The following is a 65,318-nucleotide window of genomic DNA, read 5'->3' on the forward strand; positions in this document are numbered from 1 at the left end:
TTCTAGTTGTGAAATTTCTAGTTGTGGAGTCTCTAGTTGTGGAGTCTTTAGTTGTGGAGTCTCTAGTTGAGGAGTTTCTAGCGTCAAAGTTTCTAGTTGCAGAGTCTCTAGTTGAGGAGTTACCAGTTGTGGAGTTTCTAGATGTGGAGTTTCTAATTGTGGAATTTCTAGTTGTAGAGTTCCTGGTTGTGGAGATTCTTGTTGCAGAGGTTCTAGTTGTGGAGTTTCTAGTTGTTGAGTTACTAGATGTGGAATTTCTAGTGGCAGAGTTTCAATTGCGGAGTTTCTAGTTGGAAGTTTCTATTTGCAGAGTCTCTAGTTGGGGAGTTTCTAGATGTGGAGTCTCTAGATGTGGAGGTTCAGTTGTGAATTTTTAGTTGTGGAGTCTCTGGCTGTGGAGTTTCTAGTCGCGGAGTTTCTAGCTGCGGAGTTTCTTGCTGTGGAATCTCTTGTTGTGGAGTTTCTAGTTGTGGAGTTTCTAGTTGTGGAGCCTCTAGTTGTGGAGTTTCTGGTTGTGGAGGTTCAATTTGTGGAGTTTCTAGTAGTGAAATTTCCAGTGGTGGAGTCCGTAGTTGTGGAGTGCCTAGTTGTAGGGTCTCTAGTTGTGGAGTCTCTAATTGAGGAATTTCTAGTGTTCGAGTTTCTAGTTGCAGGGTATCTAGTTGTAGAGTTTCCAGTTGTAGAGTTTCTAGTTGTGGAGTTTCTAGTTGCAGAATTTCTAGTTGTGGAGTTTCTATTTGCGCAGTTTCTAGTTGTGCAGTTTCTAGCTGTGGAGTTTCTAGTTGTGGAGTGCCTAGTGGTGGAGTCTCTAGGTGTGGAGTCTCTAGTTAAGGAGTTTGTAGTGTTCCAGTTTCTAGTTGCAGAGTCTCTGGTTGTGGAGTTTTCAGTTGTGGAGTTTCTAGTTGTGCAGTTTTTAGTGTCGGAGTTTCTAGTTTTGGAGTGTCTAGTTGTGGAGTTTCTAGTTGTGAAGTTTCTAACTGTGGAGTTTCTAGTTGTGGATTTTCTAGTTGTGGAGTTTCTAGTTGTGGAGTTTGTAGTTGTGGAGTTTCTAGTTGTGGAGTTTCCAGTTGCGGAGTCTCAAGTGCGGAGTTTCAAGTTGTGGAGCTTCTAGTTGCGGAGTTTCTGGTTGCGGAGTTTCTAGTTTCGGAGTCTCCAGTTGTGAAGTCTCTAGTTGTGGAGTTTGTAGTCGGAGTTTCTAGTTGTGGAGTTTCTAGATGTGGAGTTTCTGGTTGCGGAGTTTCTGGTTGTGGAGTTTCTAGTTGCAGTCTCTATTTGTGGAGTTTCTAGTCGTGGAGTCTCTAGTTGCGGAGGTTCAGTTGTGGATTTTCTAATTGTGGAGTCTCTAGTTGTGGAGTTTCTGGCTGTGGAGTTTCTAGCTGTGGAGTTTCTAGTCACGGAGTTTCTTGTTGTGGAGTCTCTAGTTGTGGAGGGTATAGTAATGGAGTCTCTAGTTGTGGAGTTGGTAGTCGGAGTTTCTAGCTGTGGAGTTTCTAGTTTCGGTGTGTCTAGTTGTGAAGTTTATACTTGAGGAGTTTCAAGTTGTGGAGTTTCTATTTGTGGAGTTTCAAGTTGTGGGGTTCCTAAATGTGGAGTTTCTAGTTGCAGAGTTTCTAGTTTTGGAGTTTCTAGTTGAGGAGTTTCTAGTTCTGGAGTTTCTAGTTGTGGAGTTTCTAGTTGTGGAGTTTCTAGTTGGGGAGTTTATAGTTGTGTAGAGTCTAGTCGTAGAGTTTCTATTTGTGGAGTTTCAAGTTGTGGAGTTCCTAGATGTGCAGTTTCTAGTTGCAGAGTTTCTAGTTTTGGAGTTTCTAGTTGAGGAGTTTCTAGTTCTGGAGACTCTAGTTGTGCAGTTTCTAGTTGTTCAGTTTCTAGTTGTTGAGTTTCTAGTTGTAGAGTTTCTAGTTGCGGAGTTTCAATTGCGGAGTTTCTAGTCGCGGAGTTTCTAGTTGTCGAGTTTCTAGTTGTGTAATCTCTAGTGTTGGAGTTCTAGTTGTGGACTTTCTAGTTGTGGAGTTTCTAGTTGTGGAATCTCTAGTGTTGGAGTTTCTAGTTGTGGAGTTTCTAGTTGTGTAGTCTCTAGTTGTGAAGTTTTTGGTTGTGGAGTTTCATGTTGTGGAGTTTTAGTCTCAAAGTTTTTAGTTGCAGAGTCTCTAGTTGTGGAGTTACCAGTTGTGGAGTTTCTAGTTGTGAATTTCTATTTGTGGAATTTCTAATTGTAGAGTTCCTGGTTGTGGAGTTTCTAAGTGCAGAGGTTCTGGGTGTGGAGTTCCTAGTTGTGATATTTTTAGTTGTGGAGTCTCTAGTTGTGGAGTGCCTAGTGGTGGAGTCTCTAGTTGTGGAGTTTCTAGTTGTGGAGTTTCTAGTTGTGGAGTTTATAGTTGTGGAGTTTCCAGTTGCGGAGTCTCTAGTGCGGAGCTTCAAGTTGTGGAGTTTCTAGTTGCGGAGTTTCTAGTTTCGGAGTCCCCAGTTGTGGAGTCTCTAGTTGTGGAGCTAGTAGTCGGAGTTTCTAGTTGTGGAGTTTCTAGATGTGGAGTTTCTAGATGTGGAGTTCCTGGTTGTGGAGTTTCTAGTTGCAGAGGTTCTAGTTGTGGAGTTTCTAGTTGTTGAGTTTCTAGATGTGAAATTTCTAGTGGTAGAGTTTCAATTGCGGAGTTTCTAGTTGGAAGTTTCTAGTTGCAGAGTCTCTAGTTGTGGGGTTTCTAGTTTTGGAGTCTCTAGTTGAGGAGGTTCAGTTGTGGATTTTCTAGTTGTGGAGTCTCTAGTTGTTGAGTTTCTGGCTGTGGAGCTTCTAGTTGCGGAGTTTCTAGTTGCGGAGTTTCTTGCTGTGTAATCTCTTGTTGTAAAGTTTCTAGTTGTGAAATTTCTAGTTGTTGAGTCTCTAGTTGTGGAGTCTCTAGTTGTGGAGTGTTTAGTTGTGGAGTCTCTAGTTGAGGAGTTTCTAGTGTCAAAGTTTCTAGTTGCAGAGTCTCTAGTGTAGGAGTTACCAGTTGTTGAGTTTCTAGTTGTGGAGTTTCTAATTGTGGAATTTCTAGTTGTAGAGTTCCTGGTTGTGGAGATTCTAGTTGCAGAGGTTCTAGTTGTGGAGTTTCTAGTTGTGGATTTTTTAGTTGTGGAGTTTCTAGTTGTGAAGTTTCTAGTTGTGGAGTTTCTATTTGCGCAGTTTCTAGTTGTGGAGTTTCTAGCTGCGGAGTTTCTAGTTGTGGACATTCTAGTTGTGAATTTTCTCGTTGCGGAGTTTGTAGTTGCAGAGGCTCTAGTTGGGGAGTTTTTTAGTTGTGGAGTTTCTAGTAGCGGAGTTTGTAGTTGTGGAGTTTCTAGTTGCAGAGTTTCTAGTTGCGGAGTTTCTAGTTGTGGAGTCTCTAGTTGTGGAGTCTCTAGTTGTGGAGTTTGTAGTTGGAGTTTCTGGTTGTGGAGTTTCTGGATTTGAAGTTTCTAGATGTGGAGTTTCTAGTTGCGGAGTTTCTAGTTGTGGTCTCTACTTGTGGAGTTTATAGTCGTGGAGTCTCTAGTTGTGGAGTCTCTAGTAATGGAGTCTCTAGTTGTGGAGTTTGTAGTCGGAGTTTCTAGTTGTGGAGTTTCTAGTTGCGGAGTGTCGTGTTGTGGAGTTTCTAGTTGCAGAGTTTCTAGTTTTGGAGTTTCTAGTTGTGGAATTTCTAGTTGTGGAGTCTCTAGTTGTGGAGTTTCTAGTTGTTGAGTTTCTAGTTGTGGAGTGTCTAGTTTTGGAGTTTCTAGTTGCGGAGTTTCAATTGCGGAGTTTCTAGTTGTGGAGTATCAAGTTGTGGAGATTAGATTTGAGGAATTTCTAGTTGTGGAGTTTCTAGTTGTGGAGTTTCCAGTTGCGGAGTCTGCAGTTGTGGAGTCTCTAGTTGTGGAGTTTGTAGTCGGAGTTTCTAGTTGTGGAGTTTCTAGATGTGGAGTTTCTAGATGTGGAGTTTCTGGTTGCGGAGTTCCTAGTTGTGGAGTTTCTAGTTGTGCAGTGTTTAGTTGCGGAGTTTCTAGTTTTGGAGTTTCTAGTTGTGGAGTTTCTAGCTGGGGAGTTTCTAGCTGTGGAGTTTCTAGTTGTGGAGTTTCTAGTTGTAGAGTTTCTAGTTTTGGAGTTTGTAGTTGTGGAGTTTCTAGTTGCGGAGCTTCCAGTTGCGGAGTCTCTAGTAGCGGAGCTTCAAGTTGTGGAGTTTCTAGTTGCGGAGTTTCTAGTTGCGGAGTTTTTAGTTGCGGAGTCTGCAGTTGGGGAGTCTCTAGTTGTGGAGTTTGTAGTCGGAGTGTCTAGTTGTGGAGTTTCTAGATGTGGAGTTTCTAGATGTGGAGTTTCTGGTTGCGGAGTTTCTAGTTGCAGAGTCTCTATTTGTGGAGTTTCTAGTCGTGGAGTTTCTAGTTGTGGAGTCTCTAGTTGTGGAGTTTCTGGCTGTGGAGTTTCTAGTTGTGGAGTTTCTAATTGTGGAATTTCTAGTTGTAGAGATCCTGGTTGTGGAGTTTCTAGTTGCAGAGGTTCTAGTTGTGGAGTTTCTAGTTGTTGAGTTTCTAGATGTGGAATTTCTAGTGGCAGAGTTTCAATTGCGGAGTTTCTAGTTGGAAGTTTCTAGTTGCAGAGTCTCTAGTTGGGGAGTTTCTAGATGTGGAGTCTCTAGTTGTGGAGGTTCAGTTGTGATTTTTTAGTTGTGGAGTCTCTCGTTGTAGAGTTTCTGGCTGTGGAGTTTCTAGTCGCGGAGTTTCTAGCTGCGGAGTTTCTTGCTGTGGAATCTCTTGTTGTGGAGTTTCTAGTTGTGGAGTTTCTAGTTGTGGAGCCTCTAGTTGTGGAGTTTCTGGTTGTGGAGGTTCAATTTGTGGAGTTTCTAGTAGTGAAATTTCTAGTGGTGGAGTCCGTAGTTGTGGAGTGCCTAGTTGTAGGGTCTTTAGTTGTGGAGTCTCTAAATGAGGAAATTCTAGTGTTCGAGTTTCTAGTTGTGGAGTTTCTATTTTTGGTGTGTCTGGTTGTGGAGTTAATAGTTGCAGAGTTTCAAGTTGTGGAGTTTCAAGTTGTGGGGTTCCTAGTTGTGGAGTTTCTAGTTGCAGAGTTTCTAGTTTTGGAGTTTCTAGTTCAGGACTTTCTAGTTCTGGAGTTTCTAGTTGTGGAGTTTCTAGTTGCGGGAGTTTCAATTGGGGAGTTTCTAGTTGTGGAGTTTCTAGTTGTGGAGTTTCTATTTGTGCAGTTTCTAGTTGGGGAGTTTGTAGTTGTGGAGTTTCTAGTTGGGGAGTTTATAGTTGTGTAGATTCTAGTCGTAGAGTTTCTATTTGTGGAGTTTCAAGTTGTGGAGTTCGTAGATGTGGAGTTTCTAGTTTTGGAGTTTCTAGTTTTGGAGTTTCTAGTTGAGGAGTTTCTAGTTCTGGAGACTTTAGTTGTGGAGTTTCTAGTTGTTGAGTTTCCAGTTGTTGAGTTTCTAGTTGTAGAGTTTCTAGTTGCGGAGTTTCAATTGCGGAGTTTCAATTGCGGAGTTTCTAGTGGTGGAGTATCTTTTTGTGGAGATTAGATTTGTGGAATTTCTAGTTGTGGAGTTTCTAGTTGTGGAGTTTCTAGTCAGAGTTTCTAGTTGCGGAGTTTCTAGTTGTGGAGTTTCTAGTTGTGTAATCTCTAGTGTTGGAGTTCTAGTTGTGGACTTTCTAGTTGTGGAGTTTCTATCTAGTTGTGTAGTCTCTAGTTGTGAAGTTTCTAGTTGTGGAGTTTCATGTTGTGAAGTTTCATGTTTGGAAATTTCTAGTTGTGAAATTTCTAGTTGTTGAGTCTCTAGTTGTGGAGCCTTTAGTTGTGGAGTCTCTAGTTGAGGAGTTTCTAGTGTCAAACTTTCTAGTTGCAGAGTCTCTAGTTGAGGAGTTACCAGTTGTGGAGTTTCTAGATGTGGAGTTTCTAATTGTGGAATTTCTAGTTGTAGAGTTTCTGGTTGTGGAGATTCTAGTTGCAGGGGTTCTAGTTGTGGAGTTTCTAGTTGATGAGTTACTAGAATGGGAATTTTTAGTGGCAGAGTTTCAATTGCGGAGTTTCTAGTTGGAAGTTTCTATTTGCAGAGTCTCTAGTTGGGGAGTTTCTAGATGTGGAGTCTCTAGTTGTGGAGGTTCAGTTGTGATTTTTTAGTTGTGGAGTCTCTCGTTGTGGAGTTTCTGGCTGTGGAGTTTCTAGTTGCGGAGTTTCTAGTTGCAGAGTTTCTTGCTGTGGAATCTCTTGTTGTGGAGTTTCTAGTTGTGGAGTTTCTAGTTTTGGAGCCTGTAGTTGTGGAGTTTCTGGTTGTGGAGGTTCAATTTGTGGAGTTCCTTGTTGTGAAATTTCTAGTTGTGGAGTCCGTAGTTTTGGAGTGCCTAGTGGTAGAGTCTCTATTTGTGGAGTCTCTAGTTGAGGAATTTTTAGTGTTCGAGTTTCTAGTTCAGGGTATCTAGTTGTGGAGTTTCAAGTTGTAGAGTTTCTAGTTGTGGAGTTTCTAGTTGTGGAGTTTCTAGTTGTGGAGTTTCTATTTGCGCAATTTCTAGTTGTGGAGTTTCTAGCTGTGGAGTTTCTAGTTGTGGAGTGCCTAGTGGTGGAGTCTCTAGTTGGTGAGTCTCTAGTTAAGGAATTTGTAGTTTTCCAGTTTCTAGTTGCAGAGTCTCTGGTTGTGGAGTTTTCAGTTGTGAAGTTTCTAGTTGTGCAGTTTTTAGTGTCGGAGTTTCTAGTTTTGGAGTGTCTAGTTGTGGAGTTTCTAGTTGTGGAGTTTCTAACTGTGGAGTTTCTAGTTGTGGATTTTCTAGTTGTGGAGTTTCTAGTTGTGGAGTTTGTAGTTGTGGAGTTTCTAGTTGTGGAGTTTCCAGTTGCGGAGTCTCAAGTGCGGAGCTTCAAGTTGTGGAGCTTCTAGTTGCGGAGTTTCTAGTTGCGGAGTTTCTAGTTTCGGAGTCTCCAGTTGTGAAGTCTGTAGTTGTGGAGTTTGTAGTCGGAGTTTCTAGTTGTGGAGTTTCTAGATGTGGAGTTTCTGGTTGCGGAGTTTCTGGTTGCGGAGTTTCTAGTTGCAGAGTCTCTATTTGTGGAGTTTCTAGTCGTGGAGTCTCTAGTTGCGGAGGTTCAGTTGTGGATTTTCTAATTGTGGAGTCTCTAGTTGTGGAGTTTCTGGCTGTGGAGTTTCTAGTTGTGGAGTTTCTAGTCACGGAGTTTCTTGTTGTGGAGTCTCTTGTTGTGGAGGGTATAGTAATGGAGTCTCTAGTTGTGGAGTTGGTAGTCGGAGTTTCTAGCTGTGGAGTTTCTAGTTTCGGTGTGTCTAGTTGTGGAGTTTATACTTGCAGAGTTTCAAGTTGTGGAGTTTCTGTTTGTGGAGTTTCAAGTTGTGGGGTTCCTAAATGTGGAGTTTCTAGTTGCAGAGTTTCTAGTTTTGGAGTTTCTAGTTGAGGAGTTTCTAGTTCTGGAGTTTCTGGTTGTGGAGTTTCTTGTTGTGGAGTTTCTAGTTGGGGAGTTTATAGTTGTGTAGAGTCTAGTCGTAGAGTTTCTATTTGTGGAGTTTCAAGTTGTGGAGTTCCTAGATGTGGAGTTTCTAGTTGCAGAGTTTCTAGTTTTGGAGTTTCTAGTTGCGGAGTTTCAATTGCGGAGTTTCTAGTTGTGGAGTATCAAGTTGTGGAGATTAGATTTGGGGAATTTCTAGTTGTGGAGTTTCTAGTTGTGGAGTTTCCAGTTGCGGAGTCTGCAGTTGTGGAGTCTCTAGTTGTGGAGTTTGTAGTCGGAGTTTCTAGTTGTGGAGTTTGTAGATGTGGAGTTTCTAGATGTGGAGTTTCTGGTTGCGGAGTTCCTAGTTGTGGAGTTTCTAGTTGTGCAGTGTTTAGTTGCGGAGTTTCTAGTTTTGGAGTTTCTAGTTGTGGAGTTTCTAGCTGGGGAGTTTCTAGCTGTGGAGTTTCTAGTTGTGGAGTTTTTAGTTGCGGAGTCTGCAGTGGGGGAGTCTCTAGTTGTGGAGTTTGTAGTCGGAGTGTCTAGTTGTGGAGTTTCTAGATGTGGAGTTTCTAGATGTGGAGTTTCTGGTTGCGGAGTTTCTAGTTGCAGAGTCTCTATTTGTGGAGTTTCTAGTCGAGGAGTTTCTAGTTGTGGAGGTTCAGTGTTGGGTTTTCTAGTTGTGGAGTCTCTAGTTGTGGAGTTTCTGGCTGTGGAGTTTCTAGTTGTGGAGTTTCTAATTGTGGAATTTCTAGTTGTAGAGATCTTGGTTGTGGAGTTTCTAGTTGCAGAGGTTCTAGTTGTGGAGTTTCTAGTTGTTGAGTTTCTAGATGTGGATTTTCTAGTGGCAGAGTTTCAATTGCGGAGTTTCTAGTTGGAAGTTTTTAGTTGCAGAGTCTCTAGTTGGGGAGTTTCTAGATGTGGAGTCTCTAGTTGTGGAGGTTCAGTTGTGATTTTTTAGTTGTGGAGTCTCTCGTTGTGGAGTTTCTGGCTGTGGAGTTTCTAGTTGCGGAGTTTCTAGTTGCAGAGTTTCTTGCTGTGGAATCTCTTGTTGTGGAGTTTCTAGTTGTGGAGTTTCTAGTTGTGGAGCCTGTAGTTGTGGAGTTTCTGGTTGTGGAGGTTCAATTTGTGGAGTTCCTTGTTGTGAAATTTCTAGTTGTGGAGTCCGTAGTTTTGGAGTGCCTAGTTGTAGAGTCTCTAGTTGTGGAGTCTCTAGTTGAGGAATTTTTAGTGTTCGAGTTTCTAGTTCAGGGTATCTAGTTGTGGAGTTTCAAGTTGTAGAGTTTCTAGTTGTGGAGTTTCTAGTTGTGGAGTTTCTAGTTGTGGAGTTTCTATTTGCGCAATTTCTAGTTGTGGAGTTTCTAGCTGTGGAGTTTCTAGTTGTGGAGTGCCTAGTGGTGGAGTCTCTAGTTGGTGAGTCTCTAGTTAAGGAATTTGTAGTTTTCCAGTTTCTAGTTGCAGAGTCTCTGGTTGTGGAGTTTTCAGTTGTGAAGTTTCTAGTTGTGCAGTTTTTAGTGTCGGAGTTTCTAGTTTTGGAGTGTCTAGTTGTGGAGTTTCTAGTTGTGGAGTTTCTAACTGTGGAGTTTCTAGTTGTGGATTTTCTAGTTGTGGAGTTTCTAGTTGTGGAGTTTGTAGTTGTGGAGTTTCTAGTTGTGGAGTTTCCAGTTGCGGAGTCTCAAGTGCGGAGCTTCAAGTTGTGGAGCTTCTAGTTGCGGAGTTTCTAGTTGCGGAGTTTCTAGTTTCGGAGTCTCCAGTTGTGAAGTCTGTAGTTGTGGAGTTTGTAGTCGGAGTTTCTAGTTGTGGAGTTTCTAGATGTGGAGTTTCTGGTTGCGGAGTTTCTGGTTGCGGAGTTTCTAGTTGCAGAGTCTCTATTTGTGGAGTTTCTAGTCGTGGAGTCTCTAGTTGCGGAGGTTCAGTTGTGGATTTTCTAATTGTGGAGTCTCTAGTTGTGGAGTTTCTGGCTGTGGAGTTTCTAGTTGTGGAGTTTCTAGTCACGGAGTTTCTTGTTGTGGAGTCTCTAGTTGTGGAGGGTATAGTAATGGAGTCTCTAGTTGTGGAGTTGGTAGTCGGAGTTTCTAGCTGTGGAGTTTCTAGTTTCGGTGTGTCTAGTTGTGGAGTTTATACTTGCAGAGTTTCAAGTTGTGGAGTTTCTGTTTGTGGAGTTTCAAGTTGTTGGGTTCCTAAATGTGGAGTTTCTAGTTGCAGAGTTTCTAGTTTTGGAGTTTCTAGTTGAGGAGTTTCTAGTTCTGGAGTTTCTGGTTGTGGAGTTTCTAGTTGTGGAGTTTCTAGTTGGGGAGTTTATAGTTGTGTAGAGTCTAGTCGTAGAGTTTCTATTTGTGGAGTTTCAAGTTGTGGAGTTCCTAGATGTGGAGTTTCTAGTTGCAGAGTTTCTAGTTTTGGAGTTTCTAGTTGCGGAGTTTCAATTGCGGAGTTTCTAGTTGTGGAGTATCAAGTTGTGGAGATTAGATTTGGGGAATTTCTAGTTGTGGAGTTTCTAGTTGTGGAGTTTCCAGTTGCGGAGTCTGCAGTTGTGGAGTCTCTAGTTGTGGAGTTTGTAGTCGGAGTTTCTAGTTGTGGAGTTTGTAGATGTGGAGTTTCTAGATGTGGAGTTTCTGGTTGCGGAGTTCCTAGTTGTGGAGTTTCTAGTTGTGCAGTGTTTAGTTGCGGAGTTTCTAGTTTTGGAGTTTCTAGTTGTGGAGTTTCTAGCTGGGGAGTTTCTAGCTGTGGAGTTTCTAGTTGTGGAGTTTTTAGTTGCGGAGTCTGCAGTGGTGGAGTCTCTAGTTGTGGAGTTTGTAGTCGGAGTGTCTAGTTGTGGAGTTTCTAGATGTGGAGTTTCTAGATGTGGAGTTTCTGGTTGCGGAGTTTCTAGTTGCAGAGTCTCTATTGGTGGAGTTTCTAGTCGAGGAGTTTCTAGTTGTGGAGGTTCAGTGTTGGGTTTTCTAGTTGTGGAGTCTCTAGTTGTGGAGTTTCTGGCTGTGGAGTTTCTAGTTGTGGAGTTTCTAATTGTGGAATTTCTAGTTGTAGAGATCCTGGTTGTGGAGTTTCTAGTTGCAGAGGTTCTAGTTGTGGAGTTTCTAGTTGTTGAGTTTCTAGATGTGGATTTTCTAGTGGCAGAGTTTCAATTGCGGAGTTTCTAGTTGGAAGTTTTTAGTTGCAGAGTCTCTAGTTGGGGAGTTTCTAGATGTGGAGTCTCTAGTTGTGGAGGTTCAGTTGTGATTTTTTAGTTGTGGAGTCTCTCGTTGTGGAGTTTCTGGCTGTGGAGTTTCTAGTCGCGGAGTTTCTAGCTGCGGAGTTTCTTGCTGTGGAATCTCTTGTTGTGGAGTTTCTAGTTGTGGAGTTTCTAGTTGTGGAGCTTCTAGTTGTGGAGTTTCTGGTTGTGGAGGTTCAACTTGTGGAGTTTCTAGTTGGGGAGTTTCTAGATGTGGAGTCTCTAGTTGTGGAGGTTCAGTTGTGATTTTTTAGTTGTGGAGTCTCTCGTTGTGGAGTTTCTGGCTGTGGAGTTTCTAGTCGCGGAGTTTCTAGCTGCGGAGTTTCTTGCTGTGGAATCTCTTGTTGTGGAGTTTCTAGTTGTGGAGTTTCTAGTTTTGGAGCCTCTAGTTGTGGAGTTTCTGGTTGTGGAGGTTCAATTTGTGGAGTTTCTAGTAGTGAAATTTCTAGTGGTGGAGTCCGTAGTTGTGGAGTGCCTAGTTGTAGGGTCTCTAGTTGTGGAGTCTCTAAATGAGGAATTTCTAGTGTTCGAGTTTCTAGTTGCAGGGTATCTAGTTGTGGAGTTTCCAGTTGTAGAGTTTCTAGTTGTGGAGTTTCTAGTTGCAGAATTTCTAGTTGTGGAGTTTCTATTTGCGCAGTTTCTAGTTGTGCAGTTTCTAGCTGTGGAGTTTCTAGTTGTGGAGTGCCTAGTGGTGGAGTCTCTAGTTGGTGAGTCTCTAGTTAAGGAGTTTGTAGTTTTCCAGTTTCTAGTTGCAGAGTCTCTGGTTGTGGAGTTTTCAGTTGTGGAGTTTCTAGTTGTGCAGTTTTTAGTGTCGGAGTTTCTAGTTTTGGAGTGTCTAGTTGTGGAGTTTCTAGTTGTGGAGTTTCTAACTGTGGAGTTTCTAGTTGTGGATTTTCTAGTTGTGGAGTTTCTAGTTGTGGAGTTTGTAGTTGTGGAGTTTCTAGTTGTGGAGTTTCCAGTTGCGGAGTCTCAAGTGCGGAGCTTCAAGTTGTGGAGCTTCTAGTTGCGGAGTTTCTAGTTGCGGAGTTTCTAGTTTCGGAGTCTCCAGTTGTGAAGTCTGTAGTTGTGGAGTTTGTAGTCGGAGTTTCTAGTTGTGGAGTTTCTAGATGTGGAGTTTCTGGTTGCGGAGTTTCTAGTTGTAGAGTCTCTATTTGTGGAGTTTCTAGTCGTGGAGTCTCTAGTTGCGGAGGTTCAGTTGTGGATTTTCTAATTGTGGAGTCTCTAGTTGTGGAGTTTCTGGCTGTGGAGTTTCTAGTCACGGAGTTTCTAGTCACGGAGTTTCTTGTTGTGGAGTCTCTAGTTGTGGAGGGTATAGTAATGGAGTCTCTAGTTGTGGAGTTGGTAGTCGGAGTTTCTAGCTGTGGAGTTTCTAGTTTCGGTGTGTCTAGTTGTGGAGTTTATACTTGCAGAGTTTCAAGTTGTGGAGTTTCTGTTTGTGGAGTTTCAAGTTGTGGGGTTCCTAAATGTGGAGTTTCTAGTTGCAGAGTTTCTAGTTTTGGAGTTTCTAGTTGAGGAGTTTCTAGTTCTGGAGTTTCTAGTTGCGGAGTTTCTAGTTGGGGAGTTTATAGTTGTGTAGATTCTAGTCGTAGAGTTTCTATTTGTGGAGTTTCAAGTTGTGGAGTTCCTAGATGTGGAGTTTCTAGTTGCAGAGTTTCTAGTTTTGGAGTTTCTAGTTGAGGAGTTTCTAGTTCTGGAGACTCTAGTTGTGGAGTTTCTAGTTGTTGAGTTTCTAGTTGTTGAGTTTCTAGTTGTAGAGTTTCTAGTTGCGGAGTTTCAATTGCGGAGTTTCTAGTCGCGGAGTTTCTAGTTGTCGAGTTTCTAGTTGTGTAATCTCTAGTGTTGGAGTTCTAGTTGTGGACTTTCTAGTTGTGGAGTTTCTAGTTGTGTAGTCTCTAGTTGTGAAGTTTCTAGTTGTGGAGTTTCATGTTGCGGAGTTTAATGTTGGGAAATTTCTAGTTGTTAAATTTCTAGTTGTTGAGTCTCTAGTTGTGGAGCCTTTAGTTGTGGAGTCTCTAGTTGAGGAGTTTCTAGTGTCAAACTTTCTAGTTGCAGAGTCTCTAGTTGTGGAGTTACCAGTTGTGGAGTTTCTAGTTGTGGCGTTTCTATTTGCGGAATTTCTAGTTGTGGAGTTCCTGGTTGTGGAGTTTCTAGTTGCAGAGGTTCTAGTTGTGGAGGTCGTGATGTGGAATTTCTAGTGGCAGAGTTTCAATTGCGGAGTTTCTAGTTGGAAGTTTCTAGTTGCAGAGTCTCTAGTTGTGGGGTTTCTAGTTTTGGAGTCTCTAGTTGAGGAGGTTCAGTTGTGGATTTTCTAAATGTGGAGTCTCTAGTTGTTGAGTTTATGGCTGTGGAGCTTCTAGTTGCGGAGTTTCTAGTTGCGGAGTTTCTTGCTGGGTGATCTCTTGTTGTAAAGTTTCTAGTTGTGAAATTTCTAGTTGTTGAGTCTCTAGTTGTGGAGTGCCTAGTGGTGGAGTCTCTAGTTGTGGAGTCTCTAGTTGAGGAGTTTTTATTGTTCGAGTTCCTAGTTGCAGAGTCTCTAGTTGTGGATTCTCCAGTTGTGGAGTTTCTAGTTGTGGAGTTTCTAGTTGTGGAGTATCTAGTTGTGCAGTTTTTAGTTGCGGAGTTTCTAGTTGTGAAATTTCTAGTTGTGGAGTCTCTAGTTGTGGAGTCTTTAGTTGTGGAGTCTCTAGTTGAGGAGTTTCTAGCGTCAAAGTTTCTAGTTGCAGAGTCTCTAGTTGAGGAGTTACCAGTTGTGGAGTTTCTAGATGTGGAGTTTCTAATTGTGGAATTTCTAGTTGTAGAGTTCCTGGTTGTGGAGATTCTAGTTGCAGAGGTTCTAGTTGTGGAGTTTATAGTTGTTGAGTTACTAGATGTGGAATTTCTAGTGGCAGAGTTTCAATTGCGGAGTTTCTAGTTGGAAGTTTCTATTCGCAGAGTCTCTAGTTGGGGAGTTTCTAGATGTGGAGTCTCTAGATGTGGAGGTTCAGTTGTGAATTTTTAGTTGTGGAGTCTCTGGCTGTGGAGTTTCTAGTCGCGGAGTTTCTAGCTGCGGAGTTTCTTGCTGTGGAATCTCTTGTTGTGGAGTTTCTAGTTGTGGAGTTTCTAGTTGTGGAGCCTCTAGTTGTGGAGTTTCTGGTTGTGGAGGTTCAATTTGGGGAGTTTCTAGTAGTGAAATTTCCAGTGGTGGAGTCCGTAGTTGTGGAGTGCCTAGTTGTAGGGTCTCTAGTTGTGGAGTCTCTAAATGAGGAATTTCGAGTGTTCGAGTTTCTAGTTGCAGGGTATCTAGTTGTGGAGTTTCCAGTTGTAGAGTTTCTAGTTGTGGAGTTTCTAGTTGCAGAATTTCTAGTTGTGGAGTTTCTATTTGCGCAGTTTCTAGTTGTGCAGTTTCTAGCTGTGGAGTTTCTAGTTGTGGAGTGCCTAGTGGTGGAGTCTCTAGGTGTGGAGTCTCTAGTTAAGGAGTTTGTAGTGTTCCAGTTTCTAGTTGCAGAGTCTCTGGTTGTGGAGTTTTCAGTTGTGGAGTTTCCAGTTGTGCAGTTTTTAGTGTCGGAGTTTCTAGTTTTGGAGTGTCTAGTTGTGGAGTTTCTAGTTGTGGAGTTTCTAACTGTGGAGTTTCTAGTTGTGGATTTTCTAGTTGTGGAGTTTCTAGTTGTGGAGTTTGTAGTTGTGGAGTTTCTAGTTGTGGAGTTTCCAGTTGCGGAGTCTCAAGTGCGGAGTTTCAAGTTGTGGAGCTTCTAGTTGCGGAGTTTCTAGTTGCGGAGTTTCTAGTTTCGGAGTCTCCAGTTGTGAAGTCTCTAGTTGTGCAGTTTGTAGTCGGAGTTTCTAGTTGTGGAGTTTGTAGATGTGGAGTTTCTAGATGTGGAGTTTCTGGTTGCGGAGTTCCTAGTTGTGGAGTTTCTAGTTGTGCAGTGTTTAGTTGCGGAGTTTCTAGTTTTGGAGTTTCTAGTTGTGGAGTTTCTAGCTGGGGAGTTTCTAGCTGTGGAGTTTCTAGTTGTGGAGTTTTTAGTTGCGGAGTCTGCAGTGGGGGAGTCTCTAGTTGTGGAGTTTGTAGTCGGAGTGTCTAGTTGTGGAGTTTCTAGATGTGGAGTTTCTAGATGTGGAGTTTCTGGTTGCGGAGTTTCTAGTTGCAGAGTCTCTATTTGTGGAGTTTCTAGTCGAGGAGTTTCTAGTTGTGGAGGTTCAGTGTTGGGTTTTCTAGTTGTGGAGTCTCTAGTTGTGGAGTTTCTGGCTGTGGAGTTTCTAGTTGTGGAGTTTCTAATTGTGGAATTTCTAGTTGTAGAGATCCTGGTTGTGGAGTTTCTAGTTGCAGAGGTTCTAGTTGTGGAGTTTCTAGTTGTTGAGTTTCTAGATGTGGATTTTCTAGTGGCAGAGTTTCAATTGCGGAGTTTCTAGTTGGAAGTATTTAGTTGCAGAGTCTCTAGTTGGGGAGTTTCTAGATGTGGAGTCTCTAGTTGTGGAGGTTCAGTTGTGATTTTTTAGTTGTGGAGTCTCTCGTTGTTGAGTTTCTGGCTGTGGAGTTTCTAGTTGCGGAGTTTCTAGTTGCAGAGTTTCTTGCTGTGGAATCTCTTGTTGTGGAGTTTCTAGTTGTGGAGTTTCTAGTTGTGGAGCCTGTAGTTGTGGAGTTTCTGGTTGTGGAGGTTCAATTTGTGGAGTTCCTTGTTGTGAAATTTCTAGTTGTGGAGTCCGTAGTTTTGGAGTGCCTAGTTGTAGAGTCTCTAGTTGTGGAGTCTCTAGTTGAGGAATTTTTAGTGTTCGAGTTTCTAGTTCAGGGTATCTAGTTGTGGAGTTTCAAGTTGTAGAGTTTCTAGTTGTGGAGTTTCTAGTTGTGGAGTTTCTAGTTGTGAAGTTTCTATTTGCGCAATTTCTAGTTGTGGAGTTTCTAGCTGTGGAGTTTCTAGTTGTGGAGTGCCTAGTGGTGGAGTCTCTAGTTGGTGAGTCTCTAGTTAAGGAGTTTGTAGTTTTCCAGTTTCTAGTTGCAGAGTCTCTGGTTGTGGAGTTTTCAGTTGTGGAGTTTCTAGTTGTGCAGTTTTTAGTGTCGGAGTTTCTAGTTTTGGAGTGTCTAGTTGTGGAGTTTCTAGTTGTGGAGTTTCTAACTGTGGAGTTTCTAGTTGTGGATTTTCTAGTTGTGGAGTTTCTAGTTGTGGAGTTTGTAGTTGTGGAGTTTCTAGTTGTGGAGTTTCCAGTTGCGGAGTCTCAAGTGCGGAGCTTCAAGTTGTGGAGCTTCTAGTTGCGGAGTTTCTAGTTGCGGAGTTTCTAGTTTCGGAGTCTCCAGTTGTGAAGTCTGTAGTTGTGGAGTTTGTAGTCGGAGTTTCTAGTTGTGGAGTTTCTAGATGTGGAGTTTCTGGTTGCGGAGTTTCTGGTTGCGGAGTTTCTAGTTGCAGAGTCTCTATTTGTGGAGTTTCTAGTCGTGGAGTCTCTAGTTGCGGAGGTTCAGTTGTGGATTTTCTAATTGTGGAGTCTCTAGTTGTGGAGTTTCTGGCTGTGGAGTTTCTAGTTGTGGAGTTTCTAGTCACGGAGTTTCTTGTTGTTGAGTCTCTAGTTGTGGAGTCTCTAGTTGAGGAATTTTTAGTGTTCGAGTTTCTAGTTCAGGGTATCTAGTTGTGGAGTTTCAAGTTGTAGAGTTTCTAGTTGTGGAGTTTCTAGTTGTGGAGTTTCTAGTTGTGAAGTTTCTATTTGCGCAATTTCTAGTTGCGGATTTTCTAGCTGTGGAGTTTCTAGTTGTGGAGTGCCTAGTGGTGGAGTCTCTAGTTGGTGAGTCTCTAGTTAAGGAGTTTGTAGTTTTCCAGTTTCTAGTTGCAGAGTCTCTGGTTGTGGAGTTTTCAGTTGTGGAGTTTCTAGTTGTGCAGTTTTTAGTGTCGGAGTTTCTAGTTTTGGAGTGTCTAGTTGTGGAGTTTCTAGTTGTGGAGTTTCTAACTGTGGAGTTTCTAGTTGTGGATTTTCTAGTTGTGGAGTTTCTAGTTGTGGAGTTTGTAGTTGTGGAGTTTCTAGTTGTGGAGTTTCCAGTTGCGGAGTCTCAAGTGCGGAGCTTCAAGTTGTGGAGCTTCTAGTTGCGGAGTTTCTAGTTGCGGAGTTTCTAGTTTCGGAGTCTCCAGTTGTGAAGTCTGTAGTTGTGGAGTTTGTAGTCGGAGTTTCTAGTTGTGGAGTTTCTAGATGTGGAGTTTCTGGTTGCGGAGTTTCTGGTTGCGGAGTTTCTAGTTGCAGAGTCTCTATTTGTGGAGTTTCTAGTCGTGGAGTCTCTAGTTGCGGAGGTTCAGTTGTGGATTTTCTAATTGTGGAGTCTCTAGTTGTGGAGTTTCTGGCTGTGGAGTTTCTAGTTGTGGAGTTTCTAGTCACGGAGTTTCTTGTTGTTGAGTCTCTAGTTGTGGAAGGTATAGTAATGGAGTCTCTAGTTGTGGAGTTGGTAGTCGGAGTTTCTAGCTGTGGAGTTTCTAGTTTCGGTGTGTCTAGTTGTGGAGTTTATACTTGCAGAGTTTCAAGTTGTGGAGTTTCTGTTTGTGGAGTTTCAAGTTGTGGGGTTCCTAAATGTGGAGTTTCTAGTTGCAGAGTTTCTAGTTTTGGAGTTTCTAGTTGAGGAGTTTCTAGTTCTGGAGTTTCTGGTTGTGGAGTTTCTAGTTGTGGAGTTTCTAGTTGGGGAGTTTATAGTTGTGTAGAGTCTAGTCGTAGAGTTTCTATTTGTGGAGTTTCAAGTTGTGGAGTTCCTAGATGTGGAGTTTCTAGTTGCAGAGTTTCTAGTTTTGGAGTTTCTAGTTGCGGAGTTTCAATTGCGGAGTTTCTAGTTGTGGAGTATCAAGTTGTGGAGATTAGATTTGGGGAATTTCTAGTTGTGGAGTTTCTAGTTGTGGAGTTTCCAGTTGCGGAGTCTGCAGTTGTGGAGTCTCTAGTTGTGGAGTTTGTAGTCGGAGTTTCTAGTTGTGGAGTTTGTAGATGTGGAGTTTCTAGATGTGGAGTTTCTGGTTGCGGAGTTCCTAGTTGTGGAGTTTCTAGTTGTGCAGTGTTTAGTTGCGGAGTTTCTAGTTTTGGAGTTTCTAGTTGTGGAGTTTCTAGCTGGGGAGTTTCTGGCTGTGGAGTTTCTAGTTGTGGAGTTTTTAGTTGCGGAGTCTGCAGTGGTGGAGTCTCTAGTTGTGGAGTTTGTAGTCGGAGTGTCTAGTTGTGGAGTTTCTAGATGTGGAGTTTCTAGATGTGGAGTTTCTGGTTGCGGAGTTTCTAGTTGCAGAGTCTCTATTAGTGGAGTTTCTAGTCGAGGAGTTTCTAGTTGTGGAGGTTCAGTGTTGGGTTTTCTAGTTGTGGAGTCTCTAGTTGTGGAGTTTCTGGCTGTGGAGTTTCTAGTTGTGGAGTTTCTAATTGTGGAATTTCTAGTTGTAGAGATCCTGGTTGTGGAGTTTCTAGTTGCAGAGGTTCTAGTTGTGGAGTTTCTAGTTGTTGAGTTTCTAGATGTGGATTTTCTAGTGGCAGAGTTTCAATTGCGGAGTTTCTAGTTGGAAGTTTTTAGTTGCAGAGTCTCTAGTTGGGGAGTTTCTAGATGTGGAGTCTCTAGTTGTGGAGGTTCAGTTGTGATTTTTTAGTTGTGGAGTCTCTCGTTGTGGAGTTTCTGGCTGTGGAGTTTCTAGTCGCGGAGTTTCTAGCTGCGGAGTTTCTTGCTGTGGAATCTCTTGTTGTGGAGTTTCTAGTTGTGGAGTTTCTAGTTGTGGAGCCTCTAGTTGTGGAGTTTCTGGTTGTGGAGGTTCAACTTGTGGAGTTTCTAGTTGGGGAGTTTCTAGATGTGGAGTCTCTAGTTGTGGAGGTTCAGTTGTGATTTTTTAGTTGTGGAGTCTCTCGTTGTGGAGTTTCTGGCTGTGGAGTTTCTAGTCGCGGAGTTTCTAGCTGCGGAGTTTCTTGCTGTGGAATCTCTTGTTGTGGAGTTTCTAGTTGTGGAGTTTCTAGTTGTGGAGCCTCTAGTTGTGGAGTTTCTGGTTGTGGAGGTTCAATTTGTGGAGTTTCTAGTAGTGAAATTTCTAGTGGTGGAGTCCGTAGTTGTGGAGTGCCTAGTTGTAGGGTCTCTAGTTGTGGAGTCTCTAAATGAGGAATTTCTAGTGTTCGAGTTTCTAGTTGCAGGGTATCTAGTTGTGGAGTTTCCAGTTGTAGAGTTTCTAGTTGTGGAGTTTCTAGTTGCAGAATTTCTAGTTGTGGAGTTTCTATTTGCGCAGTTTCTAGTTGTGCAGTTTCTAGCTGTGGAGTTTCTAGTTGTGGAGTGCCTAGTGGTGGAGTCTCTAGTTGGTGAGTCTCTAGTTAAGGAGTTTGTAGTTTTCCAGTTTCTAGTTGCAGAGTCTCTGGTTGTGGAGTTTTCAGTTGTGGAGTTTCTAGTTGTGCAGTTTTTAGTGTTGGAGTTTCTAGTTTTGGAGTGTCTAGTTGTGGAGTTTCTAGTTGTGGAGTTTCTAACTGTGGAGTTTCTAGTTGTAGATTTTCTAGTTGTGGAGTTTCTAGTTGTGGAGTTTGTAGTTATGGAGTTTCTAGTTGTGGAGTTTCCAGTTGCGGAGTCTCAAGTGCGGAGCTTCAAGTTGTGGAGCTTCTAGTTGCGGAGTTTCTAGTTGCGGAGTTTCTAGTTTCGGAGTCTCCAGTTGTGAAGTCTGTAGTTGTGGAGTTTGTAGTCGGAGTTTCTAGTTGTGGAGTTTCTAGATGTGGAGTTTCTGGTTGCGGAGTTTCTGGTTGCGGAGTTTCTGGTTGCGGAGTTTCTAGTTGTAGAGTCTCTATTTGTGGAGTTTCTAGTCGTGGAGTCTCTAGTTGCGGAGGTTCAGTTGTGGATTTTCTAATTGTGGAGTCTCTAGTTGTGGAGTTTCTGGCTGTGGAGTTTCTAGTCACGGAGTTTCTAGTCACGGAGTTTCTTGTTGTGGAGTCTCTAGTTGTGGAGGGTATAGTAATGGAGTCTCTAGTTGTGGAGTTGGTAGTCGGAGTTTCTAGCTGTGGAGTTTCTAGTTTCGGTGTGTCTAGTTGTGGAGTTTATACTTGCAGAGTTTCAAGTTGTGGAGTTTCTGTTTGTGGAGTTTCAAGTTGTGGGGTTCCTAAATGTGGAGTTTCTAGTTGCAGAGTTTCTAGTTTTGGAGTTTCTAGTTGAGGAGTTTCTAGTTCTGGAGTTTCTAGTTGCGGAGTTTCTAGTTGGGGAGTTTATAGTTGTGTAGATTCTAGTCGTAGAGTTTCTATTTGTGGAGTTTCAAGTTGTGGAGTTCCTAGATGTGGAGTTTCTAGTTGCAGAGTTTCTAGTTTTGGAGTTTCTAGTAGAGGAGTTTCTAGTTCTGGAGACTCTAGTTGTGGAGTTTCTAGTTGTTGAGTTTCTAGTTGTTGAGTTTCTAGTTGTAGAGTTTCTAGTTGCGGAGTTTCAATTGCGGAGTTTCTAGTCGCGGAGTTTCTAGTTGTCGAGTTTCTAGTTGTGTAATCTCTAGTGTTGGAGTTCTAGTTGTGGACTTTCTAGTTGTGGAGTTTCTAGTTTTGGAGTGTCTAGTTGTGGAGTTTCTAGTTGTGGAGTTTCTAACTGTGGAGTTTCTAGTTGTGGATTTTCTAGTTGTGGAGTTTCTAGTTGTGGAGTTTGTAGTTGTGGAGTTTCTAGTTGTGGAGTTTCCAGTTGCGGAGTCTCAAGTGCGGAGTTTCAAGTTGTGGAGCTTCTAGTTGCGGAGTTTCTAGTTGCGGAGTTTCTAGTTTCGGAGTCTCCAGTTGTGAAGTCTCTAGTTGTGGAGTTTGTAGTCGGAGTTTCTAGTTGTGGAGTTTGTAGATGTGGAGTTTCTAGATGTGGAGTTTCTGGTTGCGGAGTTCCTAGTTGTGGAGTTTCTAGTTGTGCAGTGTTTAGTTGCGGAGTTTCTAGTTTTGGAGTTTCTAGTTGTGGAGTTTCTAGCTGGGGAGTTTCTAGCTGTGGAGTTTCTAGTTGTGGAGTTTTTAGTTGCGGAGTCTGCAGTGGGGGAGTCTCTAGTTGTGGAGTTTGTAGTCGGAGTGTCTAGTTGTGGAGTTTCTAGATGTGGAGTTTCTAGATGTGGAGTTTCTGGTTGCGGAGTTTCTAGTTGCAGAGTCTCTATTTGTGGAGTTTCTAGTCGAGGAGTTTCTAGTTGTGGAGGTTCAGTGTTGGGTTTTCTAGTTGTGGAGTCTCTAGTTGTGGAGTTTCTGGCTGTGGAGTTTCTAGTTGTGGAGTTTCTAATTGTGGAATTTCTAGTTGTAGAGATCCTGGTTGTGGAGTTTCTAGTTGCAGAGGTTCTAGTTGTGGAGTTTCTAGTGTTGAGTTTCTAGATGTGGATTTTCTAGTGGCAGAGTTTCAATTGCGGAGTTTCTAGTTGGAAGTATTTAGTTGCAGAGTCTCTAGTTGGGGAGTTTCTAGATGTGGAGTCTCTAGTTGTGGAGGTTCAGTTGTGATTTTTTAGTTGTGGAGTCTCTCGTTGTTGAGTTTCTGGCTGTGGAGTTTCTAGTTGCGGAGTTTCTAGTTGCAGAGTTTCTTGCTGTGGAATCTCTTGTTGTGGAGTTTCTAGTTGTGGAGTTTCTAGTTGTGGAGCCTGTAGTTGTGGAGTTTCTGGTTGTGGAGGTTCAATTTGTGGAGTTCCTTGTTGTGAAATTTCTAGTTGTGGAGTCCGTAGTTTTCGAGTGCCTAGTTGTAGAGTCTCTAGTTGTGGAGTCTCTAGTTGAGGAATTTTTAGTGTTCGAGTTTCTAGTTCAGGGTATCTAGTTGTGGAGTTTCAAGTTGTAGAGTTTCTAGTTGTGGAGTTTCTAGTTGTGGAGTTTCTAGTTGTGAAGTTTCTATTTGCGCAATTTCTAGTTGTGGAGTTTCTAGCTGTGGAGTTTCTAGTTGTGGAGTGCCTAGTGGTGGAGTCTCTAGTTGGTGAGTCTCTAGTTAAGGAGTTTGTAGTTTTCCAGTTTCTAGTTGCAGAGTCTCTGGTTGTGGAGTTTTCAGTTGTGGAGTTTCTAGTTGTGCAGTTTTTAGTGTCGGAGTTTCTAGTTTTGGAGTGTCTAGTTGTGGAGTTTCTAGTTGTGGAGTTTCTAACTGTGGAGTTTCTAGTTGTGGATTTTCTAGTTGTGGAGTTTCTAGTTGTGGAGTTTGTAGTTGTGGAGTTTCTAGTTGTGGAGTTTCCAGTTGCGGAGTCTCAAGTGCGGAGCTTCAAGTTGTGGAGCTTCTAGTTGCGGAGTTTCTAGTTGCGGAGTTTCTAGTTTCGGAGTCTCCAGTTGTGAAGTCTGTAGTTGTGGAGTTTGTAGTCGGAGTTTCTAGTTGTGGAGTTTCTAGATGTGGAGTTTCTGGTTGCGGAGTTTCTGGTTGCGGAGTTTCTAGTTGCAGAGTCTCTATTTGTGGAGTTTCTAGTCGTGGAGTCTCTAGTTGCGGAGGTTCAGTTGTGGATTTTCTAATTGTGGAGTCTCTAGTTGTGGAGTTTCTGGCTGTGGAGTTTCTAGTTGTGGAGTTTCTAGTCACGGAGTTTCTTGTTGTGGAGTCTCTAGTTGTGGAGGGTATAGTAATGGAGTCTCTAGTTGTGGAGTTGGTAGTCGGAGTTTCTTGCTGTGGAGTTTCTAGTTTCGGTGTGTCTAGTTGTGGAGTTTATACTTGCAGAGTTTCAAGTTGTGGAGTTTCTGTTTGTGGAGTTTCAAGTTGTGGGGTTCCTAAATGTGGAGTTTCTAGTTGCAGAGTTTCTAGTTTTGGAGTTTCTAGTTGAGGAGTTTCTAGTTCTGGAGTTTCTGGTTGTGGAGTTTCTAGTTGTGGAGTTTCTAGTTGGGGAGTTTATAGTTGTGTAGAGTCTAGTCGTAGAGTTTCTATTTGTGGAGTTTCAAGTTGTGGAGTTCCTAGATGTGGAGTTTCTAGTTGCAGAGTTTCTAGTTTTGGAGTTTCTAGTTGCGGAGTTTCAATTGCGGAGTTTCTAGTTGTGGAGTATCAAGTTGTGGAGATTAGATTTGGGGAATTTCTAGTTGTGGAGTTTCTAGTTGTGGAGTTTCCAGTTGCGGAGTCTGCAGTTGTGGAGTCTCTAGTTGTGGAGTTTGTAGTCGGAGTTTCTAGTTGTGGAGTTTGTAGATGTGGAGTTTCTAGATGTGGAGTTTCTGGTTGCGGAGTTCCTAGTTGTGGAGTTTCTAGTTGTGCAGTGTTTAGTTGCGGAGTTTCTAGTTTTGGAGTTTCTAGTTGTGGAGTTTCTAGCTGGGGAGTTTCTAGCTGTGGAGTTTCTAGTTGTGGAGTTTTTAGTTGCGGAGTCTGCAGTGGTGGAGTCTCTAGTTGTGGAGTTTGTAGTCGGAGTGTCTAGTTGTGGAGTTTCTAGATGTGGAGTTTCTGGTTGCGGAGTTTCTAGTTGCAGAGTCTCTATTAGTGGAGTTTCTAGTCGAGGAGTTTCTAGTTGTGGAGGTTCAGTGTTGGGTTTTCTAGTTGTGGAGTCTCTAGTTGTGGAGTTTCTGGCTGTGGAGTTTCTAGTTGTGGAGTTTCTAATTGTGGAATTTCTAGTTGTAGAGATCCTGGTTGTGGAGTTTCTAGTTGCAGAGGTTCTAGTTGTGGAGTTTCTAGTTGTTGAGTTTCTAGATGTGGATTTTCTAGTGGCAGAGTTTCAATTGCGGAGTTTCTAGTTGGAAGTTTTTAGTTGCAGAGTCTCTAGTTGGGGAGTTTCTAGATGTGGAGTCTCTAGTTGTGGAGGTTCAGTTGTGATTTTTTAGTTGTGGAGTCTCTCGTTGTGGAGTTTCTGGCTGTGGAGTTTCTAGTCGCGGAGTTTCTAGCTGCGGAGTTTCTTGCTGTGGAATCTCTTGTTGTGGAGTTTCTAGTTGTGGAGTTTCTAGTTGTGGAGCCTCTAGTTGTGGAGTTTCTGGTTGTGGAGGTTCAACTTGTGGAGTTTCTAGTTGGGGAGTTTCTAGATGTGGAGTCTCTCGTTGTGGAGTTTCTGGCTGTGGAGTTTCTAGTCGCGGAGTTTCTAGCTGCGGAGTTTCTTGCTGTGGAATCTCTTGTTGTGGAGTTTCTAGTTGTGGAGTCTCTAGTTGTGGAGCCTCTAGTTGTGGAGTTTCTGGTTGTGGAGGTTCAATTTGTGGAGTTTCTAGTAGTGAAATTTCTACTGGTGGAGTCCGTAGTTGTGGAGTGCCTAGTTGTAGGGTCTCTAGTTGTGGAGTCTCTAAATGAGGAATTTCTAGTGTTCGAGTTTCTAGTTGCAGGGTATCTAGTTGTGGAGTTTCCAGTTGTAGAGTTTCTAGTTGTGGAGTTTCTAGTTGCAGAATTTCTAGTTGTGGAGTTTCTATTTGCGCAGTTTCTAGTTGTGCAGTTTCTAGCTGTGGAGTTTCTAGTTGTGGAGTGCCTAGTGGTGGAGTCTCTAGTTGGTGAGTCTCTAGTTAAGGAGTTTGTAGTTTTCCAGTTTCTAGTTGCAGAGTCTCTGGTTGTGGAGTTTTCAGTTGTGGAGTTTCTAGTTGTGCAGTTTTTAGTGTTGGAGTTTCTAGTTTTGGAGTGTCTAGTTGTGGAGTTTCTAGTTGTGGAGTTTCTAACTGTGGAGTTTCTAGTTGTAGATTTTCTAGTTGTGGAGTTTCTAGTTGTGGAGTTTGTAGTTATGGAGTTTCTAGTTGTGGAGTTTCCAGTTGCGGAGTCTCAAGTGCGGAGCTTCAAGTTGTGGAGCTTCTAGTTGCGGAGTTTCTAGTTGCGGAGTTTCTAGTTTCGGAGTCTCCAGTTGTGAAGTCTGTAGTTGTGGAGTTTGTAGTCGGAGTTTCTAGTTGTGGAGTTTCTAGATGTGGAGTTTCTGGTTGCGGAGTTTCTGGTTGCGGAGTTTCTGGTTGCGGAGTTTCTAGTTGTAGAGTCTCTATTTGTGGAGTTTCTAGTCGTGGAGTCTCTAGTTGCGGAGGTTCAGTTGTGGATTTTCTAATTGTGGAGTCTCTAGTTGTGGAGTTTCTGGCTGTGGAGTTTCTAGTCACGGAGTTTCTAGTCACGGAGTTTCTTGTTGTGGAGTCTCTAGTTGTGGAGGGTATAGTAATGGAGTCTCTAGTTGTGGAGTTGGTAGTCGGAGTTTCTAGCTGTGGAGTTTCTAGTTTCGGTGTGTCTAGTTGTGGAGTTTATACTTGCAGAGTTTCAAGTTGTGGAGTTTCTGTTTGTGGAGTTTCAAGTTGTGGGGTTCCTAAATGTGGAGTTTCTAGTTGCAGAGTTTCTAGTTTTGGAGTTTCTAGTTGAGGAGTTTCTAGTTCTGGAGTTTCTAGTTGCGGAGTTTCTAGTTGGGGAGTTTATAGTTGTGTAGATTCTAGTCGTAGAGTTTCTATTTGTGGAGTTTCAAGTTGTGGAGTTCCTAGATGCGGAGTTTCTAGTTGCAGAGTTTCTAGTTTTGGAGTTTCTAGTTGAGGAGTTTCTAGTTCTGGAGACTCTAGTTGTGGAGTTTCTAGTTGTTGAGTTTCTAGTTGTTGAGTTTCTAGTTGTAGAGTTTCTAGTTGCGGAGTTTCAATTGCGGAGTTTCTAGTCGCGGAGTTTCTAGTTGTCGAGTTTCTAGTTGTGTAATCTCTAGTGTTGGAGTTCTAGTTGTGGACTTTCTAGTTGTGGAGTCTCTAGTTGTGGAGTGCCTAGTGGTGGAGTCTCTAGTTGTGGAGTTTCATGTTGCGGAGTTTCATGTTGGGAAATTTCTAGTTGTTAAATTTCTAGTTGTTGAGTCTCTAGTTGTGGAGCCTTTAGTTGTGGAGTCTCTAGTTGAGGAGTTTTTAGTTGCGGAGTCTGCAGTTGGGGAGTCTCTAGTTGTGGAGTTTGTAGTCGGAGTGTCTAGTTGTGGAGTTTCTAGATGTGGAGTTTCTAGATGTGGAGTTTCTGGTTGCGGAGTTTCTAGTTGCAGAGTCTCTATTTGTGGAGTTTCTAGTCGAGGAGTTTCTAGTTGTGGAGGTTCAGTGTTGGGTTTTCTAGTTGTGGAGTCTCTAGTTGTGGAGTTTCTGGCTGTGGAGTTTCTAGTTGGGGAGTTTCTAATTGTGGAATTTCTAGTTGTAGAGATCCTGGTTGTGGAGTTTCTAGTTGCAGAGGTTCTAGTTGTGGAGTTTCTAGTTGTTGAGTTTCTAGATGTGGAATTTCTAGTGGCAGAGTTTCAATTGCGGAGTTTCTAGTTGGAAGTTTTTAGCTGCAGAGTCTCTTGTTGGGGAGTTTCTAGATGTGGAGTCTCTAGTTGTGGAGGTTCAGTTGTGATTTTTTAGTTGTGGAGTCTCTCGTTGTGGAGTTTCTGGCTGTGGAGTTTCTAGTCGCAGAGTTTCTAGCTGCGGAGTTTCTTGCTGTGGAATCTCTTGTTGTGGAGTTTCTAGTTGTGGAGTTTCTAGTTGTGGAGCCTCTAGTTGTGGAGTTTCTGGTTGTGGAGGTTCAATTTGTGGAGTTTCTAGTAGTGAAATTTCTAGTGGTGGAGTCCGTAGTTGTGGAGTGCCTAGTTGTAGGGTCTCTAGTTGTGGAGTCTCTAAATGAGGAATTTCTAGTGTTCGAGTTTCTAGTTGCAGGGTATCTAGTTGTGGAGTTTCCAGTTGTAGAGTTTCTAGTTGTGGAGTTTCTAGTTGCAGAATTTCTAGTTGTGGAGTTTCTATTTGCGCAGTTTCTAGTTGTGCAGTTTCTAGCTGTGGAGTTTCTAGTTGTGGAGTGCCTAGTGGTGGAGTCTATAGTTGGTGAGTCTCTAGTTAAGGAGTTTGTAGTTTTTCAGTTTCTAGTTGCAGAGTCTCTGGTTGTGGAGTTTTCAGTTGTGGAGTTTCTAGTTGTGCAGTTTTTAGTGTCGGAGTTTCTAGTTTTGGAGTGTCTAGTTGTGGAGTTTCTAGTTGTGGAGTTTCTAACTGTGGAGTTTCTAGTTGTGGATTTTCTAGTTGTGGAGTTTCTAGTTGTGGAGTTTGTAGTTGTGGAGTTTGTAGTTGTGGAGTTTCCAGTTGCGGAGTCTCAAGTGCGGAGCTTCAAGTTGTGGAGCTTCTAGTTGCGGAGTTTCTAGTTGCGGAGTTTCTAGTTTCGGAGTCTCCAGTTGTGAAGTCTGTAGTTGTGGAGTTTGTAGTCGGAGTTTCTAGTTGTGGAGTTTCTAGATGTGGAGTTTCTGGTTGCGGAGTTTCTCGTTGCAGAGTCTCTATTTGTGGAGTTTCTAGTCGTGGAGTCTCTAGTTGCGGAGGTTCAGTTGTGGATTTTCTAATTGTGGAGTCTCTAGTTGTGGAGTTTCTGGCTGTGGAGTTTCTAGTTGTGGAGTTTCTAGTCACGGAGTTTCTTGTTGTGGAGTCTCTAGTTGGGGAGGGTATAGTAATGGAGTCTCTAGTTGTGGAGTTGGTAGTCGGAGTTTCTAGCTGTGGAGTTTCTAGTTTCGGTGTGTCTCGTTGTGGAGTTTATACTTGCAGAGTTTCAAGTTGTGGAGTTTCTGTTTGTGGAGTTTCAAGTTGTGGGGTTCCTAAATGTGGAGTTTCTAGTTGCAGAGTTTCTAGTTTTGGAGTTTCTAGTTGAGGAGTTTCTAGTTCTGGAGTTTCTAGTTGTGGAGTTTCTAGTTGGGGAGTTTATAGTTGTGTAGATTCTAGTCGTAGAGTTTCTATTTGTGGAGTTTCAAGTTGTGGAGTTCCTAGAAGTGGAGTGTCTAGTTGCAGAGTTTCTAGTTTTGGAGTTTCTAGTTGAGGAGTTTCTAGTTCTGGAGACTCTAGTTGTGGAGTTTCTAGTTGTTGAGTTTCTAGTTGTTGAGTTTCTAGTTGTAGAGTTTCTAGTTGCGGAGTTTCAATTGCGGAGTTTCTCGTCGCGGAGTTTCTAGTTGTCGAGTTTCTAGTTGTGTAATTTCTAGTGTTGGAGTTCTAGTTGTGTACTTTCTAGTTGTGGAGTTTCTAGTTGTGTAGTCTCTAGTTGTGAAGTTTCTAGTTGTGGAGCTTCTAGTTGCGGAGTTTCTAGTTGCGGAGTTTCTTGCTGGGTGATCTCTTGTTGTAAAGTTTCTAGTTGTGAAATTTCTAGTTGTTGAGTCTCTAGTTGTGGAGTGCCTAGTGGTGGAGTCTCTAGTTGTGGAGTCTCTAGTTGAGGAGTTTTTAGTGTTCGAGTTCCTAGTTGCAGAGTCTCTAGTTGTGGATTCTCCAGTTGAGGAGTTTCTAGTTGTGGAGTTTCTAGTTGTGGAGTATCTAGTTGTGCAGTTTTTAGTTGCGGAGTTTCTAGTTGTGAAATTTCTAGTTGTGGAGTCTCTAGTTGTGGAGTCTTTAGTTGTGGAGTCTCTAGTTGAGGAGTTTCTAGCGTCAAAGTTTCTAGTTGCAGAGTCTCTAGTTGAGGAGTTACCAGTTGTGGAGTTTCTAGATGTGGAGTTTCTAATTGTGGAATTTCTAGTTGTAGAGTTCCTGGTTGTGGAGATTCTTGTTGCAGAGGTTCTAGTTGTGGAGTTTCTAGTTGTTGAGTTACTAGATGTGGAATTTCTAGTGGCAGAGTTTCAATTGCGGAGTTTCTAGTTGGAAGTTTCTATTTGCAGAGTCTCTAGTTGGGGAGTTTCTAGATGTGGAGTCTCTAGATGTGGAGGTTCAGTTGTGAATTTTTAGTTGTGGAGTCTCTGGCTGTGGAGTTTCTAGTCGCGGAGTTTCTAGCTGCGGAGTTTCTTGCTGTGGAATCTCTTGTTGTGGAGTTTCTAGTTGTGGAGTTTCTAGTTGTGGAGCCTCTAGTTGTGGAGTTTCTGGTTGTGGAGGTTCAATTTGTGGAGTTTCTAGTAGTGAAATTTCCAGTGGTGGAGTCCGTAGTTGTGGAGTGCCTAGTTGTAGGGTCTCTAGTTGTGGAGTCTCTAATTGAGGAATTTCTAGTGTTCGAGTTTCTAGTTGCAGGGTATCTAGTTGTAGAGTTTCCAGTTGTAGAGTTTCTAGTTGTGGAGTTTCTAGTTGCAGAATTTCTAGTTGTGGAGTTTCTATTTGCGCAGTTTCTAGTTGTGCAGTTTCTAGCTGTGGAGTTTCTAGTTGTGGAGTGCCTAGTGGTGGAGTCTCTAGGTGTGGAGTCTCTAGTTAAGGAGTTTGTAGTGTTCCAGTTTCTAGTTGCAGAGTCTCTGGTTGTGGAGTTTTCAGTTGTGGAGTTTCTAGTTGTGCAGTTTTTAGTGTCGGAGTTTTTAGTTTTGGAGTGTCTAGTTGTGGAGTTTCTAGTTGTGGAGTTTCTAACTGTGGAGTTTCTAGTTGTGGATTTTCTAGTTGTGGAGTTTCTAGTTGTGGAGCTTCTAGTTGCGGAGTTTCTAGTTGCGGAGTTTCTAGTTTCGGAGTCTCCAGTTGTGAAGTCTCTAGTTGTGGAGTTTGTAGTCGGAGTTTCTAGTTGTGGAGTTTCTAGATGTGGAGTTTCTGGTTGCGGAGTTTCTGGTTGTGGAGTTTCTAGTTGCAGTCTCTATTTGTGGAGTTTCTAGTCGTGGAGTCTCTAGTTGCGGAGGTTCAGTTGTGGATTTTCTAATTGTGGAGTCTCTAGTTGTGGAGTTTCTGGCTGTGGAGTTTCTAGCTGTGGAGTTTCTAGTCACGGAGTTTCTTGTTGTGGAGTCTCTAGTTGTGGAGGGTATAGTAATGGAGTCTCTAGTTGTGGAGTTAGTAGTCGGAGTTTCTAGCTGTGGAGTTTCTAGTTTCGGTGTGTCTAGTTGTGAAGTTTATACTTGAGGAGTTTCAAGTTGTGGAGTTTCTATTTGTGGAGTTTCAAGTTGTGGGGTTCCTAAATGTGGAGTTTCTAGTTGCAGAGTTTCTAGTTTTGGAGTTTCTAGTTGAGGAGTTTCTAGTTCTGGAGTTTCTAGTTGTGGAGTTTCTAGTTGTGGAGTTTCTAGTTGGGGAGTTTATAGTTGTGTAGAGTCTAGTCGTAGAGTTTCTATTTGTGGAGTTTCAAGTTGTGGAGTTCCTAGATGTGCAGTTTCTAGTTGCAGAGTTTCTAGTTTTGGAGTTTCTAGTTGAGGAGTTTCTAGTTCTGGAGACTCTAGTTGTGCAGTTTCTAGTTGTTCAGTTTCTAGTTGTTGAGTTTCTAGTTGTAGAGTTTCTAGTTGCGGAGTTTCAATTGCGGAGTTTCTAGTCGCGGAGTTTCTAGTTGTCGAGTTTCTAGTTGTGTAATCTCTAGTGTTGGAGTTCTAGTTGTGGACTTTCTAGTTGTGGAGTTTCTAGTTGTGGAATCTCTAGTGTTGGAGTTTCTAGTTGTGGAGTTTCTAGTTGTGTAGTCTCTAGTTGTGAAGTTTTTGGTTGTGGAGTTTCATGTTGTGGAGTTTTAGTCTCAAAGTTTTTAGTTGCAGAGTCTCTAGTTGTGGAGTTACCAGTTGTGGAGTTTCTAGATGTGGATTTCTATTTGTGGAATTTCTAATTGTGGAGTTCCTGGTTGTGGAGTTTCTAAGTGCAGAGGTTCTGGGTGTGGAGTTCCTAGTTGTGATATTTTTAGTTGTGGAGTCTCTAGTTGTGGAGTGCCTAGTGGTGGAGTCTCTAGTTGTGGAGTTTCTAGTTGTGGAGTTTCTAGTTGTGGAGTTTATAGTTGTGGAGTTTCCAGTTGCGGAGTCTCTAGTGCGGAGCTTCAAGTTGTGGAGTTTCTAGTTGCGGAGTTTCTAGTTTCGGAGTCCCCAGTTGTGGAGTCTCTAGTTGTGGAGCTAGTAGTCGGAGTTTCTAGTTGTGGAGTTTCTAGATGTGGAGTTTCTAGATGTGGAGTTCCTGGTTGTGGAGTTTCTAGTTGCAGAGGTTCTAGTTGTGGAGTTTCTAGTTGTTGAGTTTCTAGATGTGAAATTTCTAGTGGTAGAGTTTCAATTGCGGAGTTTCTAGTTGGAAGTTTCTAGTTGCAGAGTCTCTAGTTGTGGGGTTTCTAGTTTTGGAGTCTCTAGTTGAGGAGGTTCAGTTGTGGATTTTCTAGTTGTGGAGTCTCTAGTTGTTGAGTTTCTGGCTGTGGAGCTTCTAGTTGCGGAGTTTCTAGTTGCGGAGTTTCTTGCTGTGTAATCTCTTGTTGTAAAGTTTCTAGTTGTGAAATTTCTAGTTGTTGAGTCTCTAGTTGTGGAGTCTCTAGTTGTGGAGTGTTTAGTTGTGGAGTCTCTAGTTGAGGAGTTTCTAGTGTCAAAGTTTCTAGTTGCAGAGTCTCTAGTGTAGGAGTTACCAGTTGTTGAGTTTCTAGTTGTGGAGTTTCTAATTGTGGAATTTCTAGTTGTAGAGTTCCTGGTTGTGGAGATTCTAGTTGCAGAGGTTCTAGTTGTGGAGTTTCTAGTTGTGGATTTTTTAGTTGTGGAGTTTCTAGTTGTGAAGTTTCTAGTTGTGGAGTTTCTATTTGCGCAGTTTCTAGTTGTGGAGTTTCTAGCTGCGGAGTTTCTAGTTGTGGACAAGTTTTGGAGTTTCTAGTTGTGGAATTTCTAGTTGTGGAGTCTCTAGTTGTGGAGTTTCTAGTTGTTGAGTTTCTAGTTGTGGAGTGTCTAGTTTTGGAGTTTCTAGTTGCGGAGTTTCAATTGCGGAGTTTCTAGTTGTGGAGTATCAAGTTGTGGAGATTAGATTTGAGGAATTTCTAGTTGTGGAGTTTCTAGTTGTGGAGTTTCCAGTTGCGGAGTCTGCAGTTGTGGAGTCTCTAGTTGTGGAGTTTGTAGTCGGAGTTTCTAGTTGTGGAGTTTCTAGATGTGGAGTTTCTAGATGTGGAGTTTCTGGTTGCGGAGTTCCTAGTTGTGGAGTTTCTAGTTGTGCAGTGTTTAGTTGCGGAGTTTCTAGTTTTGGAGTTTCTAGTTGTGGAGTTTCTAGCTGGGGAGTTTCTAGCTGTGGAGTTTCTAGTTGTGGAGTTTCTAGTTGTGGAGTTTCTAGTTTTGGAGTTTGTAGTTGTGGAGTTTCTAGTTGCGGAGCTTCCAGTTGCGGAGTCTCTAGTAGCGGAGCTTCAAGTTGTGGAGTTTCTAGTTGCGGAGTTTCTAGTTGCGGAGTTTTTAGTTGCGGAGTCTGCAGTTGGGGAGTCTCTAGTTGTGGAGTTTGTAGTCGGAGTGTCTAGTTGTGGAGTTTCTAGATGTGGAGTTTCTAGATGTGGAGTTTCTGGTTGCGGAGTTTCTAGTTGCAGAGTCTCTATTTGTGGAGTTTCTAGTCGTGGAGTTTCTAGTTGTGGAGGTTCAGTGTTGGGTTTTCTAGTTGTGGAGTCTCTAGTTGTGGAGTTTCTGGCTGTGGAGTTTCTAGTTGTGGAGTTTCTAATTGTGGAATTTCTAGTTGTAGAGATCCTGGTTGTGGAGTTTCTAGTTGTTGAGTTTCTAGATGTGGAATTTCTAGTGGCAGAGTTTCAATTGCGGAGTTTCTAGTTGGAAGTTTCTAGTTGCAGAGTCTCTAGTTGGGGAGTTTCTAGATGTGGAGTCTCTAGTTGTGGAGGTTCAGTTGGGATTTTTTAGTTGTGGAGTCTCTCGTTGTGGAGTTTCTAGCTGCGGAGTTTCTTGCTGTGGAATCTCTTGTTGTGGAGTTTCTAGTTGTGGAGTTTCTAGTTGTGGAGCCTCTAGTTGTGGAGTTTCTGGTTGTGGAGGTTCAATTTGTGGAGTTTCTAGTAGTGAAATTTCTAGTGGTGGAGTCCGTAGTTGTGGAGTGCCTAGTTGTAGGGTCTCTAGTTGTGGAGTCTCTAAATGAGGAATTTCTAGTGTTCGAGTTTCTAGTTGCAGGGTATCTAGTTGTGGAGTTTCCAGTTGTAGAGTTTCTAGTTGTGGAGTTTCTAGTTGCAGAATTTCTAGTTGTGGAGTTTCTATTTGCGCAGTTTCTAGTTGTGCAGTTTCTAGCTGTGGAGTTTCTAGTTGTGGAGTGCCTAGTGGTGGAGTCTCTAGTTGTGGAGTCTCTAGTTAAGGAGTTTGTAGTGTTCCAGTTTCTAGTTGCAGAGTCTCTGGTTGTGGAGTTTTCAGTTGTAGAGTTTCTAGTTGTGCAGTTTTTAGTGTCGGAGTTTCTAGTTTTGGAGTGTCTAGTTGTGGAGTTTCTAGTTGTGGAGTTTCTAACTGTGGAGTTTCTAGTTGTGGATTTTCTAGTTGTGGAGTTTCTAGTTGTGGAGTTTGTAGTTGTGGAGTTTCTAGTTGTGGAGTTTCCAGTTGCGGAGTCTCAAGTGCGGAGTTTCAAGTTGTGGAGCTTCTAGTTGCGGAGTTTCTAGTTGCGGAGTTTCTAGTTTCGGAGTCTCCAGTTGTGAAGTCTCTAGTTGTGGAGTTTGTAGTCGGAGTGTCTAGTTGTGGAGTTTCTAGATGTGGAGTTTCTAGATGTGGAGTTTCTCGTTGCGGAGTTTCTAGTTGCAGAGTCTCTATTTGTGGAGTTTCTAGTCGAGGAGTTTCTAGTTGTGGAGGTTCAGTGTTGGGTTTTCTAGTTGTGGAGTCTCTAGTTGTGGAGTTTCTGGCTGTCGAGTTTCTAGTTGTGGAGTTTCTAATTGTGGAATTTCTAGTTGTAGAGATCCTGGTTGTGGAGTTTCTAGTTGCAGAGGTTCTAGTTGTGGAGTTTCTAGTTGTTGAGTTTCTAGATGTGGATTTTCTAGTGGCAGAGTTTCAATTGCGGAGTTTTTAGTTGGAAGTATTTAGTTGCAGAGTCTCTAGTTGGGGAGTTTCTAGATGTGGAGTCTCTAGTTGTGGAGGTTCAGTTGTGATTTTTTAGTTGTGGAGTCTCTCGTTGTTGAGTTTCTGGCTGTGGAGTTTCTAGTTGCGGAGTTTCTAGTTGCAGAGTTTCTTGCTGTGGAATCTCTTGTTGTGGAGTTTCTAGTTGTGGAGTTTCTAGTTGTGGAGCCTGTAGTTGTGGAGTTTCTGGTTGTGGAGGTTCAATTTGTGGAGTTCCTTGTTGTGAAATTTCTAGTTGTGGAGTCCGTAGTTTTGGAGTGCCTAGTTGTAGAGTCTCTAGTTGTGGAGTCTCTAGTTGAGGAATTTTTAGTGTTCGAGTTTCTAGTTCAGGGTATCTAGTTGTGGAGTTTCAAGTTGTAGAGTTTCTAGTTGTGGAGTTTCTAGTTGTGGAGTTTCTAGTTGTGAAGTTTCTATTTGCGCAATTTCTAGTTGTGGAGTTTCTAGCTGTGGAGTTTCTAGTTGTGGAGTGCCTAGTGGTGGAGTCTCTAGTTGGTGAGTCTCTAGTTAAGGAGTTTGTAGTTTTCCAGTTTCTAGTTGCAGAGTCTCTGGTTGTGGAGTTTTCAGTTGTGGAGTTTCTAGTTGTGCAGTTTTTAGTGTCGGAGTTTCTAGTTTTGGAGTGTCTAGTTGTGGAGTTTCTAGTTGTGGAGTTTCTAACTGTGGAGTTTCTAGTTGTGGATTTTCTAGTTGTGGAGTTTCTAGTTGTGGAGTTTGTAGTTGTGGAGTTTCTAGTTGTGGAGTTTCCAGTTGCGGAGTCTCAAGTGCAGAGCTTCAAGTTGTGGAGCTTCTAGTTGCGGAGTTTCTAGTTGCGGAGTTTCTAGTTTCGGAGTCTCCAGTTGTGAAGTCTGTAGTTGTGGAGTTTGTAGTCGGAGTTTCTAGTTGTGGAGTTTCTAGATGTGGAGTTTCTGGTTGCGGAGTTTCTGGTTGCGGAGTTTCTAGTTGCAGAGTCTCTATTTGTGGAGTTTCTAGTCGTGGAGTCTCTAGTTGCGGAGGTTCAGTTGTGGATTTTCTAATTGTGGAGTCTCTAGTTGTGGAGTTTCTGGCTGTGGAGTTTCTAGTTGTGGAGTTTCTAGTCACGGAGTTTCTTGTTGTGGAGTCTCTAGTTGTGGAGGGTATAGTAATGGAGTCTCTAGTTGTGGAGTTGGTAGTCGGAGTTTCTAGCTGTGGAGTTTCTAGTTTCGGTGTGTCTAGTTGTGGAGTTTATACTTGCAGAGTTTCAAGTTGTGGAGTTTCTGTTTGTGGAGTTTCAAGTTGTGGGGTTCCTAAATGTGGAGTTTCTAGTTGCAGAGTTTCTAGTTTTGGAGTTTCTAGTTGAGGAGTTTCTAGTTCTGGAGTTTCTGGTTGTGGAGTTTCTAGTTGTGGAGTTTCTAGTTGGGGAGTTTATAGTTGTGTAGAGTCTAGTCGTAGAGTTTCTATTTGTGGAGTTTCAAGTTGTGGAGTTCCTAGATGTGGAGTTTCTAGTTGCAGAGTTTCTAGTTTTGGAGTTTCTAGTTGCGGAGTTTCAATTGCGGAGTTTCTAGTTGTGGAGTATCAAGTTGTGGAGATTAGATTTAGGGAATTTCTAGTTGTGGAGTTTCTAGTTGTGGAGTTTCCAGTTGCGGAGTCTGCAGTTGTGGAGTCTCTAGTTGTGGAGTTTGTAGTCGGAGTTTCTAGTTGTGGAGTTTGTAGATGTGGAGTTTCTAGATGTGGAGTTTCTGGTTGCGGAGTTCCTAGTTGTGGAGTTTCTAGTTGTGCAGTGTTTAGTTGCGGAGTTTCTAGTTTTGGAGTTTCTAGTTGTGGAGTTTCTAGCTGGGGAGTTTCTAGCTGTGGAGTTTCTAGTTGTGGAGTTTTTAGTTGCGGAGTCTGCAGTGGTGGAGTCTCTAGTTGTGGAGTTTGTAGTCGGAGTGTCTAGTTGTGGAGTTTCTAGATGTGGAGTTTCTAGATGTGGAGTTTCTGGTTGCGGAGTTTCTAGTTGCAGAGTCTCTATTAGTGGAGTTTCTAGTCGAGGAGTTTCTAGTTGTGGAGGTTCAGTGTTGGGTTTTCTAGTTGTGGAGTCTCTAGTTGTGGAGTTTCTGGCTGTGGAGTTTCTAGTTGTGGAGTTTCTAATTGTGGAATTTCTAGTTGTAGAGATCCTCGTTGTGGAGTTTCTAGTTGCAGAGGTTCTAGTTGTGGAGTTTCTAGTTGTTGAGTTTCTAGATGTGGATTTTCTAGTGGCAGAGTTTCAATTGCGGAGTTTCTAGTTGGAAGTTTTTAGTTGCAGAGTCTCTAGTTGGGGAGTTTCTAGATGTGGAGTCTCTAGTTGTGGAGGTTCAGTTGTGATTTTTTAGTTGTGGAGTCTCTCGTTGTGGAGTTTCTGGCTGTGGAGTTTCTAGTCGCGGAGTTTCTAGCTGCGGAGTTTCTTGCTGTGGAATCTCTTGTTGTGGAGTTTCTAGTTGTGGAGTTTCTAGTTGTGGAGCCTCTAGTTGTGGAGGTTCTGGTTGTGGAGGTTCAACTTGTGGAGTTTCTAGTTGGGGAGTTTCTAGATGTGGAGTCTCTAGTTGTGGAGGTTCAGTTGTGATTTTTTAGTTGTGGAGTCTCTCGTTGTGGAGTTTCTGGCTGTGGAGTTTCTAGTCGCGGAGTTTCTAGCTGCGGAGTTTCTTGCTGTGGAATCTCTTGTTGTGGAGTTTCTAGTTGTGGAGTTTCTAGTTGTGGAGCCTCTAGTTGTGGAGTTTCTGGTTGTGGAGGTTCAATTTGTGGAGTTTCTAGTAGTGAAATTTCTAGTGGTGGAGTCCGTAGTTGTGGAGTGCCTAGTTGTAGGGTCTCTAGTTGTGGAGTCTCTAAATGAGGAATTTCTAGTGTTCGAGTTTCTAGTTGCAGGGTATCTAGTTGTGGAGTTTCCAGTTGTAGAGTTTCTAGTTGTGGAGTTTCTAGTTGCAGAATTTCTAGTTGTGGAGTTTCTATTTGCGCAGTTTCTAGTTGTGCAGTTTCTAGCTGTGGAGTTTCTAGTTGTGGAGTGCCTAGTGGTGGAGTCTCTAGTTGGTGAGTCTCTAGTTAAGGAGTTTGTAGTTTTCCAGTTTCTAGTTGCAGAGTCTCTGGTTGTGGAGTTTTCAGTTGTGGAGTTTCTAGTTGTGCAGTTTTTAGTGTTGGAGTTTCTAGTTTTGGAGTGTCTAGTTGTGGAGTTTCTAGTTGTGGAGTTTCTAACTGTGGAGTTTCTAGTTGTAGATTTTCTAGTTGTGGAGTTTCTAGTTGTGGAGTTTGTAGTTATGGAGTTTCTAGTTGTGGAGTTTCCAGTTGCGGAGTCTCAAGTGCGGAGCTTCAAGTTGTGGAGCTTCTAGTTGCGGAGTTTCTAGTTGCGGAGTTTCTAGTTTCGGAGTCTCCAGTTGTGAAGTCTGTAGTTGTGGAGTTTGTAGTCGGAGTTTCTAGTTGTGGAGTTTCTAGATGTGGAGTTTCTAGTTGCGGAGTTTCTGGTTGCGGAGTTTCTGGTTGCGGAGTTTCTAGTTGTAGAGTCTCTATTTGTGGAGTTTCTAGTCGTGGAGTCTCTAGTTGCGGAGGTTCAGTTGTGGATTTTCTAATTGTGGAGTCTCTAGTTGTGGAGTTTCTGGCTGTGGAGTTTCTAGTCACGGAGTTTCTAGTCACGGAGTTTCTTGTTGTGGAGTCTCTAATTGTGGAGGGTATAGTAATGGAGTCTCTAGTTGTGGAGTTGGTAGTCGGAGTTTCTAGCTGTGGAGTTTCTAGTTTCGGTGTGTCTAGTTGTGGAGTTTATACTTGCAGAGTTTCAAGTTGTGGAGTTTCTGTTTGTGGAGTTTCAAGTTGTGGGGTTCCTAAATGTGGAGTTTCTAGTTGCAGAGTTTCTAGTTTTGGAGTTTCTAGTTGAGGAGTTTCTAGTTCTGGAGTTTCTAGTTGCGGAGTTTCTAGTTGGGGAGTTTATAGTTGTGTAGATTCTAGTCGTAGAGTTTCTATTTGTGGAGTTTCAAGTTGTGGAGTTCCTAGATGTGGAGTTTCTAGTTGCAGAGTTTCTAGATTTGGAGTTTCTAGTTGAGGAGTTTCTAGTTCTGGAGACTCTAGTTGTGGAGTTTCTAGTTGTTGAGTTTCTAGTTGTTGAGTTTCTAGTTGTAGAGTTTCTAGTTGCGGAGTTTCAATTGCGGAGTTTCTAGTCGCGGAGTTTCTAGTTGTCGAGTTTCTAGTTGTGTAATCTCTAGTGTTGGAGTTCTAGTTGTGGACTTTCTAGTTGTGGAGTTTCTAGTTGTGTAGTCTCTAGTTGTGAAGTTTCTAGTTGTGGAGTTTCATGTTGCGGAGTTTCATGTTGAAAAATTTCTAGTTGTTAAATTTCTAGTTGTTGAGTCTCTAGTTGTGGAGCCTTTAGTTGTGGAGTCTCTAGTTGAGGAGTTTTTAGTTGCGGAGTCTGCAGTTGGGGAGTCTCTAGTTGTGGAGTTTGTAGTCGGAGTGTCTAGTTGTGGAGTTTCTAGATGTGGAGTTTCTAGATGTGGAGTTTCTGGTTGCGGAGTTTCTAGTTGCAGAGTCTCTATTTGTGGAGTTTCTAGTCGAGGAGTTTCTAGTTGTGGAGGTTCAGTGTTGGGTTTTCTAGTTGTGGAGTCTCTAGTTGTGGAGTTTCTGGCTGTGGAGTTTCTAGTTGTGGAGTTTCTAATTGTGGAATTTCTAGTTGTAGAGATCCTGGTTGTGGAGTTTCTAGTTGCAGAGGTTCTAGTTGTGGAGTTTCTAGTTGTTGAGTTTCTAGATGTGGAATTTCTAGTGGCAGAGTTTCAATTGCGGAGTTTCTAGTTGGAAGTTTTTAGTTGCAGAGTCTCTTGTTGGGGAGTTTCTAGATGTGGAGTCTCTAGTTGTGGAGGTTCAGTTGTGATTTTTTAGTTGTGGAGTCTCTCGTTGTGGAGTTTCTGGCTGTGGAGTTTCTAGTCGCAGAGTTTCTAGCTGCGGAGTTTCTTGCTGTGGAATCTCTTGTTGTGGAGTTTCTAGTTGTGGAGTTTCTAGTTGTGGAGCCTCTAGTTGTGGAGTTTCTGGTTGTGGAGGTTCAATTTGTGGAGTTTCTAGTAGTGAAATTTCTAGTGGTGGAGTCCGTAGTTGTGGAGTGCCTAGTTGTAGGGTCTCTAGTTGTGGAGTCTCTAAATGAGGAATTTCTAGTGTTCGAGTTTCTAGTTGCAGGGTATCTAGTTGTGGAGTTTCCAGTTGTAGAGTTTCTAGTTGTGGAGTTTCTAGTTGCAGAATTTCTAGTTGTGGAGTTTCTATTTGCGCAGTTTCTAGTTGTGCAGTTTCTAGCTGTGGAGTTTCTAGTTGTGGAGTGCCTAGTGGTGGAGTCTATAGTTGGTGAGTCTCTAGTTAAGGAGTTTGTAGTTTTCCAGTTTCTAGTTGCAGAGTCTCTGGTTGTGGAGTTTTCAGTTGTGGAGTTTCTAGTTGTGCAGTTTTTAGTGTCGGAGTTTCTAGTTTTGGAGTGTCTAGTTGTGGAGTTTCTAGTTGTGGAGTTTCTAACTGTGGAGTTTCTAGTTGTGGATTTTCTAGTTGTGGAGTTTCTAGTTGTGGAGTTTGTAGTTGTGGAGTTTGTAGTTGTGGAGTTTCCAGTTGCGGAGTCTCAAGTGCGGAGCTTCAAGTTGTGGAGCTTCTAGTTGCGGAGTTTCTAGTTGCGGAGTTTCTAGTTTCGGAGTCTCCAGTTGTGAAGTCTGTAGTTGTGGAGTTTGTAGTCGGAGTTTCTAGTTGTGGAGTTTCTAGATGTGGAGTTTCTGGTTGCGGAGTTTCTCGTTGCAGAGTCTCTATTTGTGGAGTTTCTAGTCGTGGAGTCTCTAGTTGCGGAGGTTCAGTTGTGGATTTTCTAATTGTGGAGTCTCTAGTTGTGGAGTTTCTGGCTGTGGAGTTTCTAGTTGTGGAGTTTCTAGTCACGGAGTTTCTTGTTGTGGAGTCTCTAGTTGTGGAGGGTATAGTAATGGAGTCTCTAGTTGTGGAGTTGGTAGTCGGAGTTTCTAGCTGTGGAGTTTCTAGTTTCGGTGTGTCTAGTTGTGGAGTTTATACTTGCAGAGTTTCAAGTTGTGGAGTTTCTGTTTGTGGAGTTTCAAGTTGTGGGGTTCCTAAATGTGGAGTTTCTAGTTGCAGAGTTTCTAGTTTTGGAGTTTCTAGTTGAGGAGTTTCTAGTTCTGGAGTTTCTAGTTGTGGAGTTTCTAGTTGGGGAGTTTATAGTTGTGTAGATTCTAGTCGTAGAGTTTCTATTTGTGGAGTTTCAAGTTGTGGAGTTCCTAGAAGTGGAGTGTCTAGTTGCAGAGTTTCTAGTTTTGGAGTTTCTAGTTGAGGAGTTTCTAGTTCTGGAGACTCTAGTTGTGGAGTTTCTAGTTGTTGAGTTTCTAGTTGTTGAGTTTCTAGTTGTAGAGTTTCTTGTTGCGGAGTTTCAATTGCGGAGTTTCTCGTCGCGGAGTTTCTAGTTGTCGAGTTTCTAGTTGTGTAATCTCTAGTGTTGGAGTTCTAGTTGTGTACTTTCTAGTTGTGGAGTTTCTAGTTGTGTAGTCTCTAGTTGTGAAGTTTCTAGTTGTGGAGCTTCTAGTTGCGGAGTTTCTAGTTGCGGAGTTTCTTGCTGGGTGATCTCTTGTTGTAAAGTTTCTAGTTGTGAAATTTCTAGTTGTTGAGTCTCTAGTTGTGGAGTGCCTAGTGGTGGAGTCTCTAGTTGTGGAGTCTCTAGTTGAGGAGTTTTTAGTGTTCGAGTTCCTAGTTGCAGAGTCTCTAGTTGTGGATTCTCCAGTTGAGGAGTTTCTAGTTGTGGAGTTTCTAGTTGTGGAGTATCTAGTTGTGCAGTTTTTAGTTGCGGAGTTTCTAGTTGTGAAATTTCTAGTTGTGGAGTCTCTAGTTGTGGAGTCTTTAGTGTTGGAGTCTCTAGTTGAGGAGTTTCTAGCGTCAAAGTTTCTAGTTGCAGAGTCTCTAGTTGAGGAGTTACCAGTTGTGGAGTTTCTAGATGTGGAGTTTCTAATTGTGGAATTTCTAGTTGTAGAGTTCCTGGTTGTGGAGATTCTTGTTGCAGAGGTTCTAGTTGTGGAGTTTCTAGTTGTTGAGTTACTAGATGTGGAATTTCTAGTGGCAGAGTTTCAATTGCGGAGTTTCTAGTTGGAAGTTTCTATTTGCAGAGTCTCTAGTTGGGGAGTTTCTAGATGTGGAGTCTCTAGATGTGGAGGTTCAGTTGTGAATTTTTAGTTGTGGAGTCTCTGGCTGTGGAGTTTCTAGTCGCGGAGTTTCTAGCTGCGGAGTTTCTTGCTGTGGAATCTCTTGTTGTGGAGTTTCTAGTTGTGGAGTTTCTAGTTGTGGAGCCTCTAGTTGTGGAGTTTCTGGTTGTGGAGGTTCAATTTGTGGAGTTTCTAGTAGTGAAATTTCCAGTGGTGGAGTCCGTAGTTGTGGAGTGCCTAGTTGTAGGGTCTCTAGTTGTGGAGTCTCTAATTGAGGAATTTCTAGTGTTCGAGTTTCTAGTTGCAGGGTATCTAGTTGTAGAGTTTCCAGTTGTAGAGTTTCTAGTTGTGGAGTTTCTAGTTGCAGAATTTCTAGTTGTGGAGTTTCTATTTGCGCAGTTTCTAGTTGTGCAGTTTCTAGCTGTGGAGTTTCTAGTTGTGGAGTGCCTAGTGGTGGAGTCTCTAGGTGTGGAGTCTCTAGTTAAGGAGTTTGTAGTGTTCCAGTTTCTAGTTGCAGAGTCTCTGGTTGTGGAGTTTTCAGTTGTGGAGTTTCTAGTTGTGCAGTTTTTAGTGTCGGAGTTTCTAGTTTTGGAGTGTCTAGTTGTGGAGTTTCTAGTTGTGGAGTTTCTAACTGTGGAGTTTCTAGTTGTGGATTTTCTAGTTGTGGAGTTTCTAGTTGTGGAGTTTGTAGTTGTGGAGTTTCTAGTTGTGGAGTTTCCAGTTGCGGAGTCTCAAGTGCGGAGTTTCAAGTTGTGGAGCTTCTAGTTGCGGAGTTTCTAGTTGCGGAGTTTCTAGTTTCGGAGTCTCCAGTTGTGAAGTCTCTAGTTGTGGAGTTTGTAGTCGGAGTTTCTAGTTGTGGAGTTTCTAGATGTGGAGTTTCTGGTTGCGGAGTTTCTGGTTGTGGAGTTTCTAGTTGCAGTCTCTATTTGTGGAGTTTCTAGTCGTGGAGTCTCTAGTTGCGGAGGTTCAGTTGTGGATTTTCTAATTGTGGAGTCTCTAGTTGTGGAGTTTCTGGCTGTGGAGTTTCTAGCTGTGGAGTTTCTAGTCACGGAGTTTCTTGTTGTGGAGTCTCTAGTTGTGGAGGGTATAGTAATGGAGTCTCTAGTTGTGGAGTTGGTAGTCGGAGTTTCTAGCTGTGGAGTTTCTAGTTTCGGTGTGTCTAGTTGTGAAGTTTATACTTGAGGAGTTTCAAGTTGTGGAGTTTCTATTTGTGGAGTTTCAAGTTGTGGGGTTCCTAAATGTGGAGTTTCTAGTTGCAGAGTTTCTAGTTTTGGAGTTTCTAGTTGAGGAGTTTCTAGTTCTGGAGTTTCTAGTTGTGGAGTTTCTAGTTGTGGAGTTTCTAGTTGGGGAGTTTATAGTTGTGTAGAGTCTAGTCGTAGAGTTTCTATTTGTGGAGCTTCAAGTTGTGGAGTTCCTAGATGTGCAGTTTCTAGTTGCAGAGTTTCTAGTTTTGGAGTTTCTAGTTGAGGAGTTTCTAGTTCTGGAGACTCTAGTTGTGCAGTTTCTAGTTGTTCAGTTTCTAGTTGTTGAGTTTCTAGTTGTAGAGTTTCTAGTTGCGGAGTTTCAATTGCGGAGTTTCTAGTCGCGGAGTTTCTAGTTGTCGAGTTTCTAGTTGTGTAATCTCTAGTGTTGGAGTTCTAGTTGTGGACTTTCTAGTTGTGGAGTTTCTAGTTGTGGAATCTCTAGTGTTGGAGTTTCTAGTTGTGGAGTTTCTAGTTGTGTAGTCTCTAGTTGTGAAGTTTTTGGTTGTGGAGTTTCATGTTGTGGAGTTTTAGTCTCAAAGTTTTTAGTTGCAGAGTCTCTAGTTGTGGAGTTACCAGTTGTGGAGTTTCTAGTTGTGGATTTCTATTTGTGGAATTTCTAATTGTGGAGTTCCTGGTTGTGGAGTTTCTAAGTGCAGAGGTTCTGGGTGTGGAGTTCCTAGTTGTGATATTTTTAGTTGTGGAGTCTCTAGTTGTGGAGTGCCTAGTGGTGGAGTCTCTAGTTGTGGAGTTTCTAGTTGTGGAGTTTCTAGTTGTGGAGTTTATAGTTGTGGAGTTTCCAGTTGCGGAGTCTCTAGTGCGGAGCTTCAAGTTGTGGAGTTTCTAGTTGCGGAGTTTCTAGTTTCGGAGTCCCCAGTTGTGGAGTCTCTAGTTGTGGAGCTAGTAGTCGGAGTTTCTAGTTGTGGAGTTTCTAGATGTGGAGTTTCTAGATGTGGAGTTCCTGGTTGTGGAGTTTCTAGTTGCAGAGGTTCTAGTTGTGGAGTTTCTAGTTGTTGAGTTTCTAGATGTGAAATTTCTAGTGGTAGAGTTTCAATTGCGGAGTTTCTAGTTGGAAGTTTCTAGTTGCAGAGTCTCTAGTTGTGGGGTTTCTAGTTTTGGAGTCTCTAGTTGAGGAGGTTCAGTTGTGGATTGTCTAGTTGTGGAGTCTCTAGTTGTTGAGTTTCTGGCTGTGGAGCTTCTAGTTGCGGAGTTTCTAGTTGCGGAGTTTCTTGCTGTGTAATCTCTTGTTGTAAAGTTTCTAGTTGTGAAATTTCTAGTTGTTGAGTCTCTAGTTGTGGAGTCTCTAGTTGTGGAGTGTTTAGTTGTGGAGTCTCTAGTTGAGGAGTTTCTAGTGTCAAAGTTTCTAGTTGCAGAGTCTCTAGTGTAGGAGTTACCAGTTGTTGAGTTTCTAGTTGTGGAGTTTCTAATTGTGGAATTTCTAGTTGTAGAGTTCCTGGTTGTGGAGATTCTAGTTGCAGAGGTTCTAGTTGTGGAGTTTCTAGTTGTGGATTTTTTAGTTGTGGAGTTTCTAGTTGTGAAGTTTCTAGTTGTGGAGTTTCTATTTGCGCAGTTTCTAGTTGTGGAGTTTCTAGCTGCGGAGTTTCTAGTTGTGGACATTCTAGTTGTGAATTTTCTCGTTGCGGAGTTTGTAGTTGCAGAGGCTCTAGTTGGGGAGTTTTTTAGTTGTGGAGTTTCTAGTAGCGGAGTTTGTAGTTGTGGAGTTTCTAGTTGCAGAGTTTCTAGTTGCGGAGTTTCTAGTTGTGGAGTCTCTAGTTGTGGAGTCTCTAGTTGTGGAGTTTGTAGTTGGAGTTTCTGGTTGTGGAGTTTCTGGATTTGAAGTTTCTAGATGTGGAGTTTCTAGTTGCGGAGTTTCTAGTTGTGGTCTCTACTTGTGGAGTTTATAGTCGTGGAGTCTCTAGTTGTGGAGTCTCTAGTAATGGAGTCTCTAGTTGTGGAGTTTGTAGTCGGAGTTTCTAGTTGTGGAGTTTCTAGTTGCGGAGTGTCGTGTTGTGGAGTTTCTAGTTGCAGAGTTTCTAGTTTTGGAGTTTCTAGTTGTGGAATTTCTAGTTGTGGAGTCTCTAGTTGTGGAGTTTCTAGTTGTTGAGTTTCTAGTTGTGGAGTGTCTAGTTTTGGAGTTTCTAGTTGCGGAGTTTCAATTGCGGAGTTTCTAGTTGTGGAGTATCAAGTTGTGGAGATTAGATTTGAGGAATTTCTAGTTGTGGAGTTTCTAGTTGTGGAGTTTCCAGTTGCGGAGTCTGCAGTTGTGGAGTCTCTAGTTGTGGAGTTTGTAGTCGGAGTTTCTAGTTGTGGAGTTTCTAGATGTGGAGTTTCTAGATGTGGAGTTTCTGGTTGCGGAGTTCCTAGTTGTGGAGTTTCTAGTTGTGCAGTGTTTAGTTGCGGAGTTTCTAGTTTTGGAGTTTCTAGTTGTGGAGTTTCTAGCTGGGGAGTTTCTAGCTGTGGAGTTTCTAGTTGTGGAGTTTCTAGTTGTGGAGTTTCTAGTTTTGGAGTTTGTAGTTGTGGAGTTTCTAGTTGCGGAGCTTCCAGTTGCGGAGTCTCTAGTAGCGGAGCTTCAAGTTGTGGAGTTTCTAGTTGCGGAGTTTCTAGTTGCGGAGTTTTTAGTTGCGGAGTCTGCAGTTGGGGAGTCTCTAGTTGTGGAGTTTGTAGTCGGAGTGTCTAGTTGTGGAGTTTCTAGATGTGGAGTTTCTAGATGTGGAGTTTCTGGTTGCGGAGTTTCTAGTTGCAGAGTCTCTATTTGTGGAGTTTCTAGTCGTGGAGTTTCTAGTTGTGGAGGTTCAGTGTTGGGTTTTCTAGTTGTGGAGTCTCTAGTTGTGGAGTTTCTGGCTGTGGAGTTTCTAGTTGTGGAGTTTCTAATTGTGGAATTTCTAGTTGTAGAGATCCTGGTTGTGGAGTTTCTAGTTGTTGAGTTTCTAGATGTGGAATTTCTAGTGGCAGAGTTTCAATTGCGGAGTTTCTAGTTGGAAGTTTCTAGTTGCAGAGTCTCTAGTTGGGGAGTTTCTAGATGTGGAGTCTCTAGTTGTGGAGGTTCAGTTGTGATTTTTTAGTTGTGGAGTCTCTCGTTGTGGAGTTTCTAGCTGCGGAGTTTCTTGCTGTGGAATCTCTTGTTGTGGAGTTTCTAGTTGTGGAGTTTCTAGTTGTGGAGCCTCTAGTTGTGGAGTTTCTGGTTGTGGAGGTTCAATTTGTGGAGTTTCTAGTAGTGAAATTTCTAGTGGTGGAGTCCGTAGTTGTGGAGTGCCTAGTTGTAGGGTCTCTAGTTGTGGAGTCTCTAAATGAGGAATTTCTAGTGTTCGAGTTTCTAGTTGCAGGGTATCTAGTTGTGGAGTTTCCAGTTGTAGAGTTTCTAGTTGTGGAGTTTCTAGTTGCAGAATTTCTAGTTGTGGAGTTTCTATTTGCGCAGTTTCTAGTTGTGCAGTTTCTAGCTGTGGAGTTTCTAGTTGTGGAGTGCCTAGTGGTGGAGTCTCTAGTTGTGGAGTCTCTAGTTAAGGAGTTTGTAGTGTTCCAGTTTCTAGTTGCAGAGTCTCTGGTTGTGGAGTTTTCAGTTGTAGAGTTTCTAGTTGTGCAGTTTTTAGTGTCGGAGTTTCTAGTTTTGGAGTGTCTAGTTGTGGAGTTTCTAGTTGTGGAGTTTCTAACTGTGGAGTTTCTAGTTGTGGATTTTCTAGTTGTGGAGTTTCTAGTTGTGGAGTTTGTAGTTGTGGAGTTTCTAGTTGTGGAGTTTCCAGTTGCGGAGTCTCAAGTGCGGAGTTTCAAGTTGTGGAGCTTCTAGTTGCGGAGTTTCTAGTTGCGGAGTTTCTAGTTTCGGAGTCTCCAGTTGTGAAGTCTCTAGTTGTGGAGTTTGTAGTCGGAGTTTCTAGTTGTGGAGTTTCTAGATGTGGAGTTTCTGGTTGCGGAGTTTCTGGTTGCGGAGTTTCTAGTTGCAGAGTCTCTATTTGTGGAGTTTCTAGTCGTGGAGTCTCTAGTTGCGGAGGTTCAGTTGTGGATTTTCTAATTTAGGAGTCTCTAGTTGTGGAGTTTCTGGCTGTGGAGTTTCTAGTTGTGGAGTTTCTAGTCACGGAGTTTCTTGTTGTGGAGTCTCTAGTTGTGGAGGGTATAGTAATGGAGTCTCTAGTTGTGGAGTTGGTAGTCGGAGTTTCTAGCTGTGGAGTTTCTAGTTTCGGTGTGTCTAGTTGTGGAGGTTATACTTGCAGAGTTTCAAGTTGTGGAGTTTCTATTTGTGGAGTTTCAAGTTGTGGGGTTCCTAAATGTGGAGTTTCTTGTTGCAGAGTTTCTAGTTTTGGAGTTTCTAGTTGAGGAGTTTCTAGTTCTGGAGTTTCTGGTTGTGGAGTTTCTAGTTGTGGAGTTTCTAGTTGGGGAGTTTATAGTTGTGTAGAGTCTAGTCGTAGAGTTTCTATTTGTGGAGTTTCAAGTTGTGGAGTTCCTAGATGTGGAGTTTCTAGTTGCAGAGTTTCTAGTTTTGGAGTTTCTAGTTGCGGAGTTTCAATTGCGGAGTTTCTAGTTGTGGAGTATCAAGTTGTGGAGATTAGATTTGGGGAATTTCTAGTTGTGGAGTTTCTAGTTGTGGAGTTTCCAGTTGCGGAGTCTGCAGTTGTGGAGTCTCTAGTTGTGGAGTTTTTAGTCGGAGTTTCTAGTTGTGGAGTTTGTAGATGTGGAGTTTCTAGTTGTGGAGTTTCTGGTTGCGGAGTTCCTAGTTGTGAAGTTTCTAGTTGTGCAGTGTTTAGTTGCGGAGTTTCTAGTTTTGGAGTTTCTAGTTGTGGAGTTTCTAGCTGGAGAGTTTCTAGCTGTGGAGTTTCTAGTTGTGGAGTTTCTAGTTGTGGAGTTTGTAGTTGTGGAGTTTCTAGTTGCGGAGCTTCCAGTTGCGGAGTCTCTAGTAGCGGAGCTTCAAGTTGTGGAGTTTCTAGTTGCGGAGTTTTTAGTTGCGGAGTCTGCAGTTGGGGAGTCTCTAGTTGTGGAGTTTGTAGTCGGAGTGTCTAGTTGTGGAGTTTCTAGTTGTGGAGTTTCTAGATGTGGAGTTTCTGGTTGCGGAGTTTCTAGTTGCAGAGTCTCTATTTGTGGAGTTTCTAGTCGAGGAGTTTCTAGTTGTGGAGGTTCAGTGTTGGGTTTTCTAGTTGCAGAGTCTCTAGTTGAGGAGTTACCAGTTGTGGAGTTTCTAGATGTGGAGTTTCTAATTGTGGAATTTCTAGTTGTGGAGTTTCTAATTGTGGAATTTCTAGTTGTAGAGATCCTGGTTGTGGAGTTTCTAGTTGTTGAGTTTCTAGATGTGGAATTTCTAGTGGCAGAGTTTCAATTGCGGAGTTTCTAGTTGGAAGTTTCTAGTTGCAGAGTCTCTAGTTGGGGAGTTTCTAGATGTGGAGTCTCTAGTTGTGGAGGTTCAGTTGTGATTTTTTAGTTGTGGAGTCTCTCGTTGTGGAGTTTCTAGCTGCGGAGTTTCTTGCTGTGGAATCTCTTGTTGTGGAGTTTCTAGTTGTGGAGTTTCTAGTTGTGGAGCCTCTAGTTGTGGAGTTTCTGGTTGTGGAGGTTCAATTTGTGGAGTTTCTAGTAGTGAAATTTCTAGTGGTGGAGTCCGTAGTTGTGGAGTGCCTAGTTGTAGGGTCTCTAGTTGTGGAGTCTCTAAATGAGGAATTTCTAGTGTTCGAGTTTCTAGTTGCAGGGTATCTAGTTGTGGAGTTTCCAGTTGTAGAGTTTCTAGTTGTGGAGTTTCTAGTTGCAGAATTTCTAGTTGTGGAGTTTCTATTTGCGCAGTTTCTAGTTGTGCAGTTTCTAGCTGTGGAGTTTCTAGTTGTGGAGTGCCTAGTGGTGGAGTCTCTAGTTGTGGAGTCTCTAGTTAAGGAGTTTGTAGTGTTCCAGTTTCTAGTTGCAGAGTCTCTGGTTGTGGAGTTTTCAGTTGTAGAGTTTCTAGTTGTGCAGTTTTTAGTGTCGGAGTTTCTAGTTTTGGAGTGTCTAGTTGTGGAGTTTCTAGTTGTGGAGTTTCTAACTGTGGAGTTTCTAGTTGTGGATTTTCTAGTTGTGGAGTTTCTAGTTGTGGAGTTTGTAGTTGTGGAGTTTCTAGTTGTGGAGTTTCCAGTTGCGGAGTCTCAAGTGCGGAGTTTCAAGTTGTGGAGCTTCTAGTTGCGGAGTTTCTAGTTGCGGAGTTTCTAGTTTCGGAGTCTCCAGTTGTGAAGTCTCTAGTTGTGGAGTTTGTAGTCGGAGTTTCTAGTTGTGGAGTTTCTAGATGTGGAGTTTCTGGTTGCGGAGTTTCTGGTTGCGGAGTTTCTAGTTGCAGAGTCTCTATTTGTGGAGTTTCTAGTCGTGGAGTCTCTAGTTGCGGAGGTTCAGTTGTGGATTTTCTAATTTAGGAGTCTCTAGTTGTGGAGTTTCTGGCTGTGGAGTTTCTAGTTGTGGAGTTTCTAGTCACGGAGTTTCTTGTTGTGGAGTCTCTAGTTGTGGAGGGTATAGTAATGGAGTCTCTAGTTGTGGAGTTGGTAGTCGGAGTTTCTAGCTGTGGAGTTTCTAGTTTCGGTGTGTCTAGTTGTGGAGGTTATACTTGCAGAGTTTCAAGTTGTGGAGTTTCTATTTGTGGAGTTTCAAGTTGTGGGGTTCCTAAATGTGGAGTTTCTTGTTGCAGAGTTTCTAGTTTTGGAGTTTCAAGTTGTGGAGTTCCTAGATGTGGAGTTTCTAGTTGCAGAGTTTCTAGTTTTGGAGTTTCTAGTTGCGGAGTTTCAATTGCGGAGTTTCTAGTTGTGGAGTATCAAGTTGTGGAGATTAGATTTGGGGAATTTCTAGTTGTGGAGTTTCTAGTTGTGGAGTTTCCAGTTGCGGAGTCTGCAGTTGTGGAGTCTCTAGTTGTGGAGTTTTTAGTCGGAGTTTCTAGTTGTGGAGTTTGTAGATGTGGAGTTTCTAGTTGTGGAGTTTCTGGTTGCGGAGTTCCTAGTTGTGAAGTTTCTAGTTGTGCAGTGTTTAGTTGCGGAGTTTCTAGTTTTGGAGTTTCTAGTTGTGGAGTTTCTAGCTGGAGAGTTTCTAGCTGTTGAGTTTCTAGTTGTGGAGTTTCTAGTTGTGGAGTTTGTAGTTGTGGAGTTTCTAGTTGCGGAGCTTCCAGTTGCGGAGTCTCTAGTAGCGGAGCTTCAAGTTGTGGAGTTTCTAGTTGCGGAGTTTTTAGTTGCGGAGTCTGCAGTTGGGGAGTCTCTAGTTGTGGAGTTTGTAGTCGGAGTGTCTAGTTGTGGAGTTTCTAGTTGTGGAGTTTCTAGATGTGGAGTTTCTGGTTGCGGAGTTTCTAGTTGCAGAGTCTCTATTTGTGGAGTTTCTAGTCGAGGAGTTTCTAGTTGTGGAGGTTCAGTGTTGGGTTTTCTAGTTGCAGAGTCTCTAGTTGAGGAGTTACCAGTTGTGGAGTTTCTAGATGTGGAGTTTCTAATTGTGGAATTTCTAGTTGTAGAGTTCCTGGTTGTGGAGATTCTAGTTGCAGAGGTTCTAGTTGTGGAGTTTATAGTTGTTGAGTTACTAGATGTGGAATTTCTAGTGGCAGAGTTTCAATTGCGGAGTTTCTAGTTGGAAGTTTCTATTTGCAGAGTGTCTAGTTGGGGAGTTTCTAGATGTGGAGTCTCTAGATGTGGAGGTTCAGTTGTGAATTTTTAGTTGTGGAGTCTCTGGCTGTGGAGTTTCTAGTCGCGGAGTTTCTAGCTGCGGAGTTTCTTGCTGTGGAATCTCTTGTTGTGGAGTTTCTAGTTGTGGAGTTTCTAGTTGTGGAGCCTCTAGTTGTGGAGTTTCTGGTTGTGGAGGTTCAATTTGGGGAGTTTCTAGTAGTGAAATTTCCAGTGGTGGAGTCCGTAGTTGTGGAGTGCCTAGTTGTAGGGTCTCTAGTTGTGGAGTCTCTAAATGAGGAATTTCTAGTGTTCGAGTTTCTAGTTGCAGGGTATCTAGTTGTGGAGTTTCTAGTTGTGCAGTTTCTAGCTGTGGAGTTTCTAGTTGTGGAGTGCCTAGTGGTGGAGTCTCTAGGTGTGGAGTCTCTAGTTAAGGAGTTTGTAGTGTTCCAGTTTCTAGTTGCAGAGTCTCTGGTTGTGGAGTTTTCAGTTGTGGAGTTTCTAGTTGTGCAGTTTTTAGTGTCGGAGTTTCTAGTTTTGGAGTGTCTAGTTGTGGAGTTTCTAGTTGTGGAGTTTCTAACTGTGGAGTTTCTAGTTGTGGATTTTCTAGTTGTGGAGTTTCTAGTTGTGGAGTTTGTAGTTGTGGAGTTTCTAGTTGTGGAGTTTCCAGTTGCGGAGTCTCAAGTGCGGAGTTTCAAGTTGTGGAGCTTCTAGTTGCGGAGTTTCTAGTTGCGGAGTTTCTAGTTTCGGAGTCTCCAGTTGTGAAGTCTCTAGTTGTGGAGTTTGTAGTCGGAGTTTCTAGTTGTGGAGTTTCTAGATGTGGAGTTTCTGGTTGCGGAGTTTCTGGTTGCGGAGTTTCTAGTTGCAGAGTCTCTATTTGTGGAGTTTCTAGTCGTGGAGTCTCTAGTTGCGGAGGTTCAGTTGTGGATTTTCTAATTGTGGAGTCTCTAGTTGTGGAGTTTCTGGCTGTGGAGTTTCTAGTTGTGGAGTTTCTAGTCACGGAGTTTCTTGTTGTGGAGTCTCTAGTTGTGGAGGGTATAGTAATGGAGTCTCTAGTTGTGGAGTTGGTAGTCGGAGTTTCTAGCTGTGGAGTTTCTAGTTTCGGTGTGTCTAGTTGTGGAGGTTATACTTGCAGAGTTTCAAGTTGTGGAGTTTCTATTTGTGGAGTTTCAAGTTGTGGGGTTCCTAAATGTGGAGTTTCTTGTTGCAGAGTTTCTAGTTTTGGAGTTTCTAGTTGAGGAGTTTCTAGTTCTGGAGTTTCTGGTTGTGGAGTTTCTAGTTGTGGAGTTTCTAGTTGGGGAGTTTATAGTTGTGTAGAGTCTAGTCGTAGAGTTTCTATTTGTGGAGTTTCAAGTTGTGGAGTTCCTAGATGTGGAGTTTCTAGTTGCAGAGTTTCTAGTTTTGGAGTTTCTAGTTGTGGAGTTTCTAGATGTGGAATTTCTAGTGGCAGTGTTTCAATTGCGGAGTTTCTAGTTGGAAGTTTCTAGTCAGAGTCTCTAGTTGTGGGGTTTCTAGTTTTGGAGTCTCTAGTTGAGGAGGTTCAGTTGTGGATTTTCTAAATGTGGAGTCTCTAGTTGTTGAGTTTATGGCTGTGGAGCTTCTAGTTGCGGAGTTTCTAGTTGCGGAGTTTCTTGCTGGGTGATCTCTTGTTGTAAAGTTTCTAGTTGTGAAATTTCTAGTTGTTGAGTCTCTAGTTGTGGAGTGCCTAGTGGTGGAGTCTCTAGTTGTGGAGTCTCTAGTAGAGGAGTTTTTAGTGTTCGAGTTCCTAGTGTCAGAGTCTCTAGTTGTGGATTCTCCAGTTGTGGAGTTTCTAGTTGTGGAGTTTCTAGTTGTGGAGTATCTAGTTGTGCAGTTTTTAGTTGCGGAGTTTCTAGTTGTGAAATTTCTAGTTGTGGAGTCTCTAGTTGTGGAGTCTTTAGTTGTGGAGTCTCTAGTTGAGGAGTTTCTAGTGTCAAAGTTTCTAGTTGCAGAGTCTCTAGTTGAGGAGTTACCAGTTGTGGAGTTTCTAGATGTGGAGTTTCTAATTGTGAAATTTCTAGTTGTAGAGTTCCTGGTTGTGGAGATTCTAGTTGCAGAGGTTCTAGTTGTGGAGTTTCTAGTTTTTGAGTTACAAGATGTGGAATTTCTAGTGGCAGAGTTTCAATTGCGGAGTTTATAGTTGGAAGTTTCTATTTGCAGAGTCTCTAGTTGGGGAGTTTCTAGATGTGGAGTCTCTAGATGTGGAGGTTCAGTTGTGAATTTTTAGTTGTGGAGTCTCTGTTGTGGATTTTCTAGTTTTGGAGTTTCTAGTTGAGGAGTTTCTAGTTCTGGAGACTCTAGTTGTGCAGTTTCTAGTTGTTGAGTTTCTAGTTGTTGAGTTTCTAGTTGTAGAGTTTCTAGTTGCGGAGTTTCAATTGCGGAGTTTCTAGTCGCGGAGTTTCTAGTTGTCGAGTTTCTAGTTGTGTAATCTCTAGTGTTGGAGTTCTAGTTGTGGACTTTCTAGTTGTGGAGTTTCTAGTTGTGGAATCTCTAGTGTTGGAGTTTCTAGTTGTGAAGTTTCTAGTTGTGTAGTCTCTAGTTGTGAAGTTTTTGGTTGTGGAGTTTTATGTTGTTGAGTTTTAGTCTCAAAGTTTTTAGTTGTAGAGTCTCTAGTTGTGGAGTTACCAGTTGTGGAGTTTCTAGTTGTGGATTTCTATTTGTGGAATTTCTAATTGTGGAGTTCCTGGTTGTGGAGTTTCTAAGTGCAGAGGTTCTGGGTGTGGAGTTCCTAGTTGTGATATTTTTAGTTGTGGAGTCTCTAGTTGTGGAGTGCCTAGTGGTGGAGTCTCTAGTTGTGGAGTTTCTAGTTGTGGAGTTTATAGTTGTGGAGTTTCCAGTTGCGGAGTCTCTAGTGCGGAGCTTCAAGTTGTGGAGTTTCTAGTTGCGGAGTTTCTAGTTTCGGAGTCTCCAGTTGTGGAGTCTCTAGTTGTGGAGCTAGTAGTCGGAGTTTCTAGTTGTGGAGTTTCTAGATGTGGAGTTTCTAGATGTGGAGTTCCTGGTTGTGGAGTTTCTAGTTGCAGAGGTTCTAGTTGTGGAGTTTCTAGATGTGGAATTTCTAGTGGCAGAGTTTCAATTGCGGAGTTTCTAGTTGGAAGTTTCTAGTCAGAGTCTCTAGTTGTGGGGTTTCTAGTTTTGGAGTCTCTAGTTGAGGAGGTTCAGTTGTGGATTTTCTAAATGTGGAGTCTCTAGTTGTTGAGTTTATGGCTGTGGAGCTTCTAGTTGCGGAGTTTCTAGTTGCGGAGTTTCTTGCTGGGTGATCTCTTGTTGTAAAGTTTCTAGTTGTGAAATTTCTAGTTGTTGAGTCTCTAGTTGTGGAGTGCCTAGTGGTGGAGTCTCTAGTTGTGGAGTCTCTAGTAGAGGAGTTTTTAGTGTTCGAGTTCCTAGTTGCAGAGTCTCTAGTTGTGGATTCTCCAGTTGTGGAGTTTCTAGTTGTGGAGTTTCTAGTTGTGGAGTATCTAGTTGTGCAGTTTTTAGTTGCGGAGTTTCTAGTTGTGAAATTTCTAGTTGTGGAGTCTCTAGTTGTGGAGTCTTTAGTTGTGGAGTCTCTAGTTGAGGAGTTTCTAGTGTCAAAGTTTCTAGTTGCAGAGTCTCTAGTTGAGGAGTTACCAGTTGTGGAGTTTCTAGATGTGGAGTTTCTAATTGTGGAATTTCTAGTTGTAGAGTTCCTGGTTGTGGAGATTCTAGTTGCAGAGGTTCTAGTTGTGGAGTTTCTAGTTTTTGAGTTACAAGATGTGGAATTTCTAGTGGCAGAGTTTCAATTGCGGAGTTTCTAGTTGGAAGTTTCTATTTGCAGAGTCTCTAGTTGGGGAGTTTCTAGATGTGGAGTCTCTAGATGTGGAGGTTCAGTTGTGAATTTTTAGTTGTGGAGTCTCTGTTGTGGATTTTCTAGTTGCGGAGTTTCTAGTTGCGGAGTTTCTTGCTGTGGAATCTCTTGTTGTGGATTTTCTAGTTGTGGAGTTTCTAGTTGTGGAGCCTGTAGTTGTGGAGTTTCTGGTTGTTGAGGTTCAATTTGTGGAGCTCCTAGTTGTGAAATTTCTAGTTGTGGAGTCCGTAGTTTTGGAGTGCCTAGTTGTAGAGTCTCTAGTTGTGGAGTCTCTAGTTGAGGAATTTTTAGTGTTCGAGTTTCTAGTTGCAGGGTATCTAGTTGTGGAATTTCAAGTTGTAGAGTTTCTAGTTGTGGAGTTTCTAGTTGTGGAGTTTCTAGTTGTGGAGTTTCTATTTGCGCAGTTTCTAGTTGTGGAGTTTCTAGCTGTGGAGCTTCTACTTATGGACTTTCTAGTTGTGAATTTTCTTGTTGCAGAGTTTGTAGTTGCAGAGTTTTTAGTTGTGGAGTTTCTAGTTGTGGAGTCTCTAGTTGTGGAATCACTAGTTGTTGAGTTTCTAGTGGTGGAGTTTCTGGTTGTGGAGTTTCAATTAGGGAGTTTCAAGTTGTGTAGTTTCTAATTGTGGAGTTTCTAGTTGTGGAGTTTCTATTTGTGGAGTTTCTAGTTGGGGAGTTTCTAGTTGTGGAGTTTCTAGTTGTGGAGTTTCTTTTGTGGAGTTTCAAGTTGTGGAGTTCCTAGTTGTGGAGTTTCTTGTTGCAGAGTTTCTAGTTTGGAGTTTCTAGTTGTTGAGTTTCTGGTTGTGGAGTGCCTAGTTGTGAAGTTTCTAGTTGCGGAGTTTTCATTGCGGAGTTTCTAGTTGTGGAGTATCAATTTGTGGAGATTAAATTTCTGGAATTTCTAGTTGTGGAGCTTCTATTTGTGGAGTTTCTAGTGGCGGAGTTTCTAGTTGCGCAATTTCTAGTTGTGGAGTTTCTAGTTGTGGAATCTCTAGTGTTGGAGTTTCTAGTTGTGGAGTTTCTAGTTGTGTAGTCTCTAGTTGTGAAGTTTTTGGTTGTGGAGTTTCATGTTGTGGAGTTTTAGTGTCAAAGTTTCTAGTTGCAGAGTCTCTAGTTGTGGAGTTACCAGTTGTGGAGTTTCTAGTTGTGGATTTCTATTTGTGGAATTTCTGGTTGTGGAGTTTCTAAGTGCAGAGGTTCTGGGTGTGGAGTTTCTAGTTGTGGAATTTCTCGTTGTGGAGTCTCTAGTTGTGGAGTTTCTGGCTGTGTAGTTTCAATTTGTGGAGTTTTTAGTTGTGAGATTTTTAGTTGTGGAGTCTCTAGTTGTGGAGTGCCTAGTGGTGGAGTCTCTAGTTGTGGAGTCTCTAGTAAAGGAGTTTTTAGTGTTCGAGTTTCTAGTTGCAGAGTCTCTGGTTGTGGAGTTTTCAGTTGTGGAGTTTCTAGTTGTGCAGTTTTTAGTGTCGGAGTTTCTAGTTTTGGAGTGTCTAGTTGTGGAGTTTCTAGTTGTGGAGTTTCTAACTGTGGAGTTTCTAGTTGTGAATTTTTTAGTTGTGGAGTTTCTAGTTGTGGAGTTTGTAGTTGTGGAATTTCTAGTTGTGGAGTTTCCAGTTGCGGAGTCTCAAGTGCGGAGCTTCAAGTTGTGGAGCTTCTAGTTGCGGAGTTTCTAGTTGCGGAGTTTCTAGTTTCGGAGTCTCCAGTTGTGAAGTCTCTAGTTGTGGAGTTTCCAGTCGGAGTTTCTAGTTGTGGAGTTTCTAGATGTGGAGTTTCTGGTTGCGGAGTTTCTGGTTGCGGAGTTTCTAGTTGCAGAGTCTCTATTTGTGGAGTTTCTGGTCGTGGAGTCTCTAGTTGCGGAGGTTCAGTTGTGGATTTTCTAATTGTGGAGTCTCTAGTTGTGGAGTTTCTGGCTGTGGAGTTTCTAGTTGTTGAGTTTCTAGTTGTTGAGTTTCTAGTTGTAGAGTTTCTAGTTGCGGAGTTTCTTGCTGTGTAATCTCTTGTTGTAAAGTTTCTAGTTGTGAAATTTCTAGTTGTTGAGTCTCTAGTTGTGGAGTCTCTAGTTGTGGAGTGTTTAGTTGTGGAGTCTCTAGTTGAGGAGTTTCTAGTGTCAAAGTTTCTAGTTGCAGAGTCTCTAGTGTAGGAGTTACCAGTTGTTGAGTTTCTAGTTGTGGAGTTTCTAATTGTGGAATTTCTAGTTGTAGAGTTCCTGGTTGTGGAGATTCTAGTTGCAGAGGTTCTAGTTGTGGAGTTTCTAGTTGTGGATTTTTTAGTTGTGGAGTTTCTAGTTGTGAAGTTTCTAGTTGTGGAGTTTCTATTTGCGCAGTTTCTAGTTGTGGAGTTTCTAGCTGCGGAGTTTCTAGTTTTGACATTCTAGTTGTGAATTTTCTCGTTGCGGAGTTTGTAGTTGCAGAGGCTCTAGTTGGGGAGTTTTTTAGTTGTGGAGTTTCTAGTAGCAGAGTTTGTAGTTGTGGAGTTTCTAGTTGCAGAGTTTCTAGTCGTGGAGTCTCTAGTTGTGGAGTCTCTAGTAATGGAGTCTCTAGTTGTGGAGTTTGTAGTCGGAGTTTCTAGTTGTGGAGTTTCTAGCTGTGGAGTTTCTAGTTGTGGAGTTTCTAGTTGTGGAGTTTGTAGTTGTGGAGTTTCTAGTTGCGGAGCTTCCAGTTGCGGAGTCTCTAGTAGCGGAGCTTCAAGTTGTGGAGTTTCTAGTTGCGGAGTTTCTAGTTGCGGAGTTTTTAGTTGCGGAGTCTGCAGTTGGGGAGTCTCTAGTTGTGGAGTTTGTAGTCGGAGTGTCTAGTTGTGGAGTTTCTAGTTGTGGAGTCTCTAGTTGTGGAGTTTCTGGCTGTGGAGTTTCTAGTTGTGGAGTTTCTAATTGTGGAATTTCTAGTTGTAGAGATCCTGGTTGTGGAGTTTCTAGTTGTTGAGTTTCTAGATGTGGAATTTCTAGTGGCAGAGTTTCAATTGCGGAGTTTCTAGTTGGAAGTTTCTAGTTGCAGAGTCTGTAGTTGGGGAGTTTCTAGATGTGGAGTCTCTAGTTGTGGAGGTTCAGTTGTGATTTTTTAGTTGTGGAGTCTCTCGTTGTGGAGTTTCTAGCTGCGGAGTTTCTTGCTGTGGAATCTCTTGTTGTGGAGTTTCTAGTTGTGGAGTTTCTAGTTGTGGAGCCTCTAGTTGTGGAGTTTCTGGTTGTGGAGGTTCAATTTGTGAAGTTTCTAGTAGTGAAATTTCTAGTGGTAGAGTCCGTAGTTGTGGAGTGCCTAGTTGTAGGGTCTCTAGTTGTGGAGTCTCTAAATGAGGAATTTCTAGTGTTCGAGTTTCTAGTTGCAGGGTATCTAGTTGTGGAGTTTCCAGTTGTAGAGTTTCTAGTTGTGGAGTTTCTAGTTGCAGAATTTCTAGTTGTGGAGTTTCTATTTGCGCAGTTTCTAGTTGTGCAGTTTCTAGCTGTGGAGTTTCTAGTTGTGGAGTGCCTAGTGGTGGAGTCTCTAGTTGTGGAGTCTCTAGTTAAGGAGTTTGTAGTGTTCCAGTTTCTAGTTGCAGAGTCTCTGGTTGTGGAGTTTTCAGTTGTGGAGTTTCTAGTTGTGCAGTTTTTAGTGTCGGAGTTTCTAGTTTTGGAGTGTCTAGTTGTGGAGTTTCTAGTTGTGGAGTTTCTAACTGTGGAGTTTCTAGTTGTGGATTTTCTAGTTGTGGAGTTTCTAGTTGTGGAGTTTGTAGTTGTGGAGTTTCTAGTTGTGGAGTTTCCAGTTGCGGAGTCTCAAGTGCGGAGTTTCAAGTTGTGGAGCTTCTAGTTGCGGAGTTTCTAGTTGCGGAGTTTCTAGTTTCAGAGTCTCCAGTTGTGAAGTCTCTAGTTGTGGAGTTTGTAGTCGGAGTTTCTAGTTGTGGAGTTTCTAGATGTGGAGTTTCTGGTTGCGGAGTTTCTGGTTGCGGAGTTTCTAGTTGCAGAGTTTCTATTTGTGGAGTTTCTAGTCGTGGAGTCTCTAGTTGCGGAGGTTCAGTTGTGGATTTTCTAATTGTGGAGTCTCTAGTTGTGGAGTTTCTGGCTGTGGAGTTTCTAGTTGTGGAGTTTCTAGTCACGGAGTTTCTTGTTGTGGAGTCTCTAGTTATGGAGGGTATAGTAATGGAGTCTCTAGTTGTGGAGTTGGTAGTCGGAGTTTCTAGCTGTGGAGTTTCTAGTTTCGGTGTGTCTAGTTGTGGAGTTTATACTTGTGGAGTTTCAAGTTGTTGAGTTTCTATTTGTGAAGTTTCAAGTTGTGGGGTTCCTAAATGTGGAGTTTCTAGTTTCAGAGTTTCTAGTTTTGGAGTTTCTAGTTGAGGAGTTTCTAGTTCTGGAGTTTCTAGTTGTGGAGTTTCTAGTTGTGGAGTTTCTAGTTGGGGAGTTTATAGTTGTGTAGAGTCTAGTCGTAGAGTTTCTATTTGTGGAGTTTCAAGTTGTGGAGTTCCTAGATGTGGAGTTTCTAGTTGCAGAGTTTCTAGTTTTGGAGTTTCTAGTTGAGGAGTTTCTAGTTCTGGAGACTCTAGTTGTGCAGTTTCTAGTTGTTGAGTTTCTAGTTGTTGAGTTTCTACTTGTAGAGTTTCTAGTTGCGGAGTTTCAATTGCGGAGTTTCTAGTCGCGGAGTTTCTAGTTGTCGAGTTTCTAGTTGTGTAATCTCTAGTGTTGGAGTTCTAGTTGTGGACTTTCTAGTTGTGGAGTTTCTAGTTGTGTAGTCTCTAGTTGTTGAGTTTCTAGTTGTGGAGTTTCATGTTGCGGAGTTTCATGTTGGGAAATTTCTAGTTGTTAAATTTCTAGTTGTTGAGTCTCTAGTTGTGGAGCCTTTAGTTGTGGAGTCTCTAGTTGAGGAGTTTCTAGTGTCAAACTTTCTAGTTGCAGAGTCTCTAGTTGTGGAGTTACCAGTTGTGGAGTTTCTAGTTGTGGCGTTTCGATTTGTGGAATTTCTAGTTGTGGAGTTCCTGGTTGTGGAGTTTCTAGTTGCAGAGGTTCTAGTTGTGGAGTTTCTAGATGTGGAATTTCTAGTGGCAGAGTTTCAATTGCGGAGTTTCTAGTTGGAAGTTTCTAGTCAGAGTCTCTAGTTGTGGGGTTTCTAGTTTTGGAGTCTCTAGTTGAGGAGGTTCAGTTGTGGATTTTCTAAATGTGGAGTCTCTAGTTGTTGAGTTTATGGCTGTGGAGCTTCTAGTTGCGGAGTTTCTAGTTGCGGAGTTTCTTGCTGGGTGATCTCTTGTTGTAAAGTTTCTAGTTGTGAAATTTCTAGTTGTTGAGTCTCTAGTTGTGGAGTGCCTAGTGGTGGAGTCTCTAGTTGTGGAGTCTCTAGTAGAGGAGTTTTTAGTGTTCGAGTTCCTAGTTGCAGAGTCTCTAGTTGTGGATTCTCCAGTTGTGGAGTTTCTAGTTGTGGAGTTTCTAGTTGTGGAGTATCTAGTTGTGCAGTTTTTAGTTGCGGAGTTTCTAGTTGTGAAATTTCTAGTTGTGGAGTCTCTAGTTGTGGAGTCTTTAGTTGTGGAGTCTCTAGTTGAGGAGTTTCTAGTGTCAAAGTTTCTAGTTGCAGAGTCTCTAGTTGAGGAGTTACCAGTTGTGGAGTTTCTAGATGTGGAGTTTCTAATTGTGGAATTTCTAGTTGTAGAGTTCCTGGTTGTGGAGATTCTAGTTGCAGAGGTTCTAGTTGTGGAGTTTCTAGTTTTTGAGTTACAAGATGTGGAATTTCTAGTGGCAGAGTTTCAATTGCGGAGTTTCTAGTTGGAAGTTTCTATTTGCAGAGTCTCTAGTTGGGGAGTTTCTAGATGTGGAGTCTCTAGATGTGGAGGTTCAGTTGTGAATTTTTAGTTGTGGAGTCTCTGTTGTGGATTTTCTAGTTGCGGAGTTTCTAGTTGCGGAGTTTCTTGCTGTGGAATCTCTTGTTGTGGATTTTCTAGTTGTGGAGTTTCTAGTTGTGGAGCCTGTAGTTGTGGAGTTTCTGGTTGTTGAGGTTCAATTTGTGGAGTTCCTAGTTGTGAAATTTCTAGTTGTGGAGTCCGTAGTTTTGGAGTGCCTAGTTGTAGAGTCTCTAGTTGTGGAGTCTCTAGTTGAGGAATTTTTAGTGTTCGAGTTTCTAGTTGCAGGGTATCTAGTTGTGGAATTTCAAGTTGTAGAGTTTCTAGTTGTGGAGTTTCTAGTTGTGGAGTTTCTAGTTGTGGAGTTTCTATTTGCGCAGTTTCTAGTTGTGGAGTTTCTAGCTGTGGAGCTTCTACTTATGGACTTTCTAGTTGTGAATTTTCTTGTTGCAGAGTTTGTAGTTGCAGAGTTTTTAGTTGTGGAGTTTCTAGTTGTGGAGTCTCTAGTTGTGGAATCACTAGTTGTTGAGTTTCTAGTGGTGGAGTTTCTGGTTGTGGAGTTTCAATTAGGGAGTTTCAAGTTGTGTAGTTTCTAATTGTGGAGTTTCTAGTTGTGGAGTTTCTATTTGTGGAGTTTCTAGTTGGGGAGTTTCTAGTTGTGGAGTTTCTAGTTGTGGAGTTTCTTTTGTGGAGTTTCAAGTTGTGGAGTTCCTAGTTGTGGAGTTTCTTGTTGCAGAGTTTCTAGTTTGGAGTTTCTAGTTGTTGAGTTTCTGGTTGTGGAGTGCCTAGTTGTGAAGTTTCTAGTTGCGGAGTTTTCATTGCGGAGTTTCTAGTTGTGGAGTATCAATTTGTGGAGATTAAATTTCTGGAATTTCTAGTTGTGGAGCTTCTATTTGTGGAGTTTCTAGTGGCGGAGTTTCTAGTTGCGCAATTTCTAGTTGTGGAGTTTCTAGTTGTGGAATCTCTAGTGTTGGAGTTTCTAGTTGTGGAGTTTCTAGTTGTGTAGTCTCTAGTTGTGAAGTTTTTGGTTGTGGAGTTTCATGTTGTGGAGTTTTAGTGTCAAAGTTTCTAGTTGCAGAGTCTCTAGTTGTGGAGTTACCAGTTGTGGAGTTTCTAGTTGTGGATTTCTATTTGTGGAATTTCTGGTTGTGGAGTTTCTAAGTGCAGAGGTTCTGGGTGTGGAGTTTCTAGTTGTGGAATTTCTCGTTGTGGAGTCTCTAGTTGTGGAGTTTCTGGCTGTGTAGTTTCAATTTGTGGAGTTTTTAGTTGTGAGATTTTTAGTTGTGGAGTCTCTAGTTGTGGAGTGCCTAGTGGTGGAGTCTCTAGTTGTGGAGTCTCTAGTAAAGGAGTTTTTAGTGTTCGAGTTTCTAGTTGCAGAGTCTCTGGTTGTGGAGTTTTCAGTTGTGGAGTTTCTAGTTGTGCAGTTTTTAGTGTCGGAGTTTCTAGTTTTGGAGTGTCTAGTTGTGGAGTTTCTAGTTGTGGAGTTTCTAACTGTGGAGTTTCTAGTTGTGAATTTTTTAGTTGTGGAGTTTCTAGTTGTGGAGTTTGTAGTTGTGGAATTTCTAGTTGTGGAGTTTCCAGTTGCGGAGTCTCAAGTGCGGAGCTTCAAGTTGTGGAGCTTCTAGTTGCGGAGTTTCTAGTTGCGGAGTTTCTAGTTTCGGAGTCTCCAGTTGTGAAGTCTCTAGTTGTGGAGTTTCCAGTCGGAGTTTCTAGTTGTGGAGTTTCTAGATGTGGAGTTTCTGGTTGCGGAGTTTCTGGTTGCGGAGTTTCTAGTTGCAGAGTCTCTATTTGTGGAGTTTCTGGTCGTGGAGTCTCTAGTTGCGGAGGTTCAGTTGTGGATTTTCTAATTGTGGAGTCTCTAGTTGTGGAGTTTCTGGCTGTGGAGTTTCTAGTTGTTGAGTTTCTAGTTGTTGAGTTTCTAGTTGTAGAGTTTCTAGTTGCGGAGTTTCTTGCTGTGTAATCTCTTGTTGTAAAGTTTCTAGTTGTGAAATTTCTAGTTGTTGAGTCTCTAGTTGTGGAGTCTCTAGTTGTGGAGTGTTTAGTTGTGGAGTCTCTAGTTGAGGAGTTTCTAGTGTCAAAGTTTCTAGTTGCAGAGTCTCTAGTGTAGGAGTTACCAGTTGTTGAGTTTCTAGTTGTGGAGTTTCTAATTGTGGAATTTCTAGTTGTAGAGTTCCTGGTTGTGGAGATTCTAGTTGCAGAGGTTCTAGTTGTGGAGTTTCTAGTTGTGGATTTTTTAGTTGTGGAGTTTCTAGTTGTGAAGTTTCTAGTTGTGGAGTTTCTATTTGCGCAGTTTCTAGTTGTGGAGTTTCTAGCTGCGGAGTTTCTAGTTTTGACATTCTAGTTGTGAATTTTCTCGTTGCGGAGTTTGTAGTTGCAGAGGCTCTAGTTGGGGAGTTTTTTAGTTGTGGAGTTTCTAGTAGCAGAGTTTGTAGTTGTGGAGTTTCTAGTTGCAGAGTTTCTAGTCGTGGAGTCTCTAGTTGTGGAGTCTCTAGTAATGGAGTCTCTAGTTGTGGAGTTTGTAGTCGGAGTTTCTAGTTTTGGAGTTTCTAGCTGTGGAGTTTCTAGTTGTGGAGTTTCTAGTTGTGGAGTTTGTAGTTGTGGAGTTTCTAGTTGCGGAGCTTCCAGTTGCGGAGTCTCTAGTAGCGGAGCTTCAAGTTGTGGAGTTTCTAGTTGCGGAGTTTCTAGTTGCGGAGTTTTTAGTTGCGGAGTCTGCAGTTGGGGAGTCTCTAGTTGTGGAGTTTGTAGTCGGAGTGTCTAGTTGTGGAGTTTCTAGTTGTGGAGTCTCTAGTTGTGGAGTTTCTGGCTGTGGAGTTTCTAGTTGTGGAGTTTCTAATTGTGGAATTTCTAGTTGTAGAGATCCTGGTTGTGGAGTTTCTAGTTGTTGAGTTTCTAGATGTGGAATTTCTAGTGGCAGAGTTTCAATTGCGGAGTTTCTAGTTGGAAGTTTCTAGTTGCAGAGTCTGTAGTTGGGGAGTTTCTAGATGTGGAGTCTCTAGTTGTGGAGGTTCAGTTGTGATTTTTTAGTTGTGGAGTCTCTCGTTGTGGAGTTTCTAGCTGCGGAGTTTCTTGCTGTGGAATCTCTTGTTGTGGAGTTTCTAGTTGTGGAGTTTCTAGTTGTGGAGCCTCTAGTTGTGGAGTTTCTGGTTGTGGAGGTTCAATTTGTGAAGTTTCTAGTAGTGAAATTTCTAGTGGTAGAGTCCGTAGTTGTGGAGTGCCTAGTTGTAGGGTCTCTAGTTGTGGAGTCTCTAAATGAGGAATTTCTAGTGTTCGAGTTTCTAGTTGCAGGGTATCTAGTTGTGGAGTTTCCAGTTGTAGAGTTTCTAGTTGTGGAGTTTCTAGTTGCAGAATTTCTAGTTGTGGAGTTTCTATTTGCGCAGTTTCTAGTTGTGCAGTTTCTAGCTGTGGAGTTTCTAGTTGTGGAGTGCCTAGTGGTGGAGTCTCTAGTTGTGGAGTCTCTAGTTAAGGAGTTTGTAGTGTTCCAGTTTCTAGTTGCAGAGTCTCTGGTTGTGGAGTTTTCAGTTGTGGAGTTTCTAGTTGTGCAGTTTTTAGTGTCGGAGTTTCTAGTTTTGGAGTGTCTAGTTGTGGAGTTTCTAGTTGTGGAGTTTCTAACTGTGGAGTTTCTAGTTGTGGATTTTCTAGTTGTGGAGTTTCGAGTTGTGGAGTTTGTAGTTGTGGAGTTTCTAGTTGTGGAGTTTCCAGTTGCGGAGTCTCAAGTGCGGAGTTTCAAGTTGTGGAGCTTCTAGTTGCGGAGTTTCTAGTTGCGGAGTTTCTAGTTTCAGAGTCTCCAGTTGTGAAGTCTCTAGTTGTGGAGTTTGTAGTCGGAGTTTCTAGTTGTGGAGTTTCTAGATGTGGAGTTTCTGGTTGCGGAGTTTCTGGTTGCGGAGTTTCTAGTTGCAGAGTCTCTATTTGTGGAGTTTCTAGTCGTGGAGTCTCTAGTTGCGGAGGTTCAGTTGTGGATTTTCTAATTGTGGAGTCTCTAGTTGTGGAGTTTCTGGCTGTGGAGTTTCTAGTTGTGGAGTTTCTAGTCACGGAGTTTCTTGTTGTGGAGTCTCTAGTTATGGAGGGTATAGTAATGGAGTCTCTAGTTGTGGAGTTGGTAGTCGGAGTTTCTAGCTGTGGAGTTTCTAGTTTCGGTGTGTCTAGTTGTGGAGTTTATACTTGTGGAGTTTCAAGTTGTGGAGTTTCTATTTGTGAAGTTTCAAGTTGTGGGGTTCCTAAATGTGGAGTTTCTAGTTTCAGAGTTTCTAGTTTTGGAGTTTCTAGTTGAGGAGTTTCTAGTTCTGGAGTTTCTAGTTGTGGAGTTTCTAGTTTGGAGTTTCTAGTTGGGGAGTTTATAGTTGTGTAGAGTCTAGTCGTAGAGTTTCTATTTGTGGAGTTTCAAGTTGTGGAGTTCCTAGATGTGGAGTTTCTAGTTGCAGAGTTTCTAGTTTTGGAGTTTCTAGTTGAGGAGTTTCTAGTTCTGGAGACTCTAGTTGTGCAGTTTCTAGTTGTTGAGTTTCTAGTTGTTGAGTTTCTACTTGTAGAGTTTCTAGTTGCGGAGTTTCAATTGCGGAGTTTCTAGTCGCGGAGTTTCTAGTTGTCGAGTTTCTAGTTGTGTAATCTCTAGTGTTGGAGTTCTAGTTGTGGACTTTCTAGTTGTGGAGTTTCTAGTTGTGTAGTCTCTAGTTGTGAAGTTTCTAGTTGTGGAGTTTCATGTTGCGGAGTTTCATGTTGGGAAATTTCTAGTTGTTAAATTTCTAGTTGTTGAGTCTCTAGTTGTGGAGCCTTTAGTTGTGGAGTCTCTAGTTGAGGAGTTTCTAGTGTCAAACTTTCTAGTTGCAGAGTCTCTAGTTGTGGAGTTACCAGTTGTGGAGTTTCTAGTTGTGGCGTTTCGATTTGTGGAATTTCTAGTTGTGGAGTTCCTGGTTGTGGAGTTTCTAGTTGCAGAGGTTCTAGTTGTGGAGTTTCTAGATGTGGAATTTCTAGTGGCAGAGTTTCAATTGCGGAGTTTCTAGTTGGAAGTTTCTAGTCAGAGTCTCTTGTTGTGGGGTTTCTAGTTTTGGAGTCTCTAGTTGAGGAGGTTCAGTTGTGGATTTTCTAAATGTGGAGTCTCTAGTTGTTGAGTTTATGGCTGTGGAGCTTCTAGTTGCGGAGTTTCTAGTTGCGGAGTTTCTTGCTGGGTGATCTCTTGTTGTAAAGTTTCTAGTTGTGAAATTTCTAGTTGTTGAGTCTCTAGTTGTGGAGTGCCTAGTGGTGGAGTCTCTAGTTGTGGAGTCTTTAGTAGAGGAGTTTTTAGTGTTCGAGTTCCTAGTTGCAGAGTCTCTAGTTGTGGATTCTCCAGTTGTGGAGTTTCTAGTTGTGGAGTTTCTAGTTGTGGAGTATCTAGTTGTGCAGTTTTTAGTTGCGGAGTTTCTAGTTGTGAAATTTCTAGTTGTGGAGTCTCTAGTTGTGGAGTCTTTAGTTGTGGAGTCTCTAGTTGAGGAGTTTCTAGTGTCAAAGTTTCTAGTTGCAGAGTCTCTAGTTGAGGAGTTACCAGTTGTGGAGTTTCTAGATGTGGAGTTTCTAATTGTGGAATTTCTAGTTGTAGAGTTCCTGGTTGTGGAGATTCTAGTTGCAGAGGTTCTAGTTGTGGAGTTTCTAGTTTTTGAGTTACAAGATGTGGAATTTCTAGTGGCAGAGTTTCAATTGCGGAGTTTCTAGTTGGAAGTTTCTATTTGCAGAGTCTCTAGTTGGGGAGTTTCTAGATGTGGAGTCTCTAGATGTGGAGGTTCAGTTGTGAATTTTTAGTTGTGGAGTCTCTGTTGTGGATTTTCTAGTTGCGGAGTTTCTAGTTGCGGAGTTTCTTGCTGTGGAATCTCTTGTTGTGGATTTTCTAGTTGTGGAGTTTCTAGTTGTGGAGCCTGTAGTTGTGGAGTTTCTGGTTGTTGAGGTTCAATTTGTGGAGTTCCTAGTTGTGAAATTTCTAGTTGTGGAGTCCGTAGTTTTGGAGTGCCTAGTTGTAGAGTCTCTAGTTGTGGAGTCTCTAGTTGAGGAATTTTTAGTGTTCGAGTTTCTAGTTGCAGGGTATCTAGTTGTGGAATTTCAAGTTGTAGAGTTTCTAGTTGTGGAGTTTCTAGTTGTGGAGTTTCTAGTTGTGGAGTTTCTATTTGCGCAGTTTCTAGTTGTGGAGTTTCTAGCTGTGGAGCTTCTACTTATGGACTTTCTAGTTGTGAATTTTCTTGTTGCAGAGTTTGTAGTTGCAGAGTTTTTAGTTGTGGAGTTTCTAGTTGTGGAGTCTCTAGTTGTGGAATCACTAGTTGTTGAGTTTCTAGTGGTGGAGTTTCTGGTTGTGGAGTTTCAATTAGGGAGTTTCAAGTTGTGTAGTTTCTAATTGTGGAGTTTCTAGTTGTGGAGTTTCTATTTGTGGAGTTTCTAGTTGGGGAGTTTCTAGTTGTGGAGTTTCTAGTTGTGGAGTTTCTTTTGTGGAGTTTCAAGTTGTGGAGTTCCTAGTTGTGGAGTTTCTTGTTGCAGAGTTTCTAGTTTGGAGTTTCTAGTTGTTGAGTTTCTGGTTGTGGAGTGCCTAGTTGTGAAGTTTCTAGTTGCGGAGTTTTCATTGCGGAGTTTCTAGTTGTGGAGTATCAATTTGTGGAGATTAAATTTCTGGAATTTCTAGTTGTGGAGCTTCTATTTGTGGAGTTTCTAGTGGCGGAGTTTCTAGTTGCGCAATTTCTAGTTGTGGAGTTTCTAGTTGTGGAATCTCTAGTGTTGGAGTTTCTAGTTGTGGAGTTTCTAGTTGTGTAGTCTCTAGTTGTGAAGTTTTTGGTTGTGGAGTTTCATGTTGTGGAGTTTTAGTGT

The sequence above is a fragment of the Rhipicephalus microplus genome, unplaced genomic scaffold (assembly GCF_043290135.1).
Source record: "Rhipicephalus microplus isolate Deutch F79 unplaced genomic scaffold, USDA_Rmic scaffold_35, whole genome shotgun sequence".
NCBI lineage: Eukaryota > Metazoa > Arthropoda > Arachnida > Ixodida > Ixodidae > Rhipicephalus > Rhipicephalus microplus.